The sequence below is a fragment of the Haliotis asinina genome, chromosome 1, assembly GCF_037392515.1.
Source record: "Haliotis asinina isolate JCU_RB_2024 chromosome 1, JCU_Hal_asi_v2, whole genome shotgun sequence".
NCBI lineage: Eukaryota > Metazoa > Mollusca > Gastropoda > Lepetellida > Haliotidae > Haliotis > Haliotis asinina.
This window is the reverse complement of record NC_090280.1, coordinates 26,847,328-26,919,416: the sequence shown is the minus strand read 5'-3', so window position 1 is coordinate 26,919,416 and position 72,089 is coordinate 26,847,328. Positions and strand designations below refer to the sequence as shown.

Genomic DNA, 72,089 nt, shown 5'->3' with positions numbered 1-72,089 from the left:
CTATCTGTTGGTGACGTTGTGATTAGAGAGATGGACTGAGACAGTGTAAAAGCTGTATGAGTACAAACCTGGTGTTGCGTTTATCTTTGAATGTATGTGTGGCAGAACATGAAGGTAATGTGATTAGTTCGAAGTCACGGTAGTCCGACCCCTCACTCCTTGACTTAGCATCCTGCAACGGACGAAGCGAGTGGAGCGTCAGAGCTACCAGCTCCTCTGACAATGTGGAACGACCATAATTATATCCAAATTCACATTGTTAAAGCATTATTCATTGAGAGAGACGACTTCTGATTGGCAGTGTTCCATTGGCTTAACACTTCTGTAATATAGACAGTGCAGTCTAGATCTAGCCTGTCGTATAATTCTACTCTTGCATATTGAAAAGTTAACACCTGTAATGGCCATAGACGCTATATAAGTAGCCCGCAGTTAATACTGTGTTTATGTCTCTTAAGACTGTGGTCACCCGTCTCACGTACACTAACCATACTGTTTATTCCCAGTATAGCATGGTAAAATATATGTGAATGGTGCATCATAAAATTGCAGTTTGCTAATGAGTCATACCGGTGAGGCACAACATGCAGACAGAAGGTCGGTAGAGAATGGCGTTTATCCGTATGTTATGGGAAGAGAACCAGAACACATTCGTCGTGAAAGACATAAAAGAACAAATAACAAGTCAAGGAAAAGAGATGTGTCATTCATCCAGTTACGACACATGATGTTCATCCAATTACGACACATATAAGTGCAATGCCAGATACAGGATTAACGAAACAAAACGGTGAGTTGAAACATTAGATCAAGATCAGGTCAGGCTTAAACCGTATAAAACGTCAGGTTTGGCGCTGGTAGAGTGGTGAGCGACTCAATGGTGAGTGGTGAGCGAAGCCAATTCACGCCACTCAGTTGCCCAGTGTGGTGCGAGCCTGCCCTATCTGTTGGTGACGTTGTGATTAGAGAGATGGACTGAGACAGTGTAAAAGCTGTATGAGTACAAACCTGGTGTTGCGTTTATCTTTGAATGTATGTGTGGCAGAACATGAAGGTAATGTGATTAGTTCGAAGTCACGGTAGTCCGACCCCTCACTCCTTGACTTAGCATCCTGCAACGGACGAAGCGAGTGGAGCGTCAGAGCTACCAGCTCCTCTGACAATGTGGAACGACCATAATTATATCCAAATTCACATTGTTAAAGCATTATTCATTGAGAGAGACGACTTCTGATTGGCAGTGTTCCATTGGCTTAACACTTCTGTAATATAGACAGTGCAGTCTAGATCTAGCCTGTCGTATAATTCTACTCTTGCATATTGAAAAGTTAACACCTGTAATGGCCATAGACGCTATATAAGTAGCCCGCAGTTAATACTGTGTTTATGTCTCTTAAGACTGTGGTCACCCGTCTCACGTACACTAACCATACTGTTTATTCCCAGTATAGCATGTCTACCGATAAAAAATAGCCCGTGTGAAAATCTCTTTATAATGTACTCTATCCTAAAATCTGCAACTGAAAAGCGGTCTCATTACAACCAAATATTACCTAAACATTGCATCTCCTGGAATGCACGCGATTTGACAACACGGACATCCAACCTACAACTTGTTCAGTTTCACCTGAGGTGCTCTACAGATGCAGGACACAGTAGGTCAACTGGCACAAACGGCAGGTCGAGTTAAGTTCACTAAAAGGGGAGCGGTAGAATGTTAAACGGCGACCTTGCCTCGGCTGTTCGGACATGTTGACAAATCACTGACAAAGGTTCACCCTTAACAATAGACCCAACCACTTGTGACACGGTCACGCAATGCATCAGTATTCCCTAGATCAGGTCACGCTGAAAAGGCTGTAAGACAAGTTTGGAGTGAGTGCGTTTAGATTTACGCCGCTTCTAGCAATATTCTGGCAACATCACGGCGGAACACACCAAGAGTGGGCACAGCACATTTGCCCATGTGGGGAATCAAACCCGGGTCTTCGGCGTGACGAGTGAACGCTTTAACCACTAGGCTACATCACTGCACCAGTGTAGCTTGTAGGCTTGGCCGCTGTCGGTGCTATACTGATTCATTTCAATTCTTTATTCTCAAAAAACACCTTGGCATATAATCTAAACATATATGCAAATACAAAATCATCTCAGATCCATGATGGCAGGAAAAGAACATGTTAACATCTTCTCCTGACAAGGGATGATAGTTTTACAATATATTTTGATAGGTTCACTATATCTTGCGATATCTTTCATTAGGAAAAATGATTAGATGGGTGGGTAGATATTACTTCCTCAAAGTATCTAATGCTTTACAATGGAAAATATAATGATACTCATCCGCAATGTTTTCAGAAGTGCATAGCTGGCAGGTTCTCTCGTCCCTTGGAATATTATAACAGCGGCCCGTCTCAATAGGTAAATTATGGTTACATATTCTAAATCTCAACAGTGGCAATGAAATACGTTTGGGGAGGAAGGGGTATTCACAAAAATTAGGGAACGACTTTAGATGTTGGTAGTAAATTCCCTTGGGGCTAGAAATTATGTCATTGTGCCAGTTTGGGATAAACTGATCCTTAAGAATACATTCAACCAACCACTGGGTTGTGCAAGTTGATGGATTTTCAAAACCATATTAGAGAGTCCAGTAGTGTCTAATATGTTTGTAACGTGCTGTAGCTAGGGATTATATTTTTTATTTGTTCTTCTTTGGAACAGTAGGTAATTGTAAATTAAGTTGGTAAGCTTAAAACCTCCTTCTTGGTAGGTTAGCTTGTGCCAAAAGTTTAGTAAACGTTTACATATCATAATTCTAATAGGGAATCTTCCTAGTTTCCCATACAGCATGAAACGAGGGGTTGAATTTCTTAATCCTGTAATGAGTCTTAAGAATTTTAAATGAATAAAATTTCAAGGTTTTCGACAGACCACACTTCAGCACCGTAGGTCCAGATAGGTGTTACCACTGAGTCAAATGCTGACAATAAGCAATCTAAATGCAAGTCTAACTTTCAATCTTTTTAAACTAAATTATACATTGCTTTCGAAGCACTATTACTTACAGTTTTGATACTCGAAACGAGTTGCCTGTTTCTATGGAGCGTTATGCCGAGGTAGATATAACTGCCAACTGTTTCAAGTAACATACCATCCAAATGGAATTTATTTTTTGTGCATTTTGATGGCCCTTCCCCAAAATATTACTATTTTAGTTTTGCTGATATTCACTTTTAGCTTTCATGAATCACAGTAGTTCTCAAATGAGTTCAAATAGTCTTGTAGTCCCTTTGGCGATTCATCAAATATTATGGTATCATCTGCGTATAAAAGAAGTAATAACTCAACATATATCACCAAACTTTCGTAATCAATATAATTTAGATTTACACAATTACAATCTGAATGAAGTAAATGAGATTCAATATCATTTATGAAAATGGAAAATAAAAGCGGTGACAGATTTTCTCCTTGTCTGACGCCAGTGTTACATGAGAAGTAGTTTGATACCTCATTATTACATTTTACAACAGATCTGATATTATTATACATTGATTTAACAAGATTCAGGAATTTGTCCTCTATACCAATCGTCTGCATTGTTTCCACAATCCCACTCGCCAAACAGTATCAAAAGCTTTTGTAAAGTCTATAAAGGCACAATAGATTTTTGGTTTCCTATCTTTCAAGGTTTGCATTAAATTATAAAAAATAAATACATTACCAACGCTGGAGAATGACTTTCTGAACACAGCTTGGGCAAGTGTTAAAATATTATTTGTATGCAAGAAATTTGAAAGGTGATTGTTTAATATTTTGGTGAACAATTTTCCAAAACAGCTAAGTAGCGTTATTGGTCTATATGAGTTAGGATCAGATTTATCGCCTCTTTTTAATAAATCGGTTTAATTATTCCCGTTAACCATGATTCTGGTACATCACCTGTTTCATATATGAAATTAAATAGTCCAACTAACAATGGGAACAGGTCAACACTACCTATAAAAAATTCAATTTCTATCAAGTCTGTCCCCGATGCCTTACATCTCTTGAGTTGTTTAAATGCAGTAATGATTTCTTCTTTCGCGATAACTCTACCTAAAACATGACAAGTAAGCTGTGTAGCATTGTCAGTGTTATCATTATCTCCTTGTTCCTGTTGTTCTGATTCATTTATTGATTTGAAGTGGTCGTAATATACGTTGACATCTAGAAAAGGGTTGTCATCCTCTTGGTTTGACTTACCATTGAAAACTTTTCCAAAAATCTTTCGAGTCATGTTTCTGTTTTCTCTCAACATTTTACTTAATTCAGGTCTCTGTCAACACGTGCGCGACCTCATCTGTGATGTCATCCACCAGTATTGGGTCACCTTGCTCAAGCCTGGCTAAATGTGCCCTGTGCCTCAGGTTATTTATCCTTATGGTGTCTAAGTTTTTAATGAATTCTTTAGATCTTGGCCTACGCTGATGATTACGTGACTTACTGACATTGTGTTGGAGACCTGTTGTTGGAATCTACGGGATATTACTGGATATGTTGAATGTTACTGGACAGTGTGCTTCTGAATACAAGGGTGAGAAGTCAAGTATATTCAAATCAGTAATTAAAGGTAAGCATGAGGCAGAACATATTACATAGTCAACAACACTAGCATCTTTGCATGTCCTTCTACCAATATCTTTCTCATGGCCAATTCTACCATTACATAGTAATAAACTAAGATTTCTACATATTTCAATCAATTGATTCCCTGAGTTATTTAATCTAGATTTATCTTCACTTGCTCTAATCAGGGGTAGACTGAGGTCCTCTAGTAATGTATTAGGCTCAAGATTAGAATCAATATCACTTACTTCCATGTCCATTTCCTTCAACATTCGTTCATTAAACAAAATATAGTCACAGAGCTGCTTAGTTCTGGCATTGAAATCTCCCATCAATATAATATGTTCAGTCATGGAGCTAAAATAGAGTAAAGAATGTTCGATATCATTAAATGTCTCACTTGTGAAATATTTTGAGTTTTCAGGAGGTATATATACAATACCTAAATAAACGTCTTCATGGACATTAAATAGGGATTTACATATTTTTATTCATAATATGGATTCATAAAATTCTTCACTAACGGCTGTCACATATTTTTCATATCCATGTCTGAAAGCAACGCCAGTACCACCAGATTTCCTAGATGATGACTTTCTGCTTTGGAGAACTAGCTTATAACCTGGGATATCGATTTCGTCTAAGGTATCAGTTTTGGTTTCTTGAAATCGTACAATGTCACTGTTTGATACCATTTCTTGTAATTCTGTGTAGTCTAAGCGTTTTCCAAGACCACATACATTTAATGAAAGTAATTTCATTTGGATTATTAGTATCGTGATCACTATCGCCACCACCATCTTCATCATCATCATCATCATCATCATCATCATCATCTAAGTAGCGAAAGAAGCGCAAGTTAAAAAGAAGAACCCGTTGCATTTCTTTTTCTGTTTAGTATATTATGACTTTCTCACTCTAACCACTGTAATGTTTTGTATTGCCTGCACTAATTGAACTGAAAAAAATCTATTGTGTACTTGTAATATTGTAAATTTCGACTAATTTATTCTGTTTTGTTAATGTTTTAATGTCATTACTAAAACCCTTCTTCTTTTGTCAAAGGGAAGAAGAAAGTGGTTAGTCTGCCAACAAAGTACACTTCAAAGCACACGTACACTTTACTGTCTTCAGCTAACCTGTGTGAATCAAACTATTCGAATCTTGCATCTTGCTGCTTTTTCGCGTCTTATTAAGTTGTTTTCCGTTTTAATATTTACAGTGACTACATTTGAACATTTTGTCACATTTTATTTATTTGACAGAGAGTCAAATGTTTTCGCAGCCATCACTAGATTTTGCGGACGATCGATTTCCATTTGCAAAACATCGGTAACTTCCGTGCCTCATGCGTTATTTAATGTTATTCGAGATAAACAAAAGTAACTACCACGATGTACCGACTGAGCTGCTATCGTCAGCCGGGGTGTATTGCAATGCACTTCGCTTGTACACGGAGTACGTTGGAAAAAAACAGAAGAGCGCTCAGCCGATCAGGCAGCGACATTTATGTGTGAGGTAAGATAATAAGGTATAACCATTAACAATCAAAGTTATGCATTCATTCTTGCAATATTCAAATGAACAATACATATATTCAAGAACAATACATATACAAAATTATCAAGTAATTCATGTTCTTTCAGAAACTAAATGGCAAAAATGAACAGGCACATTATTAAAAGATCCTTTATCGTTTTTACATTAAAATACGTGTCTCGTATGATGGAAATATCAATATAGTCAAGCAGGACATGCTTGACCGTGATTCTTACATCAGTACAAGCACTAGAGTATCAATGGATTGAATTATGATTTAAAACTAGCAAGCAAATATCTTTCAAAGTAGACAACTATTTGCTTGGACAATACAATATAATACTGGGCAATTTATCGCCAGCAACTTAAGGTAGATCACCATTCTAGGGTCTGTGAGAAGTTACATTACTGTTGCTACCTGCATAGACCGTAGCTGGATTTACATCATCCCTTCAGCAGTTGGCGTTGAGAATGACCCAGGCTTGCTGGATGATAAAGGGTTCCAGTGTTTGAACTGCCCTAAATGTGTTTCATCATTTTCCATGTTCAGGAATCACATCAAAGAACATAACCAGTTTGGTGCCATGAAAGAGCTCCCTCTGGACTTCCACCTGGGTAATGTCTGTTGCGCTCGTGTTTGGGGGGAGGATAATCTCAGTTCTCACATTAGTCTCCACCAAGCTGTAGAATCCCCGAATGATTGCTGTACATCCATATTCCGCTGAAGGATCTGTAGCATCACATTGCCAAGCAATAAGTGCTTCATGACACATTAGGAGAGATGGCACCTGAAGCAATTTGATTCCAAATTTCAACGAAAATACTGTTACCGTTTACAAATGTGTTCGTTATTCTATATTTGTTGACATTCTGGATTTCAAGAGACATGTTCAGACGAAACACTCCGAGGCTCTTAGAGAACGAATGAGAACAGAAACCGACATATCAGAAGGTATGATATTTGATAAGGTTTCTGGGCATACACAGACACTAATGCATTCAAAAATACAACCTTGATATTGATTTGAGAAAAAAATGATTTTGTATCCGGAAAAGGAATCAACAGAGAGGAAAGAGCCGACTTGTAAAGACACAGCTAGACATGGGGGGCAGTTCTGGTCAATGTCACCTGCAGCATGAAGCGGTCAGGTTTAGTGACAGCCACTATAAGCATGAGCATGGCATGGTCAATTCCGCTGAGAACAACACTGAACCTGAAGATAAGAGAGATTGTCTGATGCTAGTGCAGTTTACTAAAACAGATTGCAGTTTCCGTGGATTGACAAAGGGAACAATGTCCGGTGAATATAAGAAATGCTGTAAGTCCGTGAGAGCTGCAGTTAAAGGTGATGAAACTGATGACGAGTCTGATTTTTCTGAAACAGATGATGCTGGGGATAATGGCACCATGAAGCTTGTTCCCAGAATGCCTCACAGGTCAGAGTTCTTCTCTGCTTCAGAAACAAGCAGTCAGGATGTGGTGGGACTTGATTCTTCCTTCCTAGTAGTCAGGAAACAGTCTGGGAAATCAGAGAGCAAATATAATATGAATGAAAACATACTGACCCACGACATGGAGAGAAAGGTATGTGATCTTGAACTGGAGGATGACAATTGTGGGAGAAAGACATACGAAGACCAGGTTGGTTACAGAAACTCAACTCAAAACACACACATTGTTGGAGTAGATCCTGCAGTTGAAGGGGGTACTCAGGAAGTTGCTATGAATGAAGTTAATGTGTCTGGGGTTACAAGGAGCATTGATCCTTTAGTGAAGGTCATACGATGTGATAAAGAAGGTGCCATGGTTAAGGTATTTGGGACGGGGCTAGAAGGCTGCTGTAATTGCACATTGTGGGGAAGAATATTTAGGAGCGAAAATGATTTTGTCAGGCACTGTAAGGTTAAAATGACCCATAAGATATTAAGAACAGTACATCACAAGAATCTTTCAGTAAGAAATAGAGGAGCAAGTGAAGGCAGCAGTGAGAGCACCTGCAAAAGTGACACATATGTAGTGTCTAGTACAGGTGGTAGAGATGTTTATCTGCGTCTATGTTCCTGTGGGAAGTTGGACATGTCGCACACCGGAATAGTAGAGAGTCCATACAGGTTGAGGAACATGTAATTGTGGAAGTCAGACCGGATGTTACCACAGGTCGTGTGAAGGTCACACAGCATTGGGCAGGTTTCAGGACAGGACTTGTGTCAGGTAGCTTGACAAAGGTGTTATGGTTGATGAAGAGGATCTTACTGTCACTTTGTCTCTCGCTTTGGATGAAACTAATTCTCTTGGTGAAACTAAGGAAATTGGTGTTGACCCTGAAAACGTTAATTGCATCACAAGAAATGGACCATATTGCTTAAAGGAAAATAAACATAGTAATGAGGAAAATGCACCCAGTGATTTAGATATCAAAATGGAAAACCGACCTTGTGCTTCAAATATCAAAGGTAAAAATGGGCCTAGTGCCTCAAACATCAGTGGGGAAAATGGACCAAGTATTATAGGTATCAAAATGGAAAAATGGTCCTAGAGCGTCAAAGAGCAATAGGGAAAATGGATGCAGTATTTCAAACATTAGTGGGGAAAATGGACCAACTTGTGTTTCCCTCTTTGGGGAAATTAATAATCTTTTGGACGCTGATAGTAACACAGGCAGTGACTTCATGGTGAAATAAGAAAGTCCAGCACGTGTTAAAAGTGATGTTAGTCTCAGTGAATCTCTTCTGACTTCTGACAGTACCCAGAATGATTGTAATAGTGATTTTAGCGTTCACTCGTCACACCAAACACCCAGGTTCGATTCCCCACATGGATGCATTGTGTTATGCTCATTTCTGATGTCCACGGCTGTGATATTCCTGGTGTATTGCTAAAAGCAGTGTAAAACTTAACTCTCGCACCCGCTCAAGTGATCCTTTTCAGTTATGTAGATCATATATTCATTTCAGCCTCCTAGTTATATGGAGTATCTCTGTCACATTGTATCGTTTCTAAACTGGAAATAGTCTTGAGAGTTTTTATGACTGCAATTGTTTGGTATCTCTTTTTCAGATAAGCAAGGACAGTGCTATGTTGGTATCACAGAATCAGGTTGTGGAAATGGTAAGTTAGTGAGTGAGTAAGTGACTGTGTAAGTGTGGTTTTACACCACTTACAGCAACATTCCAGCAATATCACTGCTGGGTTTCACACATTGTACCCATGTGGGGGGTCTTTGGCACGATGAGCGGACGCTTTTACCATTAATATTGTTGTTTTTCGCTACTTTTAGCAATATTGTGAGCAATTTCTTGGACTTCACACATTGTACCCACATAGGGAATCAAACCTGGATCTTCATCCAGTATTCTTGTCAGTTGAATAGGTCATATTGTCGTCATGGCCTCTGGCTCGTCTCTGTTGATAGTTCAGGTGATTTCCGTTAAATGTTCAGGTCAGTTGTTCAGGTGTTCTCACTGTTAATCAGGTCATTTCTCATTTACTCAACATTCTTCATCATCCTTCAGTAATTCAAGTCATCTTGTCAACTGTCTGTAAACATTCAGTTCTTCCCTGTGTGGTATTCAAGTGATCCATATCTGTGGGATATCCTAGTGATTTAAGCCATGGTGTCCATGGCTGTGATATTCCTGGAATATTGCTAAAAGCTGTGTAACACTTGAATCACGCACTCCAATGATCCTTTTCAGTTATTCAGATCATATATTCAATTCAGCCTCCTAGTTATATGGAGTATCTCTGTCACATTGCATCATTTCTAAACTGAAATAGTCTTAAGAGTTTTTATGACTGCAATCGTTCGGTTTCTCTTTTTCAGATAACCAAGGACAGTGCTATATTGGTATCCCAGAATGACAGTCAGTCTGTGGAAATGGTAAGTTAGTGAGTAAAAGCATGAGCATGTGTGGTTTTACATCACTTACAGTTATAGAAATATTCCAGCAACATCACTGCTGGTTTTCACACATTGTACCCATGTGGGGTGGTCTTTGGCCTGACGAGCAGACGCTTTTACCTTTATTCTACCCCACCACCCCATCCAGGAGTAGGATGGTGGGTCGCTGTAAGGAGTGTCTGGTCTGGCTTATATTTGAAACCTGGACACAGGGTTTAATTTTTTTTTTAATTCCAGATAAGTAGACTGATCTTAACATTTGCTGGACTTAACTTAATGTCATCTGAACCATATTGCCTTATAAATTGGAAGTAGTTTTGGCAGTTTTATCCATGCAATGGTTTGGTTTGTGCGTTTCAGGGAACTGAGGACAGAGCTGTGTTGGAATCCGAGAAAGACGACAGTCAGACTGTGATTATGGTAAGTACAAGGATGGTTGGTCAGTGGAGAGAGCGTATAATGTATATCTAATCTTGCCTGTATTTGAGACTTGAGACAATCAGCTGGATTTAGTGAAATTCAGTCTGTTACATACATACAACGTAGTTGGAAATTCAGTGTTTCATTAAACAACAGCAGCAACAACAGACTCAACATATGAAGGGAGACAACTCTTGCAACGTTGTTTATTCTTCCCTAGACAAAATTGTGGAGAGGTAGGATGTTTATTAGGCTGGATGAAAATATAGTGCTTGAATGAATATGAGTGAGTTAAAGTGTTACGTCACAAGGGCAATATGAAGGCAGGGTATGAAAATCCAAAAACTTCAGCCAGACCAAAGGGCTTGTTGGATAAAAAGCTTGCCAGTCGTGACCCAATTAATCACCCAATTGAAATTCATCATTTATTTCTTAAAAGTGAATTAATAATGCTTTATTACCCAGAAATATGAGAAATACCTTCATGTACATTTGTCATAAAATTTTAAACCACTCATCAGGCAGTTGACTGTGACAATCTGTCAGTCCATGTTGAAAATAACATGTCCCGGGTTGCGGGGCAGGCAGTTATTTTCTACTCTGATGAAAGTATATCAGTTTCAAAGATGGATGAAGTCTGGACAACCACAATGCTACCTAGAGTGGCAAGGACACTATCTGTTGGTGACAAAGGATTCATATTCAGCAAGACTGTTTCCAAGGATGGACGTTGGTGAACATTATAACAATGGATGGACATAGTGTATTGTTTCAAGTGAAGAAGATGAATGTTCCTCATCTTTCTTCAGATTAAATTGATGGTATTCATTTTTTACTGAAATTACTGAAATCGATGAGAAATGGGGAAAATATAATAGCTCAGTCAGATCTTAATCATAACTTTTATTGTATCAACCGTAAATGAGGATGAAGTGGCAACTGCAGTCAAACATGATCTAAATTCTGATTCAGCATCTGGTTTCACAGTACAGAAGGAAACTGACACGTGTGCAAAGACCTCCGAGATGTATGTGATAGGCAGTGATGGTAAAACTGTTATCAAGACAGAATGTGGTACAGAAAACACTGTTGTTCCCAATGATTCATTCATTATTACAAGGAACGACGACGACGACGATGATGATGATGATGATGATGATGCCATGGAATCAGATGCATATCAACATGGCGATGTAAACCCATCTGTGATAATCACGCGTGACTTTGGCTTCATGGGAAGAGACTCAACCAAATAAACATTGATGGTTCCTATGGTTACCATTAAGAAAGAACTGTAGGAATGTATGGAGACCCTGGATGACAGTCACTCTGTGTAAGATGGTGGGGACATAAAGGACGATGCTGTCAAGACAGAGGTAAAAGAAGAACCTGTGCAGGACCTCATTGGATGTTGGCAATGAGTTGTGGGGATGGAGAGGATGGGTAGAACAGTGTAGAGGTGAAAGCGGAACCTGTCAGCGACGAGGAACTCTGTCAGCCAGCTGTAGGCAATATGGTGTACATTCACAAATCATCTCAGGATGAACATATTTATATTTGATGAGCATGAGAGACAACAACCTGACATCCAACAAAAACTTGGTTATACTTATCACAGCAGCATTCTTTGACAAAACAAAAGTCCGTAAACAGCAACTTGTTGCAAAACTGCAAATGGTAAGACAATTAAAAGACCTGGCAAAACTACAAGCTGTAAAACAGCAACCCATAGCAAAACCAAGGACGGTAAAACAACAGGTTTTTGAAAAACGGCAGTTAGCAAAGAAAGTGGGGGTGTTCCCAGAACCATTAAACAAACAGCTATCAACTGAAAAGCTACAACCTAAGAAAAGAAAGCAACCAGAAATACAACAACTAGCAGTAGAAGAAGAACAATTAACCAAGAGGCCAGCATGGGTTCAGATACAACCAAAGCCCCAAACTGTGGAATCCAGTCTGTCTGTGGCTGATGCAAAATCTTTGGTGACAAAACACAAGTAGCCAGTGATACAGCTACATCCACAGACGCTGATAAACCGGCAACAAGTGGCACAACAGCAACCAACAGGGAAATTTCAAGCAGCAACCCAACAGCAACCACTGGTGAAACTGGAAACTTTGGCACCATGACAAACTCTGGCAACACAGCAGCAAGTGGTGAAACTTCAAGCGGCAACACAGCAGCAGCTGATGGTGAAACTGAAAGCTGTGGGAAAACAACAACCAATAGTGAAACTGCAGGCAGCGACCCAACAGCAACCAAAGGTGAAACTAAAAAGTCTGGCACCACAGGAATAATTCGTGAAACTTCAAGCAACAACACGACCGCAGCCTATGTTGAAACTGGAAAAAGTAGTGAATCAGCAGTCAGTGGTAAAGTTGCAATCACTGATACAAGAGCAGACAGGGGCACAGCAGAAACAATTATTCAAGTTTCATGTGGTGACAGAACAGCCACAAGTGAAGAAAGTTAAAAAAAGATTGCCGCAACAGGAAGTGGTCATGCCCCAGTGTGAAGCACCTTCGTTGTATGAGTGTGGGATATATAACAATGCACTTAGAAACCCTGAAGAACTCATTGCTCATGTGAAAACCTTAACAAGATGCATGATGAGTTGAGCAATCTCAATGGAGGCAACGTGTCCTTCTCTCTTAAGGTAGCTTTGGAACGTGCAGATGCACTTCGGACCAGCCCTACACACAAATCATATGGTTATCCTGTAAGCAAAGAGACCTTTCCACAATCCACCCAACTCTTCGGCCACCTGCACACGCACCAAGCACAGAAACAGGGTAATGTCCATATGTGCGTTGTCTGTGGTTCACAATTCAATCAGGCCTCAAGTCTGCGCAAACACATGCACTGTCACATTCGGGAGTCGGGGAAGGGTTGACCCTGCGTTAATGCCAGTCGCAGAGAGTTACCCCTGTGAGAAGTGTGGATTGGTGTTTCGTTCCAAGAATCGGAGGACTGTCCATGTTCGTTATGTTCAGAAGCAAATGGCACCGAATTAGTGTACACTTTGTGAGAAGACGTTTTATTCACCTTCGGAATTGGAGTGACACATGTGGACACACAGGTGAGAAACCATTTGCATGTGATCAGTGCGGGAAAGCCTTCACTCTTTCTACCACACTAAAGGATCACCTGCGTTCCCACACAGGGGAACGGTCAAATAAATGTTCTATATGCTGCAAAGCATATTCATCGTCATCGATGCTTGGACGACACAAGCTCACACATGTTGGTGAACGAAAGTTTAAGTTTGACATCTGTGATAATAGTTTCCTATATTCCAACTCACTCACAGTGCACATGAGGACTCACACAGGTGACTGTCCATGCACCTGTAACATCTGCGGAAAGACGTTCACAGCGTCATGTCACTATCGTGTTCACATGCGAATCCACACTGGGGAGAACCCTTACAAGTGCACATTCTGTGAAAAACAGTTCAACTACGGTAGCCATTACCGACATATTCGTACACATGAGGAGTGGAAGTGCAGTGAGGAGGAAGAACAGGGGGACATTCCTGAGATCTTAGAGGTTAAGCAGGAGGTCACAATCATTGACTCCGAAGATGAAGGCGATCTTGAGGGGAAGCTTGTTCCATTTATGCTGTCATCGGGTCTGAAAACAACCTTGTTGCAAACACAGGGAGTACCAGATAAAAGCAAAGTTGAAGAAGCCAAACAAGAACTGAAACTATCATTATTAGCTCCAAGGACAACAGTAGCTGAGGGATCAGCTAATGTGTCTACAGGGACTGGGGCTTCAAGAGCAGCAGTAGCCAGTGCTTCCAGTCTCTTCGCAGGTGGTGATATGACAACCCCTGCTTCCTTTAAACCCCATGATGATACTGAATCAAGTGTGCCATATGCTCCAACTACAGCAGTCGCTGATGGATTGAGCCTTAAATACCAGGATGATCAAAAGAATTTTGTTCAGTTAAGCTCACAAGATTTAAATTCTGATGCACACATGAATCCAGTCAAAGGCAGTATTGGTAGTGTAATGCTTGAGTTACTTGACCCTGTGAAGCCTGTTAAAGCTGGCTCACGAAAGTAACCAGAATGTCCAGAATTCAACAGTTTATGCAGGATCACAACACAGCCTAGCTAATTGCCCCCCCAGTGAAGTGACTCCAACTAGTGTCAATAAGAAGCAAAAGCAGCCATTGAAAAGACCCACCACTTCTCCACGGAAGACGGAAACTTGAGCCATTATGAGCAAATCTGGCATCGTAACCCAGCTGCTCTTGTCTCAAGCAAACAGCTGATGTGAGGCATACGTGATGGGGAGGAGGGTAATACATGCTACACAGAGAATATTACTGTGCAATTTTGTGATGGCATTCTAGAAGTTGGGTAGATGAAGGATGAGAACAAAATATCTTTGTTCTCTATAGACTGTGTTATTGACAAGGGCAGTATTTGCAGTTCCTATGAATTAGATCTGTGGCCTTTTTTAAGACTGTGGCCATGAGATGCTTTGAATCGGTGATGATGTACATGGATGTATGTGTCTTCTGTGTAGCTGTGTGATATAGTAATTGGCACATGTTCTTGCAACTTTTGCATTGATCCTGTATGAGCACTACCGATGCCTTATATGAAAACTATTATGAGAATAGAGGCTATAGAACATCCACATAAGAACTATGGCTATTCCTGTGCTTGACTGTGAGTGCTCATTTCTCCAAGCACCTGCAGGTGTGCCTGTCAGAGGGAGTAGTCCATGGCTTGATTCATGATGACGTCAGTCGTAATGCAGTATATGTGCATCAGATCCACAATAAGGGAGGAAGTAGTACAACCAATTCTCTCATGCATTGATGATACATCAAGTCTTGCCATATTTAAGCCAGGCAAATAATCAGTATTTTTCAAATCACAACCTTCACAATATTTTGTAGAACATTGTCATCAAGCCTTGTCGGCAATGTTTTAGCCAGACAGATACTCACTGTTTTTCAAATCACAAATGTAAGAATGTTGTGTACAATTAACCTCTTGCTAAGTAATTTTGTTCAAATCACATAAATTATGATACTTGTTCAAATGGCTTTTACCAAATTGATAACTATTTTTGTTCAAATCCTGAATTGAACATTGTGTTCAACTGGAAATTATCAGTGAGAACAGTGGACTCTTTCTTTGTTTTTAATCACTGTCGTTAAAATACTGTGTTCAACTGAAATTTTCACGGACAATGAGCTCTCTCTTAATGGATAATGAGTTTAGGTCTGATCACAAATGTTAGGATAATGTGTAAAACTAGAATTTTTTCCTCCAAATGTTAGGATATCGTGTAAAAATGGTCAGCTCGATGTCTACAAGGTGCACTCTCTTTATCATGAGTGTGGTTGTGGCATTTAGGTTTGTTGCATTACTGACATTCCATCCATCTAGATTCTCACATATCTACATGTATAAACACATCCTCAGGACCGAACTTACTGAAAACCACTCAGACCTACAGCTTTTGTTTTCTGCAGGCCTGTATGGCCGACAATTTGTTTCATCCCATATAGTTAAAAGTGATATTTTCCAGAAAATATCATTCTGTAATTTCTAGTTTTTATCTTGATCAGCAATGTTTAGAGCGGATGGGGATGTGGGGTAGCAATTTTCTATACAAGTAATGGGGGAGTCAGCAGTTTTTACATAGTAATAATGAAAAAGTATGCTTGAATATTATGGGATGGGAGTGGGGGTAAGTAATTGATTTATTATATTGCAAGGGTGTCACTTACTAAGTACATAAATCTTAGGGTTTATTTACATAGTACACGCTTCTCCATAACTAGCACGCACCCTCCTCCCCCACCATCATGTCTGCAGTTGCAACCTATTTTATATTTATTATGAATATTTAGTTTCTTAGACTCTAAACGTATTTGCAGGTAAATTTGGTTTAATATTGTTGCATATTGTTCCTTTCAAACATGTTCATGCCCGTTGCATTCACATTCTTGAACAAAAACAGCTGGTAAATGCATACCATAACTTTACACTAAATTAGAGTGAGTCCATCATGTGTTGGAATTTGAACCACTGTGACTCAGGGCATTAAACACAGATTGAGAAATCTGGCAGCTGTGACTGGACAATAATGTGTATGAAGTTTACGTTAATTAAACATACATTCCTCTATTAATTACACCTGACCATTGTTTTTTTTACATATTAGTCCTGTGTAAGAAGCTTACTTTATGAAGACAAGGGAGACAACTAAGTAAGTTATTTATGAGATTACCTCCCCCTCACCCACTGTACACATAGATGGAAAGCCTAATATTTCCCCACTGACTTCAATAGTAAAGTTATATTTTCTTTAAGAAGGGAGTCTTATGTTAGTCGACATGATGACAAGCAATAGTTTGCTGAAGACAAATACTAACCCGGATCTCCATGGGTAAATGACTGCCTCCACCAGTTCCGTTTCAGGTCAGGTACAGGTCTTGTACAGGTCTATAATGTAATAGTAATTAGTGTTAATGACATTTCCTGAAAACAAAAATATAACTGACACAGTGCCCTTCCTACAGACAGCATCCTTTTCGTCTGCTTAGACTTGACATGGAGGAAAGATAACTCCGTATCAGTGGGTTTAGCATTCAGTACAGCTAAGTACAATAAGCAAAAGATACATGTGGATTGGCACAAGATGTCACCAACTAGAACATACCTGTGGTCACATTCAGGTGTGGTCTGGTAGACTTTTGGTTAAAGTCTTCGATTCCTACATCGGTGCAATGTGTAAAGCCTATTTCTGGTGTCCCTCCGCTGTGATATTGATGGAATATTGTCAAAAGTGGTGTAAAACCATGTTCACTTACTGTGGTAACATTCAGTATAAGTCATCATTAGAGTGAACAGTGTAACTCTGTAATAAACCCATGGCAATTTGTCTTCTGTTTTTGTTATACCATAATGCAATCCAGAAATTTAGTATTTTCGGCTTTTTGTACATCTGTGTGTATCCTGTTTACAAATTCTCTGAAATTTTAAGGAATTGAATTATTTTGTCAACAGCTATTCATTTCTGTTAGATTTGGCTCGTGTCCATTTTCTGCATTATGATCAAATCTCATATACAGAAACAAAGGGGACGTAAGCAAAGTCCTTGTATAACAATACGTACCATACCATGGTAAGAGCTGACCGTTTCACCTCTTGTCATCATGTTTAAAAATACACCAGTGAATATCGAAAAGTATGGTCAGTATTCATTGGATGTGCACAAATAGAACAAAATACACGGCTTCCACTTGACACCTCAACAACAAGGACAAGTTGAAAAGACATGCAATATTGACAAACTTTATAGACAACAACCTCTTTTTTGTTCATGTGTGACATTTTGATATTGATTCTTGTGCCATTATCAAGAATCTGTATCAAAACTCGATTCCCACCAACTGCTCATATATTTCAGTATTATTGCCCTCATCCATTTGTTCCTTAACGTGCGTTAGTATCATGAGCTGTTTTAGCAGCAACGGCCAGGTGAAGGGATGCATGTCATAATGTTGCAGTTGCCTGAAACTGTGGCAGCATTTGGTCAAGGTGACCTGACTGATAGTCTAGATTTGTATTGATCAACTCAGTTACCATAGTTAGCAGTAGCTGTTATTAGAAAGTATTTTTAGCATGCTTTGAATCTTACTCTATATGTTTTTTTATACAATTTCTGTTACAGGTATGTAGTCTTGAAATGCATAGGGAATTTAGACTTACTTCATTTAGGGCTTTTAGTGGGGAAAAAGTGTAAGACAGACTACAATAGTTGGGTGTGGATCTGAGATAACTGATGTAATTTATATGCAATATTAGAATACAAATATTGAGAATCCAGTGGTTCAAACTAATATGAAATGCTTAGGCAACAGTGGCAAACTCAGGAGGGTATCACCTGTAAGTGTAGAGATATCTATGGTGTTGTGTAGCTCATGATCAGTGGTAACAGGTTGGCTTGTCCAGCTGCTGATCCAGGTTTGTTTCCAATGGGTATGAGGTGTTAGATATCACCATCAACAGTCCGGCCGTCATGGAACACTGACTGAAATACCATGGTGACACTCATTTAGCACTACTTTTTTTATCATTTTTGAACCATTTCTATCCGTTTCTTCTGAATTTAATGTCAAATCAACACTGAGCATTTTCACTTTCCTCGGCCTTATTCTGTAAGGTTTATATATATATATATATATATATATATATATTGGTGTCCATGTTTTCATAATAAGGTAGTTTTTCAGGAGATATCTAGGTGATTAAAGGATGACCAGTCACCAGGCTGACAAAATTATACAAAGCTGTTAATAATCAACAAAAATAGGATAAGTCATCAACGCTCTATTTAAATATTTAGAAGGAAACAAACAAGAGGACATTGTTTTCAATCTGTACATTGTTTTCTAAGTGCGATCGTTACATGCATGTTTGTTGTTTGCTGATTACCTGAAAACTAACAGGAAGAAAATGTGTTTTATTTTGTTTTAAGTTCCCTAACCTTGTAGTGCTTGAAGTTTGCATGCTATAAGGACAAAAGGGAAGAAAATAAGTAAGCTTTTGTTTTTACCAACAGCAAACAGGCAGTATAGTGTTATTCACCATATGTTCACTGTTGTTTAAGTGCAGGTTTGAGTCTCTTGTCAAAATGTTGAGGGAATGTAGACACAGAAATATATGTTGTTAAAGTGTTTGCTTGTCACAACGAGGATGCTCACTCGCTCACTCATTCAATCATTCACTCACTCATTCACTCACTCATTCACTTAAGTTTTCATTTAGATAAAGTACAACTACAGTCAAACAGTACTTGATTATGAAGACTGATAAAAGGCTTCTTTGGGTGGAGGATATGGTCCTCAAATTAGGGATTATTTAGCTGAGTTGTTTAACAAAGGCCTTTGTGTAGCAAACTAGTAGCTGGTCGTTTGTTTTTTGAGAGAAAACGAGTCATGCAAGCTATTTCCTATGTGAACATGTGTAATCTAATTACATCCTGAAATAGAATGAGTGCATCATCATGTGTCTACTCTGAAAGTAGGATTATGTATGCGCAACTGTCAACCATTGATTATGACACTCAAACAGTGGAGGATGAACTTTAGCTGGAAACTACCGGTATTGTTCAATGCTCAGAATGCTGGATTCTTTCATTATGAACTGCTATCCCTCAACAAACATGCACCCTTCTTTGCAGTGAGACAAACTATTTCTCTTTGACCGAAACCATTTCAAGTGAGACCTGAAAGAAGACAATTGACTGACAATTATAAGTGACAGAGGAAAATGGTGACTTACAGTTTGAGTGAACATCATGACTTCTGACTGCATGAGTGAAGTAGGTACATGTAACAGTTCCTGCTCGGAGATGACTTTCATCCTTCTTGATGTTGTTGTCACCTTACATAGCTGCCAGAACATATGATGACTTAATAAAGAAAATGTTAGCAGAGATAGTATTGTATGTTATGTATTATGATAGTTGAGTTTGAAAGTGAAAAAACGTGATATTTAAAAAACAAAACAGTGTTGACAATGATGAGGATGATGATGATGATGATGATGATGATGAGGAGGAGGAGGAGGAGGAGGAGGAGGAGGTTGAGGAAGAGGACAGCAACAGCAATTATGATATGTCCTTGGATGACTTAGGCATATTTTCACTATTATCGACATATTATCTTTCAGAATATTTGATGACTTAATAAAGACAGTGTTTGCAGAGATTTTATTACAACTTTTAATTGTGAGTGATGATTCAGATCAAAACAACAGTCAGTGATGATAGTGATGATGATGATGATGATAGTTTAAAATCAACGTAAACCGTTTATATAACTATACATGTTTATATAGCTGCCATCACTTTTATCCGAACAACAACATCCTAATACTTGAAATTAGACTCCCTATACAAGCTGGGATCCATATAGCTGGCTTGTGTGATATTGTCCATATGCTACGATACATTAGCTGGTAATGATGATTACAAGAAGTTGCCCTAAATAGGGAAGCTAAGCTGTGGTGTATTTATAGTTTACAGAATTTCCTGAACAGGATATTTACAGTGACATATGTCAGCCTGTTCCTGTCTGAAGTAGTTGATCTCAACAATGCATACATTGATTGCTTTCAAATAAATGTCAACGTCGAGGGTTAAGGTTATTTTTTAATTCTGTGCATCACAGCCACATGCAAATTCATGTCTGCTGATAGGCTGGTCTGGGTGGGAAGTCTGGGTAGTGAATTTCTAAGTTACCCCACGCATGCTCTTATCAGACATGCCTGATTTACCTCCTCCCAACTGTCTGGGTCACAGCAATAGCTTCAGGCTGGAATTAGTCAATAATTACATGATGAAGTGATGCAAATTTAGGCTGTTGTATTTGTTGCTGGAACATGTTTTTACCTGCAACAGAGTATTAGGTGATTTAGTATTGTTTTACTGTTATAACAGGCATAGGATATGCCCCATTTTGTATTCATCTTTTTAAGAAGTTTTCTAGTTACTATCTTAAGTAAGAAGAATCAATCTCCTAGACACATTGTTCAGTTAAACAAAAGTTATGTCAACATAGTTAAATATATTTCCTTGATGTATTACGTGAAACCAGTTATCACCTTTCTGTAAATATGGGTTCTTTTGGATACAAGCGTGTGTTTTGTAATTGCAGCGGTGAGCAATAGGACAGCAGTAAACCAAGAAGTAGTAAATGTATAGTTATCACGGGCTGTAGGAAACAAGGAAACTATAGTAACATCGCAATCATGAACTGTCATAACTGTACAGAGAAATTATGAAAGATTTACAATCAGCTATAGTTGACAAGGAATCATGATCATCATAATCTGTAGTAAACAAGTACTACAAATTATACAGAAGTAAACAAATAAAAATAGACATATCACTGTAATGAACTGTAGTAAATATGTACTTTCCATAAAAAGACTCACAAGTGTAAATGTAGCCTCCTACTTCAGGCAACTGTTGTAAAATTACATTTTGCAAAATATGTCATACTGTGTATAGGTACTGTTCACGCATGAACTGATATATTGTAAAACAAATTCATAATGTTGAAAAGATTATTGTCATGAGTTCAGTACACGGCTGTTGACAAGCACAATATTTGCATATGCTTTTCAGCAGTTTGATTCATGATCCTCAAGCTATTTAACTGCATAAAGTTTGCAGATGGTTCCCCCATGTTAGTGGAGAGATCAATCTTCCATGTAACCATATAACGGTATACATATATTTAACATATATACTTATGTTGCAATAAATAGTCATTTATGTACCAAACAACAAATCATGTCAGGTAGAAAATAATCATACAAATAGTGATTTGTGATGGATATGTAAGAGGAACACTGCATATTTTATTCATTTTGTTTTAAAAATTGTTGTATACACTATTATTTGTTACCGTAGAGGGTTATGCAAGTCTGTGAGAGCTCAAAAAGTGATACATAAACAAACAGTGTTAACTTACTTACAACTTCCAGTACAATATAAAAGCTTTTTTTCAGAAGTGTCTACTTAACTGAGAAAATAAACCCTAAAAAACCCTTAGAAAATGATCTCTACAATGAGTTAATGTAAACACAAATGTTATGAAATATCACCTTGTATAACAATGTTAAAGCCGCACATGATCAATGATTGTAATTCATCACTCATGTTAAAAAGAGCTAGTTTCCCAGGTACAACAGCCACTTTGTCCTAGTTGTGTTTAAAATTTGAAATCCTATCATTTCGAGCTGACTCCCAGGCGTGTTTTCCCATCAGATCATGTTCAAGTACTTTCACCTTAACTTTAGAGCTGCCATCATTTCAGGGAAGGCCATGCAGTACTAGTATCTGTGTGGTGTGGTGTGGTGTGGTGTGGTGTGGTGTGGTGTGGTGTGGTGTGGTGTGGTGTGGTGTGGTGTGGTGTGGTGTGGTGTGGTGTGGTGTGGTGTGGTGTGGTGTGGTGTGGTGTGGTGTGGTGTGGTGTTGCTTGGTTGGGTGACGTGGGGTGTGGTGATGAGAGGTGAGAATGAACTATCTGGTCAGTTTCTATAGATACTATGATGTAACAATGTGATAAACTGTTTATAAATCTGAAATCTGACAGTGGTAGTAGCTAAGATCTGGCGCCAGAGGGGATACCAGAACGAGGTTTCACACATAGTACCATGTCGGATAACAAGTTATCGCTCTAACCACTAAGCTACCCCACTGCTCCTAAGATCTAAGAAGAAAGTGCTGGTGGTGTATCCTCGTGGTAAAAGCGTTCACTCATCACACTGAAGATCAGGGTTTGATTCCCCATATAGGTACATTGTGTAAAGCCCATTTCTGGTGTTGCCCTGATATTTCTGAAATACTGCAAAATATTACAGATTGATTGTGTAATATATTCTTGGAACTAGAGCATATATGGGTCCAAATTTTGTACCCAGGTACCCCAACCCATATTACCCTACCCTACCCTACCCTACCCTACCCTACCCTACCCTACCCTACCCTACCCTACCCTACCCTAACCTAACCTACCCTACCCTACCCTACCCTACCCTACCCTACCCTACCCTACCCTACCCTACCCTACCCTACCCTACCCTACCCTACCCTACCCTACCCAGACACCCGATAAATAATTCATGACATCAAATGTGTAGGAAGTGGCAATATATTCTTCACCTCGGAGGCTAAAACTTAAAATTTTCAGTATCTTAGTTAGGAATTATATTTAATACAGGTGACTGTAGATGGTGTCTTAATCTTCAGGGAAAGAGCAAGCTTTTAATCATGAAAGAATAGCATATTACATTGTTTAATCTATTAGTCGGATGATCATAATGGGTTCGGGTATTGAGACAGGGTCCATCTCATTGCCAAACCGTTCCAGGTATCAGGGTTACCCGTCCCCACCCTACTTGGAACACAGTGCTGTGGCATATTTTGTTACCTGTTCTTGGCATGCACACTCATCTCAAACCATCATTCATCTCCCAATCTAACACTGCTGCCTGATAACAGTTAACAACTGCAAGATTGGATGATGTAAGTGGGGAAGATTGCTGGGTGTCTGATATAAGAAACATTCTTTATATGTCTGTTTTTCCCCTTGCTTAGATATTTCAAGATGTTGAAAATTTAATTTACTTTAATCCTTAACTAATGATCAAATGACATATTGCCACAAAACTGGCACTGTCAAATATCATCCTCAAGATTTCTGTGTCAAAATATAAATACAAAATCATTATTTGCTCCTAAATATATGTATCCAAACAACAGAATAGGAGGAATAAGAGGAGCTTTCTGTAAATTACGAATATCACTACACAATTTTAATGTTAATAATCTTAGAAAGAAAAATGTACATGATAAAAATGTTCGTTTATTTCATTTTTGCAATGAAAGTTATGTCGAGGATGAGTTTATAAACATTAGCAGTTTCTTAGGAACAGGCATCTCCCTATGATCTCAACTGTGCACAAATGTGAACAACAAATGAAAAACCTGTTCAACTCAAGAACTATCAACATATTTCTAATATTTCTAAAAAAGATTTTTAAAAATTATATATATATATATATATATATATATATATATATATATATATATATATATATATATATATATATATATATATATATATGTATATATATATATGTGTGTGTGTGTGTGTGTGTGTGTGTCTGTGTGTGTCTGTGTGTGACTGTGTGTGTGTGTGTGTAGATAGAGATAGATATCCATGTGGTTCTGCAATGTGAAAATATATATTTAGATAGATATATATAAATAAATAAATATATATATATATATATATGTGTGTGTGTGTGTGTGTGTGTGTGTGTGCATATATAAAGATACAGACAGACAGACAGACAGACAGATAGATATCCATGTGGTTCTGCAATGTGAAAATATAAGAACACAACCGTACTGTAGGTCCGATAGCTTGGAATTCTGAATAAACTGATAACCTTACTTCATGTAACCTGACTGTACCTGGGATTTATTTATGAAACATTGATATAACCGCACAATTTTACAAAGTCTAAATTTTAATTAATGTCAGCTGATACACAAAATATTATCTGCAAGTACCTACTAATAAATATCATACCTGCAAGTGAATGCTACAGAGGTTATAATGCTCTATTCCACCAATTGTTTTGACATCCCCGGTATAATATGATAGGACTAAATGCCTCCAAACCATAGAAACACTGTCTGAAGTAATACAATGTTTCCTTGTTAGGAAATGAAAGGCAGTTCACAAATATCTACCTGGTCTTGACACCTGAGAGCATGGGTTGTTGATGAAAAATGTTTCATTGAATGCTGAAAGGTCAAGGTAACGTATTGAAAGTTGCTCAAGACGTTCCTTTCATCAGTTATCACCTGCCGTTATTTCTTTAAGAGACAGGATATTTTGGGTCATGAAGCTTAAAGTTGGTTTCATCCACTACATATAGCTTTTCGCAGTAACTTGAACAGAAAACCATGTGCATGCACCCATTATCCAGGCTATATTATGAAAGTCATTTCTAGAAGTTTGTTCTACTGCACTGTGTTAGTACAAAACGACAGGTTGAAGCTTAACTTGATTTTATATCAGAAAGTATTTCTCAGTTGGTGGTATGAAAATGTAAAACTTATTTTGATGATACTGTCATGTAAATTCATCAAGCTGGCATTAGTATTTCCTCAGCTTTCAGAGCACTATGTATGAAGGCCAATGCGATTTCAGAGTGGTTTTTCATGGTGTGCTCTCCACCTTCTTTACAAACTCAATTTTATTCATTTGAGATAATGGTGGCATACATTCAGCAAAATCCTTGGCAAATCGCATGTGAATAGCCATTCTGCACTTGAGATGTCAACTGAACAATGGTTTCAACAAATATAGGAGCGGTGGGGTAGCCTAGTAGTTAAAGCATGAGTTGGCTGCGACAGAGACTCACATTCAATTCCCCACAATGATGTAATGTGTGAAGCACATTTCTGGTGTCCCTGATCTTAGTATTGCTGGAATATTGCAAAGTTTGGCATATGAAAACTCACTACCTTTAACAAATAAAACTTCCACTGGATGATGACAGTGTTGAATTTTTATTTATTCATGAATCCCATTACTTCCCAATGGTGAGACCTCGTCTATGCAAGAGAACCCCATCTTAGTGTGGTGGGAACCTCTTTTATTTCCATTCTCAGTGTGGTAAGACTTTGCTTCTTGGAGTGGTGAGAACTGGCCTTGACAGACAGTAGAACATATTAGTTCCTTTCTCGGTGTAGTGAGACCTTGCCTAGATAGTGATATCTGTTATTTCCCTTCTCACTATAATGCGACATTGTTTTTGCAGCATCACCTGTTATTTCCTTTCTCAGTATAGTGAGACCCTGTCTATGTAGTAAAACCTGTTATTTCCCTTCCTACTCAATATATTGTGATCTTGTCTATGTAGTAAAACCTGCTATTTCACTCGTTAATTTGGTGAGATCTTGTCTATGTAGTAAAATCTGTTATTTCCCTTCCTTCTCAATATACTGTGATCTTGTCTATGTAGTAAAACCTATTATTTCCCTTCTCAGTTTATTTAGACGTTGTCTATGCAGTAAAATCTGTTATTTGCCTTCTCAAAGTGGTGAGACCTCTTCCTCATAATTACACTTGTTATTTGCTTTCTGAGTATGGGGAGATCTCTACCTCATGATGACACCTGTTATTTGCCTTTGAGTATGGTGAGGCATCTTTCTCATAATGTCACCACCCACACACTACCACAACACAGTCCTACATACTCAACTCCACCATGCTCCAAATACACCACAACAAAGTCACAGAAACTCACATCAATCACACTCCACACACACCACCACAACACAGAACCTACAGACTCACATCGACCATGCTCCATTCACACCACCTCAACACGGTCTTAGAGGCTCACATCCACCATGCTCAACACACACCTCCACAACATAGTCCTACATGCACATCCATCACACTCCACATACACCACAACAACACAGAACCTACAGACTCACATCGACCATGCTCCATTCACACCACCTCAACACGGTCTTAGAGGCTCACATCCACCATGCTCAACACACACCTCCACAACACAGTCCTACATGCACATCCATCACACTCCACATACACCACCACAACACAGAACCTACAGACTCACATCGACCATGCTCCATTCACACCACCTCAACACGGTCTTAGAGGCTCACATCCACCATGCTCAACACACACCTCCACAACATAGTCCTACATGCACATCCATCACACTCCACACACACCACCACAACACAGAACCTACAGACCCACATCCACCATGCTCAACACACACCTCCACAACATAGTCCTACATGCACATCCATCACACTCCACATACACCACCACAACACAGAACCTACAGACTCACATCGACCATGCTCCATTCACACCACCTCAACACGGTCTTAGAGGCTCACATCCACCATGCTCAACACACTCCTCCACAACATAGTCCTACATGCACATCAATCACACTCCACACACACCATCACAACACAGAACCTACAGACCCACATCCACCCTGCTCCATTCACACCTCCACAACATAGTCCTACATGCACATCAATCACACTCCACATACACCACCACAACACAGAACCTACAGACCCACATCCACCATGCTCCATTCACACCACCTCAACACGGTCTTAGAGGCTCACATCCACCATGCTCAACACACACCTCCACAACATAGTCCTACATGCACATCAATCACACTCCACATACACCACCACAACACAGAACCTACAGACCCACATCCACCATGCTCAACACACACCTCCACAACATAGTCCTACATGCACATCCATCACACTCCACACACACCACCACAACACAGAACCTACAGACCCACATCCACCATGCTCAACACACACCTCCACAACATAGTCCTACATGCACATCCATCACACTCCACATACACCACCACAACACAGAACCTACAGACTCACATCCACCATGCTCCATTCATACCACCTCAACACAGTCTTAGAGGCTCACATCCACCATGCTCCACATACATACTGCAACACAGTCCTACAGACTCAACTCCGCCATGCTCCACGTGCACCAGCACAACACAGACCTAGAGACTCAACTCCACCATGCTCCACACACACATCCACAACACAGTCCTACTGACACACAGCCACCATGGTCCTCACACACCACCACAACACATTCCTACAGACTCATATCCACCGTGATCCAAAGGGACAATGCCAAGGCTATGTTGTTTAAACTAACATATTTATGTGTCTTGGATTTCAAGTAAAAACACAACTCACAGTTATTTGTCTAATTAAACGCATGTGTGACATAGGCAGCTATGTTACTGAGAACAGACGTGTAGTCATATCTTGAAGCTGCAGTTAATACCTCGGACAGGTTGAACAGTTACTAGTAAATTGGCATTCCAGAAGCAGATGGTGACATATACACACTCCATCACGTGGTTCAACAACCAGTGGTTATCCGTGGTGTCTGTGTAAATAGATATTCTCTCGAAATGACACCCGTCTTACTTGCTAAAAGGTTAGAATGTTTTGTATGATTAGTTGGTTTGGAAGAAACTGAATGCAATTAAGTGCATTTCTTCCACCTTCCTCGATATGATGGTATTGTGTTGAGTTGTGTCCCTTGATCATACTAGCATTTGCTTGTCATTATTTAAAGTTTCAGATTTGTAGGATGGGTGTAGAACACAGAGGGCCCAGTCATCTAAGAGGCTACCATTTGCTATGAAGAGCTGTGTCGATAGTTGTAGGTTTGAATTCTGCTTTCCAGCAGTCATGTTTGTTAGACCTAGCCCGGTGCTGGTAGGTTTCACCAAAGAGATCTACATCTCACATCTGCGAAAAATGTTCTTGACTATGCCTAAATGCTATGGTATAACTGCAATTCTATTAAAACTGGTAGAACCCCAACTCACTCACTCACTCACTCACTCACTCACCCACACCCCCAATCACTCAGTCATGCACCCGCCGACTCTCAACGAGAACAAGTCATCTGAAACCACTGCACACTATCACAAGGAAACAATACAGCTGTCAGGCCAGGTCATCTGTGTTTATTAGCTTTTCACATGAGAAAGATGCTTCAAATGAAGAACTGAAACGGGTTACTGCATACATCACACCTAGGAAGGTGATGATGTAGACTGGGAGAGCTTGGAAGGTGATGATGTAGACTGTGAGAGTTAAAATGGTGAGGATGTAGACTGGAGAAGTAGGAAGGTGATGATATAGATTCGGAGAGGCAGGAAGGTGATGATATAGATTCGGAGAGGTAAGGAAGGGAATGGTATAGATTCGGAGAGGTAGGAAGATGATGATATAGATTCGGAGGGGCAGGAAGGTGATGATATGGCCTGGGAAAGCTAGGAAGGTGATGCTGTAGATTGAGAGAGCTAGGAAGGTGTTGAGTGTAGACTGAGAGCAAGGAAAGTGACGATGTAGATTGGGAGAGGTAGGAAGGTGATGATGTGGCCTGGGAGAGTTAGGAAGGTGATGAGAGTAGACTGAGAGTGCTAGAAGGCGAGGATATGGATTGGGAGAGATAGAAGGTCAAATGTGTACACTGAAAGAGCTAGGCCCGTCATGACTGTTTGCTGATAGTGATCTGGGTCCACTAGCACAAAGCAAGCTTAGCCCTACAACTATCTTAAGCCTATATGTTGGCGTATTTGAGTTACAATCGTTGTGGTGCTAAGATTGCTTTGTGCAAGTCGGTCCATTTAAACTGTTTGTACAACCAAGGTTACAGTCACTAATAGCATTCAGTTTCAATACTGCAACATTCCAACATTTCTTCAACCACCACTATCATCACTGTTACATGCACAGTTTCAACCAACAATTACATTCGTACTGATAACTACAGCCAAGAATAGACCCTACATCCCAAGGCACAACCACACGAACATTCACATCTACATCTTCACCTTGAGCCGACACTACAATCAATGCCACAACCACTGTGATTAAATAGTTAACGTCACTACAACTGCGGACGTGTTGTCACCCTTTGGAAACTATCCCAGGACGATACTGAGCACAGCTAGACCAACAGCAAAGAGATGAATCACTATACCAGGCTTCGAGTCTCTCTGTAGATACACTGATTCGAGCATACCCACATGTGCTGTATTGTATTTGATGGCTGCAGTAGTAGTACTCTCAGTCCTTGGTGCCGTTCTGCAAAGCGAACTTAGTGATAAGGTGACCCATACCTTAACACAGACTTCAGGTAGTCTCAGCGTTAAGGTGGCCGTAACTCCCATCTCTTAACATAGACTCAGGAAGTTTTAGCGCTTAGGTTAGCTTGGACAAAGGTAGCCAGGCCTACTGACTGCGACTTAGTGCATGAAGAGCCTGAAACGTTGTACATATATGCACTGAAACACGACAACAATAGACACAAGTAGTAATGAAGGGGATTTTCTCTTTCACCCACGCATACGTTCAGGTGGATGTGCTAACGAGATCAACGACGAGGATATGAATTATAACCACCCAGATGGATTAGTTTTCTCTCAATTCTAATATTACAATATGGAAAAAAGTAACATATTACATTTGTCTCATTCATTTAGCCCTGCCTTGACAGCTGAGAATGTGAGCACATGAGTTCTATACAATATTGATCATCTATACTGCTGCACACAATCGTTTTGAGGAAATCATTGCTATGGTTGACACTGCTGTGCAGTTGACGTATTCAACAGAATATTATGCTGAACAGTGTGCATTTTTTATTCTGGCCTTTGCACGGCTGTACATGTCACAATCATTGCGCAAAACTGCCGATTTGTCACGTGAACACTTGTCAGTCCTTTTATGAGTTGATCTGGGTGATGGGGTAACCCAGTTATTGAAGCGTCTCTCCGAGGACCCGTGTCCGTTTCTCCGCATGGGTACAATGTGTGAAGCCCATTTCTGGTGCTTGAGGGAATATCCATAAATGCGTCTTAAAGCTGAAATCTCACTCACTCACTCACTCACTCACTCACCCATTCACTCATTTATCAGTTCAGTCGGAATACATGCTTAATGGGTTTGCTTTAAAAAGTCCTCACTAAGAAATACCCGTGAAGATCCGAGTTAGAATTAACCCATACTTGTCATAGGAGTTGACTAACGGAATCGGATGGTCAGGCTGCTTGACATAAGTCATGGAATCCCTGATGGCTAGACCGATGCTCATGCTGTTCATCACTGGATAGTCTGAATCAGATACGATTATATACAGACCGCTGCCATATAACTGGAATATTGAGTGCGGCGTTAAACAGCCGCCAATCAATCCTCCTTTCAGAGAAAATGTGTAACTTCGGAACAATGGTATTTCTCCAAAAACAGCGTAGAAATTGATAGCAGCCTTGATAAATAATGAATAAGGAAATAATTTGTTTTTGAGCAGACGTGGGTTGTTTGGGGTAGTTTTACATGTGTAAGGTCGAACACAAGGGACACCCAGGGATGAATTATTCGCTGTGAGGCAGCTTTGTACGGTCTGATACAAGGAAGGAAATTTGACCCACATTACACTCGAGGTCTGAATATTTAGGCAACTGTAGAGGAACACTCAGATTTTTATATATTACTGAAAGCCGCAAATTCAAAGCCCTCTGTGTAGAGTCCTTTTATACGGAAGTTGTATGGGGTTATTCGAAGTTTGTTCTTGACAATATCAAGATACTAAACTGAAATTTCAAGATATTAAGTTAAAATATCTAGATAACAATCCCGAGATTTCAATTCTTATCTTTACATATATATTCCAACATATATGTAATACGTATCTTGCAATTTCAACTTAGTATCCTGTAATTTCAAGAATAAAAACGCACGACCCTAAAAGGCTTATTGGTATAACAAAGGCATAATAACTACTAGATTTGTAGAGTTCTCATTACGTGTCAATCGCATGCAGATCAATGATTGCATGAGGGCATTAGCTTTGTATCACTAAGGTCATCATGACACGCCATATGTGTAGTTATATGGTTATGTGGTGTAGACGATACTCTTGTGAGACAGGACGCGTTGTCATGACAATAAGGTCTGTTGCCGTGGTAATTATCCAATTTACGCGGAATATTAACTTACGGACTAGACGGGTCTGGGAGAGGATAACCCTGCGATTCGTTTGTGACTATGAATTAGTTACCACACTCATACAAAATACACGCATGTGCTTCCTGAAATCCATCGTCTGGTTCCTGCAAAACAGTCTTAGGACTTAGTTGACAACCTCGAGTATGAGATCGTTTCACTGTTAAGATCGTGCTTTTGAGCAAGGCATTGACGGCAAGGTGTTGTCACGAAACTACAGCTGATTTAAATTATAATTCACAATTCTTCATGTTACACCGAACCCACCCAGACTACATCCGAGTAAAACACGCCATGATGAACAGTGAATACAAGAATGTCTTATACAGTAAAATCTGGTTAATCTACAAAGTGATATCTCGATCAAACAACTGTTAGGCAATGATAGGCATGAAGTAACATCCCTTCTTTACGATCCAGTTATAGTCCCCTCCGACGACAAACATACGGTGATAGATTAGTTGTTACAATGTCACTCTTAAGACCGTCACGCCGATTCCGCACATGGGTGCAATGTGTGAAGCCCATTTAGTGCTCCCCGTCGAGATATTGCTGGGACATGGCTAAAGGCGGCGTAAAACTAAACTCACTCACACACGGACAGCTGGAACTTAACAATAGGCACATATGTATCCCTTTGTATTATTTTACCAATGAGTGGTCGGGAAACTTGTTGCTGGAATGCCTGGGCGTCACAGACCTTTTTGGTGTTTTTTGCCGAGTGTGACAAAAATGTAAGACTCTATTTGCTCAAGCATTTATTTACCAGAAACAGGTATTGCAAAATAGCAAATATAGAATAAAAATAATTTGAAGATTGCCACATTCCATGTTTAACGACTAGTAGAATATGTATGGAAACCAACTACAGCATACCACAGGGGCTTCTTTCACAAATCTACTTTTACTAAGGTGAACCTTAACTTCCTTTCTTTAACCTTAGTGACTTACGATCACTAAGTGTTTCGTGGAAGGAGGTCCAGTTCTCCATGGGAGAGAAACAAATTCACATTAATATAATAATATAGTAATATAATCACGGCAAAACCTTGTGTGACTGTAGTGCTAGACTTTACGCTGGTTAGCTGACTACTTCTGGACCAGGTGCCAAGAATGAATACACCAGTTATTCTTCAATGCGACATTTCGACAAACGTTGCACATAACGCCTTCCTTTACATATATTTCAATACCGAAAAGGAACACAGTTAACTTCCATGCAGTTTTGAATTGTTTATACATACTGAGATGATGACATGTCAATGTCAGCATGAACATCAGTGACACGTATACCGTCCCCCACACTTTAACATAACATCAGTGACACGTATTCCGTCCCCTATACCTTAACATAACATCAGTGACACGTATACCGTCCCCAATACCTTAACATAACATCAGTGACATGTATACCGTCCCCCATACCTTAACATAACATCAGTGACACGTATACCGTCCCCCATACCTTAACATAACATCAGTGACACGTATACCGTCCCCAATACCTTAACATAACATCAGTGACACGTATACCGTCCCCCATACCTTAACATAACATCAGTGACACGTATACCGTCCCCCATACCTTAACATAACATCAGTGACACGTATACCGTCCCCCATACCTTAACATAACATCAGTGACACGTATACCGTCCCCCATACCTTAACATAACATCAGTGACACGTATACCGTCCCCCATACCTTAACATAACATCAGTGATACGTATACGACGATCTTAGAGCTTAGGTGATCTTAACTTTCATACCTTAACATAGAAGTAACACAAACTCAGCGCTAGGCCGATCATAACTTCCATACCTTAACAAAGACTCAAGACTGTCGTAACGATAAGGTCACCGTAACTTCTACACCTTAACATAGACTTACGACGTCTTTATTCTGTATAGGCGACGTTCGACATAGATTCTAAAATCGCTGTCTAGCAAAGCATAATGAAGTTGTACCTCCATAATAAATATCCTCATTCTTCATCTTCTCAACTTCTAGAATACCGACCAAAGAGGCAATACGCCATGCCTATTCAAATACCAAGATGCTACACATGTATGAACAGCAAGATGGTTAGCCTTGAATGAAAAACAAGATGCATAACCTATATGAACAGCAAGATGTCAAACGTTGTATGAACTCAAAAACACAACCTGCCAAGTCTCTATAAAGACTAGGTGCTTATAGTATATGAACAATAACATGCTAAACGTTATATGAATTCCAAAAAAGAAACAACCGTTTGACAAAATACTTTCACAACTTAGTGGAATTCGACAAAATAAAACAGGTAGATTCCCTACTACGTATGGGGGAAGACAATAATGTCATGATATTGCATAAGTAAACTGGTCGCCTTTGGAGGCGAATTATAATAGTTCCACACACACGGACGCACGCACAAATCCACTCGCTATCTCGCTCTCGCTCTCTCTCTCTTTCTCTCTCTCTCTGTCTCTCCCTCTCTCTCTATCTCTCTCTCTCTCTGTCGTTATACCAATGCTCTATTCAGCTTTGAAAGTGTATTTGCTTATCTAAATGATTCCATCAAATGTTAGTTATGTTTTGCAATGTAACCTTGGGATTCTCCTCTACTCCCTGTTCAACCTCCCAGGTCTTGTCTGGCAGCTGAAGATTCGCAAGTGTCTTTCATCTTCACTCCCAGAAGCACAGCCTTCCTCCTCCAGCTCTTCAATTTCGAAGGTCTTGTCCGACAGGAGATTCTCGAGGTTCTTTATTCTTCACTCCCAGAGGCACTGTCGTCTCTCCTCCAGCTTTTCCAGATCCATGGTCTTGTCCTGCAGCTGGAGTTTCTCTAGGTTCATTCATTTTGACTCCCAGAGGCACTGTCGTCTCTCCTCCTCCTCCTGCTCTTCCACCTGCTCTTCCATCTTGTCCGGAAGCTGTGGCCCGGGGGTGAGGGCGAAGTCAATCTGTTCATATACCGCAGGCTCCTCCCTTCTGTGTATGATGGGTTTGCCGTCGATCAGGGTAGGCAATTCAAGGGCAGGGTCGGCGTAGGTCAGACCGTCATCATTCTGAAATTTTAACACAACTGCACTTACAAATGTCTAACTTTTCTATCAGGGGAATTTATTCCATGACTGAACCCAAATCTGGACCTGGTACATTTACTGAACCAAGCAGTTCACTACTGCAGAAAATGCTTTCTCTTTGAGTTCGTTGCAACTTAGAGTCGTTTCGGCATTGTGTCAGCCAATCACGGACGTCTCTTCCCGGAACGTGACACGATATGTATAATAAACCTACCGTTTCGCCACAGTTGTTGTATTCGGCAGCGACTGGTCCTGCATAGTCGATTAGAACTGCATATTCCGACTGGAGACAGCAAACATATGTATGATCTCAACATTATAATGTACTGAACACATGATATCTTCACACATCCCATGTATTAAATTGTATTGTTCAGGCTCTTTGAAAAGACTTGTAATGTTAATTCCCATTTCAGCCTCATGCTTTTTATAAGGAATTGAACTTATTGGTAGGTTTTGTAAGTTTTTGCATTATTTAATATGAATATGAATATGAACATAATGTAATAACATCATCATTGAAATTATTGATAGACGTAGTGAGAACATACTGTCCTTCTGCTAGTGATATGTAAGTCTGTTCTTAATGAAAGAAAAACATTGTTTTAGAACTTTGTCTGTGGCCTCGACCTGATAGCTGCGAGCTTTTTTATTCTTCTCTTTAACCTACACCCATTGGTGAACTAAGTGATGACACATATGTTTGCTGTTCTGTGTTGACAGATCTTTTATGATATGTTAGGTTTGCTTTACGCAACACTCAGCAGTTGACGTCAACGAATGAACGAGAAAATCAATGGTTTACATAATGAGCATCGATCTTCTCAATTGCATTCATTATCTCGCGGGGTGGTGGGGTGGCCTACTGGTTAAAGCGTTCGCTCCTCACGCCGAGGGACCCGGTTCTATTACCCACATTAGTACAATGTGCAAAGTCCATTTCTGGAGTTCCCCCGTGGTGATGTTGCAGGAATATTGCTGAAAGCGGCGTAAAACCAAACTCACTCACTCACTCACTTACTCATCACCTTACGTTGCCTATTTCGTATCCATGTCTTTACGACACACTGACTAAATGGTAATAAATTATCTTCCTGTCAGTTTTGTATTGTAGGAAAACAGTTCCAGTACCCACTTACCGATGGCCCTGCGCCGGCATAAGCCCTGTTCATGAAGTGTCTGCATTGAGCCTCTTGTACCGTGGCATAAACATCAGACACTGTGGAAAAGAGAACAAAGTAAATGAACTATAGAAGAGTTGTGTGAGATTGGTACTGAAGCATTAATTCGGGGTTTCGCCATTTTTTCATTAAATATCAACGTATTTTCTTGAATTTTGTAGCTTAATATTTCAACATGTACATTTGGAAATTAATTAAAAATGGGCAAAAAAGCTTCTATAGGGTGGCTGTCAAACTTCTGTAGGATGCCAAACTTACAGTAATCTCTTACAACAAAGACACCTAATAATAACTTGTCAAAAATAGCGAGTGTGTGTGCGAGTGTCGTTGAAATCTTCGTTTAAATGTTTCTTTACATCTCTCAGTGACACTGACTACAGCTTGTGTTAAACACCTCTGGTCTGATGCTGACAAACAAAGAACCATATTTGGGGATTCGCACCCATAACCATAGTTTCTTTCACGACAAAGAAAAGCCATTAAAACAGTGAAAGTCAGTGCTCTAGACCGCACCTCCACCTGCACATTGTGACAACAAAGACAAACGGACAAGAGAACGCTTTATCCACTAGGCTACCCTACCGCCCCTCACCTAAGGTGGGAAGGTTTCTCTTTTGGTCCACCTTGGCATACAGGTCTGTAGGTAGAAGTGTATAGTCAGAAACTATTAAACTAAGTATTACAAGAAGAAATAATACCAATGGTTCTATAGGCGTTTACATCGCACTCAGCAATATTCCAGCTATGGCAAACTGTTGTAACATCGAGCCTCGACCAGACAACCTCGTGTTTAACATCATGACCATTGATTTCAGCAATTAGGACATGATGCCAGACGTAAATGAAGCAGATAGTCTAACAGTTAATATTTTGTGAAGAGCATGTCAAATCTAGATTTTCACGGGGTAGATTACTTGTACTTGTAGATTCTTAAAGATCTACTTGAACACATATCTATTACGTAACAGCTTGGTTTGGGATGGCAAGGGGTTGTTTGGTGGAGGTGGGGTTTGGGGTGGGGTTTGGGGTGGTGCATGGCGGTTGGGTGGAGGTGGGGGTTGGGGTGGGGTTTGGGGTGGCAAGGGGTTGTTTGGTGGAGGTGGGGGTTGGGGTGGGGTTTGGGATGGCGCATGGCGGTTGGGTGGAGGTGGGGGTTGGGGTGGGGTTTGGGATGGCAAGGGGTTGTTTGGTGGAGGTGGGGTTTGGGGTGGAAAGGGGGTGTTTGGTGGAGGTGGGGGTTGGGTTGGGGTTTGGGGTGGCAAGGGGTTGTTTGGTGGAGGTGGGGGTTGGGGTGGGGTTTGGGATGGCGCATGGCGGTTGGTTGGAGGTGGGGTTTGGGTGGGGTTTGGGATGGCGCATGGCGGTTGGTTGGAGGTGGGGTTTGGGGTGGGGTTTGGGGTGGCGCATGGCGGTTGGGTGGAGGTTGGGGTTGGGTTGGGGTTTGGGATGGCAAGGGGTTGTTTGGTGGAGGTGGGGTTTGGGGTGGCAAGGGGTTGTTTGGTGGAGGTGGGGGTTGGGGTGGGGTTTGGGGTGGCAAGGGGTTGTTTGGTGGAGGTGGGGGTTGGGGTGGGGTTTGGGATGGCAAGGGGTTGTTTGGTGGAGGTGGGGTTTGGGGTGGAAAGGGGGTGTTTGGTGGAGGTGGGGGTTGGGTTGGGGTTTGGGGTGGCAAGGGGTTGTTTGGTGGAGGTGGGGGTTGGGGTGGGGTTTGGGATGGCGCATGGCGGTTGGTTGGAGGTGGGGTTTGGGTGGGGTTTGGGATGGCGCATGGCGGTTGGTTGGAGGTGGGGTTTGGGGTGGGGTTTGGGGTGGCGCATGGCGGTTGGGTGGAGGTGGGGGTTGGGGTGGAGTGTGGCACTTGGGTGGGAGAGGGGGTTGAGAGTTCCATTACTTGTGAGGTGTTGCTGCACTCATTTTCAATAAACTGACCTTGAGTAATGACGAACAAAAGTTCAACATGATATTTGTGAGCATAACCTATTAAGTTTGATAAAAATCCAACTTTCCCCTGCTTCTTATTGTGCGACCTGATGTACAATGGCGTTCGCGTCATCTCCGGTACAATATTTAAATTACATGTATCACGCTATAAATGACGACTGACTGTCTCATTATTACTAGACATATCTTATCCAGATGTCATAAACACGAATTTCAATTATTCGTTTGCTTGTTGCGACATGTTGCACTCGGCACATGGAACCCGGGTCCTCCACATAACGGAACGGCGGGGGTAGTTACAAGCTAGTGGAGAGGGCGTTCGCTCGTTACGCCAAAAACACGGGTTTGATTCATCACATGTGTACAATGTGTGAAGCCCATTTCTGGTGTATCCCAGATATTGCTGGAATATCGACTCACCTTCCTCGGCCTGACGAAAAATCACTAGACTATCCCACGTCTCTCCAAACAATAAATGATGTGCAGTACGCTCATACAATCTGCACGGGTTACGAATACGTCGACACCAGATTTCACATACTTACCAATTGGATCTTGTTGAAATTGTGCTTCGTTGTCAGCCATACTGCGGTCTCCAGCTCTGAAAGACATGCATGAGGTGAAGGATTAAGCAGTTCATAACATTACATGGCATACACCAGACTGCAACGTTAAACTGCGAAAAGATCAGCATTTAAATAGTTAGCTGCCGACGCTGATATTACCCACCTGGGCCTACCTGGCGACAACAACTTCTGTGATTATCCTGAACTTGTAATGCTCACCTTGAAAATACAAACGGCAATGCTAATCCGGTATCCGTTTCTTTCTTTTCAGTACCTTAACTTTATGAGAGAAACACTGAACCTTATTTTGTAGGAGTAAGTCTGGACCGTACGTAGTAGGAGTACCTCTGTACCTTAACCCGTAGGAGTAGCTCTGTACCCTACCTAGTGGGAGTAACTCTATACTTTAACCTGTTGGAGTAACTCTGTACCTTATATTATCCTCTAGGAGTAACACTGTACCTTAACTTGTAGGAGTAACTCTGTAGGAGTAACCTCGCACCTTAACCCGTAGGAGTAACTGTTCCTTAACATGTAGGAGTAACTCTGTAGCAGTAACCCTGTACCTTAACCAGTAGGAGTAACTCTGTACCTTAACATATGAGGGTAACACTGTACCGTAACTTGAAGGGCTAAACCTGTACCTTAATTTGTACACATATAAACGCTGTGGTCTTCTCAGTGTTCTTGAAATGATATACCGTCAACAGTTATCTGCTATTGGGTGTCCTCACCTGTACACTTTACTTCCTGAAATAGATAAAACATACCTTAGTGTAATCACTTCTAAGAGACAGCTCTGACTACACCCCCTTTCCAACCACTCTGCTGGTACAGAAAGGTGGATGACACCTTCAAATCCTAGATCCCCACCATGACCCTGCCACCCTTCTTGATCATCCCAACAAGCAGCATCTGCGCATCCAGTTCACGATGGAAATAGAAGACCAACAGAAACTACCCTTCCTAGATGTATCCTTGCACTCCCCCAACAACATTACCCTCTACGTCTACAGAAACCCCACCCACACCGACCAGTATATTCACTACCTCTCCAACCATCACCCCCAGATCAAACGTGCAATTATCTCCACATTGACCAGACGAGCCAAATCTATGTGCGATTCTGACCATCTCCAAATGGAAATAGACCATTTAAGAACTACATTCATCAACCTCAACGGCTATTCGAAACAACTTGTAGACAGAACCATATCATCAGCCCTGCAACAGCAAGAAGAACGCCAACCAAAACCTGAACCACCCCCAGTTAGAATTAACATTCCCTACCAAGGTCAGATTAGCCACCACATCAGCCGACTGCTCAAGAAAACTGCCGGAACAGATGTGACCTTCTGGTCTGACAAAACACTGAAGACCATTATTAAGGCCAATGGACGATGTACACCAACCAAGACCACCCACAAGCCCAGGGGCTGCATGTACAAGCCTATGTGTGACTGTGGCAGCAGCTATGTAGGAATGACATCTCGCCCCACTGACATTAGGCTGAAGGAGCACAGAACTTCGGTAGAAAAATCAGATCTAAAGTCAGCCCTTTCTGAACATATTGTGAACAATCCGTCACACTCCACTCCGTCACCTGCTAATCCACTGTTACACCATCATCCCATCCTTAGTATCTTATCCTAGCTTTCGTATATTGTTAGACTATCATTCCCTCCCCGCCCCCCGCCCCCCTCCAACTATTGCACACCAATCAAATACATTGGCTTCTATTGCTTAACCTATTGTCACAACACCATACCAGCCTTTGTATATTTTAATTCTCTTTTCATCTGCTATGTTTTAATTGTATATACATGCTTAAAATCATCACTCTGGCTTCATGTACATTTCTAGTGTATATATCCTGTTTCACTGTTAGTTAGCATCCACCTGACGAAGGGGCAACGAATAGCCCAGAAACGTTGTGAAAACAATAAAGAAGAAGTTGACATCCATAACATTTTGTCGTATATAATCACTTCTGACGCAAATTATAATTCAGAAAGGATTCAAATGCACTTGTTGTAATTGTAGTAAAAGACTGACGAGACGAATAACAGGATATACGGTAACACTGTATTGTATCAACACAAAGACAATACCTTTCGTGATCCTGTTTCTTCGGAAAAGGAGGGCGACGATGGCGAAAGCGATGACGACAATGAGGACAGAATAGGCGGCAGCCACAGGTACGGTGTAAACGATACCAGATTTATTTAACTCACGTGCTGCAACATTCACGATATTAAATAAACGCTTTCCTTTGATTCAACATACATACAACATAAGATCACATTGAAATGTGTTCAATGTCGCAAGTGTCGCCAATGTTAGGATTTACTGGAACTGGGTTGTTTGTCGAATTATATAAATGATGTATGTAATAGAGTAAATATATAATGTTTTGTTCTCCTCAGTTCAAATCTGATTTATTTTGCTTTTGGAGAATCTGAGAGTGAAGAATCACACTGACTTGATGTTATGTCGTCAGATTAATAGTCACGATTGACCTCCTGAGACATATTACAAGTTTGAATAAATGCCTGTTCAGAATCTCTGTGTGTTTTGAAAAATGTGAAAGGATAAAAACTGAAACAGTCATTACATGCCTCATTCAAATATAATTTTAAATGTCACATAATATGTTACTAATGTATGTTTCCGGAATGTGTGGAGGCCTTACTATAGACCTCCAGTGTCAAGTTCCGTGAGGCACTCCCATGAGTGTTGTTGACGTGACACGTGTACTGCCCAGACACAGACCCGTCTACAGCTGGTATAGACAACACAGCCTCCCTGTGTCCTGTAATCACCACCTGTCTGGATGTGTCCCACCAGGTCACAGTGCAGGCAGGGTTACAGTCAGCTGAACATCTCACTGTTACCGGTTTCCCTTCTTCTACTTCCAGCTTGTGCCGTTAAAGTGTATCTGATCAGGTCCATCTGGAATATATCATGTGCGATGGTCAATACGTCTACAGTTTGACTAGAACTTACAACGGAAATTGTACTCCACTCGAATGCTGATCCTAATTATTGTGAACTATTCACTTATAAAATACATGCAAATAAGAAGTTGCCTCCGAATGGTTTCTGTTATGCACAAAGGAAGGTGTGTGTGTGTCTTGGTGGGAGGTAGGGGTGTGATGGTTAGTAAAGGGAAACACATTCAAACTACTTTCCTGCTCACTTAGCGTCATTGATCCTAGTTAAGGAACACCAAATAGAATACTAGTGTTATACGCAGTTGGCATGATCAAGTAATCAATCGCGACCTTGATCATCACAGTCAACTTATGTTATGCCATGACAGTAATTTGGAATAAATACGGTTATGTACTGTGACGACATCAGGTATGGCGCCCAAATCAGCATCACCCAACGACATAGAGTCACGACTATAGAGCTATAGTTGAACCGTGAGTAACAAACCGAACTCTGAAATGTATTGCGTCAGTGGCCGCTGAGCGCCGCCAAGTTACATATACACGAACAACTGTCATGGCGCAATTGCTTCCGGTAGGTCACACTGTCCTCAGTGACGGTTCGAGACTTGTTTGAGCTTGTTTTGTGGTCGTGTCTGGGGAGGCTATTAACAGATGATTTAGGTACCTAAGAAGGTAAATGAAAAGTTAATGAGAGAAAGGTTTGTCTTGTGTGAACATCTGCATACAATCCCAAGTAGAAAATACTCTAAATTTACACTTTCCCTACTTGACAGAATATCAACACGTGTCCAGGAAGCAATCAGAATATCAAAGGGACACGAAAAGGCTACTTAAAACATATTTGAAAACAGCATGTCCGTGAAGTATTATCACGTTGAGTTTTGAAATTTCCAGAAATCCCCCCACCCCTACATAATACTCTTTGAACATGAGACACCGGCCTTTATTACTATCACATTCAAGTTTGAATGGTCCATAATTAATATCAATAGAACTCTCATGACACGTGCCTATCTTGGTACTGGTCGAAATTGGTATATTAGCTCCAAGGTAACTCTTATGTTTCGATTTGTGCAAATAGTTTGTGTTTACCTTTGTGAGTCCTTGCTTGTACATTCTCTAAAATCATAACATAACCTGACACATTCGTTTCCATATCAGATCCGTTCAATCTATATCATGTGTTGTTAGTTTTGTGTTGTTCTTCTGTATCTGAGCTGAGAGGTCAGTGCACGCTATTGCTCATAAAACACATATCTAGATGAACAAGAGCGATCTGACATAATTTTAAAGTATTGATGTGTTTTGCGACACAAGAAACCGTAGAAGCTGACCGCTTTCATCACAGATTTTGGCTATGTTGTCGTTAATTCCGTTTCGAACTACCAAGGTACTATTTTAATAATGATTCAGGATAGAAACGTTATATGTGTCCATTGCTTCTATGCAAAGGTTCTTATACAGTGAACAAGGCACGTTCATACTTACAGAGGACATCCAGTACATGTCCGTGACTCCAATCAGACACCAGCCCCTGCTCCACAGCCTGGCAGCTGTAGGTGTCTCCATGATTCTCTCTGCTGACGTGGGTTATTGTCAGGTCATCTCCACCTGTTGGAAACTCATCACCAGATTCTAGGAGGGTCCTGCCCCTCCTCCAGATGTAGGTCATGGTCAGTGCGGGGTGGTCCGGGGGCAGACTCCGGGAGGAGGAGGAGCATGTGAGGGTGACATTCTCACCTGATACAGGTGAGGCAGGTCCGGTGATGGTAGGTGCGGTTGGCCTCTCTGTGAATAAATATTAAGATATGAAACCATTGAGACCATAATGCGAGTGCAAATAAACAAGAGTTTACTACATTTTAAAAATCTACTACATTTTTATCAATGAAGTAGTCACTGTTATTGTCAATGTAATGATCCCAGCAATACATCAATACTCCTAACTATTCTGTTGATTAAATATAAACGTTAATGCAAATCTACTGTCTCCTTGGTGGAGCGAATATATATCATTTGCCCGGAGAGAGGAGTGCAAGAGACTTGATCGTTGTTCACAACAAATGACTGTTGGGGTTCATGGCTGTCCATGTTAAACTGCAAATGACAGTTCTCTCACATTCTCTTGGTCTCTGTGTCTATCTATATATCTCTCTCTCTATCTCTCTCCCTCTCTCACACACACAGACATACACAGACAACGTTATACCTCATGTATTATTCGGCTTTGAAAGGATATATTGGATCAATTACATTTTAGTTTAGGTGCATTCATACATTGACGCATATTTCTCTTAACCATATTCTGTACTTACGCACTACAACGAGGACCTGTCTACACCCAGACACTATCTTTCCATTGATTTCCCGACAGTAGTAAGTACCAGCGTCCTGTACAGTAACATTGTAGGTGGTAAACCTCAGCTGTCCGGTCTGTGATGGTGAGTCCTCACCGGTGTATCTGATCCTGGTCGTGTTGCCGGTGTGAGGGGTGTTGAGTACCTCTACATGGTGTGACCTGAGCAGGACTACAAGCAGTTTCGTAGATACCAAACCATTCACCCACACGGAGTATACGAAGCTGGCATTCTCTGGGTTCATGGTCATGTTAACATCTTCACCGATCCGTGTAAGAATGTATGGGTATCCAGTTGTCATGGAGGCAAGACCTGCACACAAAACAAATATTCGTCATTAAAACAAAACAGTTCATAGAAATATTTAAGAAAATAATTATTGATATTTTCACCTGCCAAATAGATAATCCACAAATATAATCTCCAAAACACAACGCAAGTCAGAAACATGTCCACCAACGATTTCAGTTCATACTGACACATCACTTACTTCAGCATTAGTTTCTAAAGCGTCAAAATATTTAGTTTCGGTCCACAGTATTTCCCTATAACAGCCACTTCCCGCTGGATCCGTGATTGTTAAAATGTAGATTCACTATCTGTGTATAACATATTTGTTAAGAAATAAGTATCCCGATGACACCGATTCTATGGGTCACTGACTGGGCTTATTATTATCCTGGCCAGCGTGAAGCTCTATATACTGGACAAAAATACTTACGGATATACATGTATGTCAATTTTTAAATCATTAATACTGAAACATGTATTTACTGACACACTGATCAGATATCAATCAGAAAAATAGCAAGATCCCTAACTTATTTTGTCCAGTATACGGATTTTGAATTATGGACAGGCAGTCGTGAGGGAACTGGTATATCGCTGACTGGTTTGTACATTTCTCGAGTTATGTACTTTCACTTATGTACTTTTCACGACTCATTGGCAGAACTTCTTTCGATCATACCCCAGGTCCATATATCTCACATAATGCAGTATCCTACGAGTTGATGGTGGGCGGGATGTCACCCTGGTCTGTAGGAAGACGACAACGGAGAGTTGCACAGCTGACAAGAGGGTCTGACATGCGATGGGGTGCTTCACCCTCGGCGTTACTCAACATACTTCAGTCCCACTGGGTGGGTCGTCCCAAGTTACGTGATATCTGCTCAGTTGTTCGGCGAAAGGCATATGGCGAAGTTAACAGTCAGACATCCCTGCTTCGCCCCAAATTCAACCCGCTCCAGAATCCAGGGATCTTTGAAACCTGACATTCAGCTTACACGTCTTTCAACATCCTCTGTTTGAAACAATACTGACGCGATTGCTCGCGAGACTGGGGGTTACTAACTGAGTATGTACGGATCTCCTCTGTTTCGTCGTACTGGACCATAAATCACATTCATCCTATGACCAACTGTTGGTTGTACCTCGTCACTCCATTAAACAATGAGCAAGGCAATAGGTCATAGGTAGGTAAAGGTAACCCTATTGTCCAAGTTGAAGAATGAAAACAAGTCAATTCCAAATTAATATCGTCTATTCTTGTAATTGCAAAGAAGTATCGGATCCAGGGACACGCTGTTTCACGAACAAAGTTACCTGCTTAGGATGAGACCACACGTGTTGCGTGTGCTTCGTTGTGAGGCAGAAGTCTTAGAAACTCTGAGGAGGCCAGCTGCCAAACACGATCATCCATCCAAGCAATGCTGCTCGCGAGTAACGTTGCTTAATTTTTCATTGAATCGCACACTGGACTCTATGCACATAAATACACACAGCCACAAAGTCCATAAAGATCAGCAAAAGTTAGCAGTAGTAGTGTATACACGTATATAATGACTGCAAGGTTTCTGCCGAAGTTAGGTACATCATGAATTCTCTATGTGCGACATCATTTTCTTAGTTACTGTTACACTCCCTGCCTCATTGTGTATGACTGTATGCCAGTTGTTTACTGATAAATTAAGTGATATAGAGCAAAAGCATTAACGCGGAATTGAGGTTTTGTAAGAAGTTTTTGCAAACAAAATGATAAAGTATAACATGTATCACAGTCTTCCCACGGTTACCAAGACATCCAAGCAAGACCATCCGAACCCAATACAGGAGATAGTGCCAAGTGACAATTGTGCTGGGACTGTGCCACACCACTCTCCACGTTGGTGAGCATTTGTTTTGTCATTGTTGATTATCTTCTACATGTCAAATTGTTTCTGTTGCTGTTGTTACTTTTCCGCCATCAGCCATTACATAATGTCGTTCAATCAACCCAAGCCCTTAAATGCCAGTGACCACTTTCCACTGCTTAGTCCTGAAATAGCTTATGACACAAATCCTGCTACCAGTCCCTACCAATCTATCACCCCTGTAAATCATTCGTCCACGAATCTGGCTCACATACTCCACATATGTACCCAAAACATTACACAGCCAGTCCTTCCAAAATATATGGTAGATATGCCGACCACAGACCCAGCGTCAAAATTCATTTCGGCCTCGCCCAATACTCCTTAACAACGAAAGTCCTGCGCTCTCAGGACCTGCTACGCAGCCTCCATTCCCCAAACAGTTCCGATGTAGAGCATGTCTTATATATGTCCTAGGGCCCAACATTTCCGCTGTTACAAATGTAACAAGCGGGGCCACCATATCCCTATGTGTCCAAATCAGCCAGGCACCTCCTCGTGGTGGGTGCTGGGTAACGCCAAGAGCTCGCCGACACCCCGTAGTGGACCCGGGATGGATACTTGGACCACTAACCCGTTTGCCGTGGGTTGTGGCCCTGTGTCGGCGGAGAACGGGATCCTGGTGGTTGAGAGCAATAGGGGCCTGTAACCGTGTTCCTGTATTGAATACACCACTCTGGCCCTGACGTCGCCTAGACGGGAGGTTGAATGGGCCCGGTCCAACCAATCGGCTGGTCATGCCGAGCCCTGAGCACTAAATTTCATTGCTCTGTAATAAATGAATTTTAAATTTTGTGAAAATTTGCCTAGATGCCAGTGCCAGAAGGCGATGGGTCATGGGCCAAACTGGTAGGCCTTACTACTGGTGTATATCATCTCTATGTCCCTGGTATCTGTCTGATGGACATCCACAGGCAATAGGATATCGCCTTTATTAGCACTCGGTGGCGGGTGGGGAGTAGAGATGATGAAACTTAATCATACAACCATGGCTTTTCCAACCCCCATAAAAAATCAAAACGTGCACTGGAAGTTGATTCAGAGAATGATGATATGATTCCTAGAGCGAAATCAGTGGAGTATTGGCCCCGATTCTTGGTGATGGAAACACCCGATAAGACACCAATCAGATTAAACCCTTTTGCGGTTGCAAAGGGAATTTATGGAATCGCAGGTGATGCAAAAACTATCAAACGTCTGAGGAATGGATCTATTCTCACTGAATGTGCCAGGCGACAGCAAGCCACGAACCTAATGTCAATCGAGGAACTTGTCGGTATATTAGTGTCAGTATCTCCTCACAGATCATTGAACACCAGCAAAGGCATCACAAGAGATCGTGATCGACTCTTTGATGACATGTCAGAGTTTGGTATAGTTTCAGAAATGCATGATCAAAGGTTTCGTTTGTGAAACGATTTACCAGGCGTCAAGGCACTGAAACGTTCAAAACAAACACTTACTTATTTTCTTTTTCGTCTCCAACGGCCCCAAAATCAGTTAAAGCAGGGTACTGCAACTTGCATGTTGAAATGTACATACCAAACCCACTGAGATGCTTTAAATGTCAAAAGTTTGGTCATAGGTATAATTCGTGTAAGAACAAAATCACGTGTGCACACTGTAGCCAAACTTCCAATGTAACAGAAGATTGTACCAGTGATGTTAAAAAGTGCCAGAATTGTTCTGGAGCACACTCATCATCGAGCAAAGCCTGCCCAGTATGGAAAAAAGAAATGGAAAAAAGTAAAATAACACGTACAAAACATATTTCTTACACTGAAGCAAAGAAACTGGTATCCACTGCAGACCAGACTTTCACATATGCTTCTGCTATCTAAACTCCAACAGTTTCCTCAGTAACAGTTCAGTGTCAAACAGATTTGACATGGATCAGTTCTGTAAACCCTGAGCCCTACTCTCCATCTAAGTCTTTTACGCAGACAGCAGATCCATTCCCACCTGAGCAGATTTCTGATTCTTCAGAACCTACGTCTGTGACACCTCCTCAGAGATCAGGATGACATAATGATTCATCACTCCCAATCTAGGAAAGAAAGGAATGGTTCAGCAGGACATAAAATTGACTCTTCCTCTCGCAGCAAACAGACCGAGAGGATATCCAAAGGGTCAAATGATCCTGTTAAACTTTACAACAAGTTTGGATCACTGGAACGGATGGATGTTTCTGAAAACATCCATCGCAGGAAAACTAGTATACCGCCTAAAAAAAATGGGCGTGTCAGATCTCCAGTCAATCCGCCAAAGAGATGAATAGTTCACAACCTTTAATTCAGTGGAATTGTAGAGGATTTAAAACACATTTTAATGATTTACAATTGCTGGTCCAAGGCTACAAACCATCAGCTTTCTGTCTGCAGGAAACATATTTAAAGCCGACAGATACGATAAAATTACGTCAGTACAACTCATATTATTGTTTTTCTCCCCCTGGCGAAAGAGTCACTGGAGGTTCTTCTATCTTGGTGAGAGAGGGAGTGATCCACAACCCTGTCAAACTGAACAGTAATCTCCCGGCTGTTGCCATACGAATTACATTAAATATGGTGTTTACACTGTGTTCTTTGTACATTCCTCCTTCTTTTGTTCTTCATCAATCTGATCTTCAGTCATTATATGATCAATTACCTAAACCGTGTGTCATCATGGGTGCTCTGAATGGCTACAATCCGCCCTGGGGTGGTCTACACACAAACACTAAGGGCAAAGTCCTAAAAGATTTTATTACTTATAATGACATGTATTTTTAATGATGATTCAAATACATATCTATACCCTGCTACATGCACATATTCCTCACTTGATTTGTCGCTGACAGATTCAAGACTGCTCATCGAATACGGATGGTCAGTTCATCATGACCTTTGTAGAAGTGACCACTTTCCAGCTTTACTTTCATTCATTCATCCAGCCGATATTCCACCTTCGACAAGATATAATTTTACAAAGGCAAATTGGTCTTCATTTGAGACATTATGACTACGTAAAATTACACCAGAATTAATTTCGGATACTTCTGATCCAATTGAAATCTTTTCAGAAGCACTACTGGCAATTGCAAATGAAACTATTCCTAAATCCTCTACAAATCCACATATACGTAAACCATGGTATACTGACGACTGTAAACTAGAAAAGCTAGGAGGAAGGCAAAAAAATATTTCCGTAATCACCCTACAGTCCACAATTTAAACAAATTCAAGATATCAAAGGCTAAAGCCCGACGCATCTTCAAACAATCGAAACGCCAGTCTTAGCAGACGTATGTATCTAAACTTACTTCTAGAACTCCAATGTCTAAAGTTTGGAATATGATACAAAAAATTAAAGGAAAAGGTTCCGGATCCCGTGTTCACCATCTGAAGGTACTAACAGATACAGCAGATATCGCAAACAAACTTGGAGAATCGTTAGCTAAACACTCTTCCTCATCAAACTGCACACCAAAATTTCAAAAATTTCAAGACCAGGAAGAAAAAAAGAGACTTAATTTCTCTTCTGATAACGGTGAGGACTATAATGAACCTTTCTCCTTACATGAATTGCGCACTGCTTTCGGGCAAGCACATGATACAGCAACAGGGGGTGATAATATTCATTATCAGTTATTGAAACATTTACCTGACACTTGTCTTGCAGTGCTATTATGTATCTTTCATCATATATGGACTACAGGGACTTTTCCTTCTTCGTGGCAGAATGCTGTCGTCATTCCTGTATCTAAACCTGGCCGGGATCATACAGACCCTTCTAGTTATAGGCCAATATCTCTTACCAGCTGTTTACGTAAGGCCATGGAGAGAATGGTCAATAACCGACTCATATGGTACCTTGAAACAAATAATCTTATAACAAGTATTCAGTGTGGTTTCAGAAAAAATAGAAGTACTATAGACCATTTGGTTAGATTGGAAACGTTTGTTAAGGATGCTATCATAAAAAAACAACATGCCGTATCCATATTTTTCGATTTAGAAAAAGCTTATGATACGACCTGGAAGTATGGAATTTTGAAAGATCTTCATGGAATGGGTTTGAGAGGCCGTTTGTGTCAATTTATATCTGAGTTTTTAGCTGATGGGCAATTTCAGGTACGTGTGGGCTCCATCATGTCTGACATTTTCGATCAAGACCAAGGTGTACCACAAGGTAGTGTATTATCGGTAACGTTATTCAGCATAAAAATAAACAGCTTATCTAAAGTTTTAAATGAATCCATTGATGGATCATTATTTGTAGATGATTTTAATTGTCATGTCGAGGTAGAAATATGCACACGATTGAGAGACAATTACAGATGTGTCCAAATAAAATTCATGATTGGTCAGAACAAAATGGTTTTAGATTTTCAAAAACTAAAACCAATTGCATCCATTTCTGTCGGAAATATAAGCCACACAGAGACCCAGAATTGCATCTTGCAGGTACTCCAATTAAAATTATAAAGGAAGCTAGATTTCTGGGATGGATATTTGATCAACATCTTACTTTCTTACCTCATATTAAATCTCTGAGGGCTAAGTGTCTGAAAGCACTTGATTTATTAAAGGTTGTTTCAAACTCCAAGTGGGGAGGGGACCAGACGACCCTTCTCCACTTATACAGATCACTCGTCCGTTCTAAAGTTGATTATGGTTCCATCATTTATGGTGGTGCCTGCAAAAAGTAATCTTAAACTATTAGATTCTGTTCATCACCAAGGGCTTAGATTGTGTCTTGGATCTTTCCGAACTTCTCCTGTTGAAAGTCTTTGTGTAGAAGCTGATGAGCCATCTCTAAGACATCGCCGTATAAAACTATCCTTAGAATATATCACAAAACTATATTCTACCAAGTCTAACCCTGCATATAACTGTGTATTTAATCCTCTTTATGAGGATTTGTACAATAAAAAGTATTCTCTAGTTCCGCCTCTTGGAATACGAACTAAATCATTGATTTGCTGCTGCCGGCATTGATCTGGATGGTATATCTCCTTCTCGACTTCTTTCTTCTCCTCCTTGGCAATTGGTGAGGCCACAGTTTGACCTAACACTGACCACATTTAAGAAATCTGAAACTAATGACCTTCAATATAAACAAGAATTTAATCAGTTAAAAAATAAATACGAGTATGACGCATACAAATTCTTATATACAGATGGATCCAAGGACGGTGATGCAGTGGCTTGTGCCACTTTTATTGGATCTAGAATAATATCTTCCCGATTACCCCACAATAGCTCTATTTTCACGGCAGAAGCTAATGCCATACTCACGGCTCTTAAATATATTAATAAGCAACCTAAATATAACCATTACACAATATTTTCGGATTCTCTTTCTTGTCTTCGGGCGATTAAAAATTTGTCTTCTCAACATCCACTTGTAATTGAAATCATCGAATTATATAATGATCTTGCTACTGGCCAGTGCGACACCGTCTTCTATTGGTTACCCAGCCATGTCGGAATCTGTGGTAACACAATGGCCGATTTCGCTGCTAAGGCAGCACTCAACAAATCTGTGACACCACGTCTTATCCCATACTCAGATTATAAAGCTACAATAAGATCTTACATCAGTTATCTGATGCAGAAGAAGTGGGACACTCAAGTAGGTATCAATAAATTACATGCCATAAAACCCTATATTGGTTGCACCTGCTTGGGTTGTCGGTCCAGATTTGAGGAGGTCATTATGCGGCGATGTCGCATTGGCCATACTAGATACACTCATGAATAATTAATTAAAGGTGAGGATCCTCCGTTTTGTATCCCTTGTGATGAAGGAATCACAGTCAAGCATATCTTGCTTGACTGTATTGATTTTGCCATCACAAGGGATAAATATTTTAATGTCAAAACAATGAAGGATCTTTTTAATGTTAATTATCATTTAATCGTTGAATTTTTAAAGGAGATAGAATTATTACATAAATTTTAAATAATATGTTTTGTAAATAGAATTAAAAATTCGTATTTTGAACATGGTAGTGTGAATTAGCAACTGCGATTGTTAGTGGCAGTGCCGTCAAAGGGGGTTAAAGTAGCGTAAACTTATTGTCCCCCTGAGAGGGTACGTAAGTCCCAAAACTTTCAAAATCAAATTTAAACTTACCACTTTTTTTAAACGCAGTATTTTTGTCATTTTAATTTGGCTACATTTCCCTACAATCGCCAGCGGCTAAGGGGATTGTGTAAATCCAACTAGGGTCCATGCAGGTAGCAAAAGTAATGTAAGTCCCCTTGGTCCTTAATTTGGTGATCTACCCTCAGCTGTTGGTGATCTTTAGCCTACTTTTATATTATGTCTTGTCCAAATTGTGCTGCTAGTTTTAACTTTATGTGCTAGTTTTAAATTCGAATTGTGATACTCCAGTTGTTTTACCGTACTTTGAAGACGGATTCTATAATATATACATATTCTTTATAATCATGTTTGCTCTCGTCACAATACGGCTGAAATACTGCCGATATGACGTTAAATTATAACTCACACACTCACTCACCAAATCAGCCAAAATATAGACAATGATGCCAGATGAATGCTGTGCCAGAGACACAGGAGAAAGCTCCTACTCCTCTACTGTCCCAAACTCTCAATAACATTAACCTAGCGCAGTGGCAGTTACCATCAGTAACACTTCATTTAAGGCACCGGTAGATGCGAGTGCAAGCGCAAGTTGTATTGGTCCTTTCCCGCTTCAACGACCTTGGGGGTCTGATATATTTTCCCTTACACCCAGACGGCAGAGAGCTAAATGTACCTGGGTCAGCTGACTTAGTTGTGTACATTGCAAATCTAAAACTATCCCATAAGTTCAGTGTTATGGAAGACCTACAGCAAGACGTCTTGCTTGGTCTTGACTTCCTCAAGCAACATTCAGCTTCAGTAGACTATTCCAATAACAAACTCTGCCTTTACCATGGTTTAGTCGAAACCCATTTCCTTAGTCCTCCAACAGAACATATCTTAGTCCGACGCCCCTCATGTTTGCATCCCTCCACGATTAGACATCCAAATTAACACCCCAGGAAACTCCCTTGGTATGCTGCAGCCTCTGTGACTCATCGGGTCATAGGCATTCATTGTGTAGTGACGTGTGTCGACTCTCAGGTTCCTTATAGAATAGTCAACCCAACCAACCTTACAATTACATTCCTGTTGCTATGTTTGAGTTCCTTGAGCCAAACTTGGCCAGGGGTCCACTTAGGTACACCTTATTTGGACAGTTAGACACTATCAACTGTGTATCTTTCACTGACAGTCCGCCTACAACTGACTTGACTCAGTAGTCATTGGAACTAGACATTGACCTTTCCTCAGCTGATCTTTCTACCGTACAGAAACATATCTTGTTATCATTCATTGGCCAACACCGTGACTACGTTGCTAAGGACATCAGTGAACTAGGCAGGACCTACTTGTTCTCTCATTCCATAGACACTGGAGATAGCCAGCCTGTTCGTGAAACGTCCATACTCAGTACACCCAAACACAGACTTGCAATAGACACAATCATCAAGGACATGTTAGAAAATGACATATTTGAGCCTTTCTTTTCCTCTTGGTCTGCCCCTGTCCCGTTAGTTTAAAGGAAATCGGGAGAGATGTGCTTTTGCATCAACTGCCGAGAATTGAACAAATTATCCCGGGGGAAGCAGTATCCTATCGGGAATATTGATGAATCCTTAATGTCACTAGGAAATAGTCATCCTCAGATTTTCTCATCGCTTGACATGATGAGTGGCTATCATTAGATTCCTATGTCCCAGGACAGTCGGGAGAAAACTGCCTTTATTGCCTGGTCACGGCCAGTTCCATTTCGAAGTCATATGTCTTAACATATTTGGGCGACCTGTTGATTCACAGCCCGTCATTTGATGAACACTTTCACCGTTTAGAACCAGTGTTCAACACATTTCGAGAGGCTGGGATAAAACTTAACCGTTCAAAATGCCAATTCGCGGTGAAAGAGATTCCCTATCTCGGCCATGTTATCTTCAAACAGGGGCTATCTACCGACCCCCTGAAAGTGGACTGTAGCCTTTGGCGGCAAACAGTCTCAATAAAACACAGAAACTGTACCCTGTCACCCAAAAAGAATGTTTGGTGTTAGGATTGTATGTAGGAGTCATGGGCTTTAGTGGTAATCAAATGATAGCCAGCCCGAGTTACCTCCCTTGTGTAAGTTTCCTGTTGTTATCCGATCGTGTAATAAACTGTCTTGTACCCGCTGCCATCGTGGTCGGTCGTGTTTTTGAAAGCTCCGTGTCCACGGACTTACATTGGCGACGATGATGGGATATCCCCGCATGGGATAAGACACTTTGGCTGCGTAAAACTACGCGGGAATTTACAGAATTACATTGTATATAACAAGACAGAAGACAACAACAACAGCGCCGAACTTCTGCGTGAACTCCACGTGCAGAGCGAGGGACACGTGTTTCACCGCCTCGGATCAGCCAAGGTTATGATGGCCTCACATATCGAAGGTATGGACACTTTTGATGCAAATTCAGATGATTGGCGTACCTATTTTGAAAGATTGCAACAATATTTCATTTACAAAGACATTCCAGAAAATAAGCAAGTAGCGGCATTTCTAAGTGTACATGCTTTAAACCCAGAAAGTGATGATGAACTATCTTATGTTAAGAAACTGACATCCTCAAATGATCCAATCTATGTGGAACCCAAAGTAAATGGTAAAATTCTCAAAATGGAACTGGACACAGGTGCAGCAATTTCATTGATATCTTGTGAAGAATTTCAGCGACAGTTCCCATCAGAGACCTTGCAGAAAGCAGAAGTAGTGCTGAAGACCTACATTGGCGAGAAGATTCACCCTGTGGGTAAAGTGTCTGTGCGTGTTGAGATAAATAACTCTCAGGACGTGCTTGATTTGACAGTAGTAGATGGGGGTGGACCAGCTTTGTTTGGAAGAGACTGGCTCAGGAAACTGAAGCTAAACTGGTCAGGTATCAAGTCTGTTGGAGTAGAGAAGACCTCAGCACTTGATATGTCAGACAGGTTGCAGACATTGTTTGATCAGAATGAAGAAATATTCAAAGATGGAATAGGAACCTTAACCTCAAGTCAGGCTAAATTGTGTTTGATGGACACCGCTCAACCAAAATATTGTAAGCCAAGAAATCTTCCATTTGTGCTACGCCCAAAAGTTGAAGCTGAACTTGAAAGATTAGAATCTGAAGGAATTCTGTCTAGAGTTGAAAGCAGTGAATGGGCTACACCCATTGTACCTGTTGTTAAGAAGACAGGTGATGTCAGAATTTGTGGAGATTTCAAAGTTTCTGTTAATCCTCAGCTGGTTGTTGATCATCATCCTTTGCCTAAGATAGAAGATATTTGTGCAAGCTTGGCTGGGGGAGAGAAGTTTTCCTAAATTGATCTAAAGAATGCATATCTTCAAATGGAGGTTGAAGCAGGTTCTAGAGAACTTTTGATCATTAACACACACAAAGGACTGTTTAGGTACAACAGATTAGTGTTTGGGATCGCTTCTGCGCCAGCAATATGGCAGAGGGTCATAGAACAGGTGTTGCAAGGTATACCTATGACACAAGTCATTTTGGATGACATGATTGTTTCAGGGAAGTGTGATGACGACCACCTAAAGAATTTGCAGACTGTGATGCAGAGACTCCAGGAAAATGGATTTCGTGTGAACAGAGACAAGTGCAGCTACTTTCAAGATCAGATTGAATACTGTGGCCATGTCATCGACAAGAATGGACTTCACAAGTCACCAGATAAGATCAAGGCGATAGCAGATGCCCCAAGACCAAGAAATGTGTCAGAGGTCAGGTCATATCTAGGATTAGTGAACTATTATCACAAATTCTTGCCAAATCTTGCTTCTGTAATGCATCCGCTGAACAGATTGCTTGAAGGTTCAAAGAAATTTGACTGGTCTAGAGACTGTGAGAGAGCTTTTGTTCAGTCAAAAGAACTTATTATGTCAGAACATTATGATCCTAGCAAACCTCTGAAAGTAGCAACCGATGCATCACCATATGGGCTCGGTGCTGTCATATCTCATGTTCTAGCAGATGGGAGAGAAAAGTCAGTTGCATCATCGAGATCCTTGAATAAGGATGAAAAGAACTAGTCACAGATTGATAAAGAAGCATCAGCAATTGTCTGGGCAGTCAAGAAATTCCACACGTATCTTTACGGTAGACATTTGACACTAGTCACAGATCACCAACCTCTCATTTCAATCTTTTCACCACAGAAAGCCATTCCAGCCATGACAGCTGCCAGACTTCAGAGATACGCAGTATTCCTTGCTTGACTACGACACAGAGTGGGTACCGCAACACAAGGCTACGTGGAAACGTAGATGGACTGTCAAGACTACCCTTGCCAGATGATAACTCGGATGCTGACACGACTGATGTCTTGTATGTAAATCAGATTGATACATTGCCAGTCACAACTGAACAGATTCGTAATAGGGCCAGACGTGATCCAGTTCTTTCAAAGGTGTTGATCTGACACCTTACTTCAGTCGTAGAAGAGAACTGTCGGTATTCCAAGGTTGTCTGATGTGGGGTATGAGAGTAGTCGTACCTCCGCAGTACCGAGAGAAGTGCTTAGATGAACTCCATGAAGGATACTCCGGAATGAGTCGTATGAAGGCATTAGCACGAAGCTACATTTGGTGGCCAGGGATAGATGCAGATATAGACAGGATATGTAAAACATGTCAGGGATGTCGTGTGAAATCAGTAAAAATCCACAGCGAGCTCAGTTCCATCTCTGGGTGTTCCCAACAGCAGCATAGCAGAGACTACATATTGAGGACCATTCATGGGTCATATGTTCTTTGACTAATCATATGGTTGTCCTGTTTGCAAAGAGACCTTTCCACAATCCACCCAACTCTGAAGTCACCTGCAGGCGCACCAAGCGCAGAAACAGGGTACTGTCCACTTGTCTGTGGGTCACAATTTAACCAGGCCTTGAGTCTGCGCGAACACATGCACTGTCACGTGGGAAGTCGGGGAAGGGTTTGACGGAGCTGGTGGCCAAAGTTGACCCTGCGTTAATGCCAGTCGCAGAGAGTTACCCTTGTGAGAAGTGTGGATTGGTGTTTCGTTCCAAGAATCGGAAGGCTGTCCATGTTCGTTATGTTCATAAGCAAATGGCACCGAATTAGTGTACGCTTTGTGAGAAGACGTTTTATTCGCCATCGGAGTTGGAGCGACACATGGGGACACACACAGTGCAGAAACCATTTGCATGTGATCAGTGCAGGAAAGTCTTCGCTCTTTCTACCACACTAAAGGATCACCTGCGGTCATACACAGGGGAACGGCCATTTAAATGTTTCATATGTTGCAAAGCATATTCATCGTCATCGATACTTGGACGACACCAGCTCACACATGTTGGTGAACGAAAGTTTAAGTGTGACATCTGTGATAAGAGTTTCCTATATTCCAACTCACTCACAGTGCACATGAGGACTCACACAGGTGACCGTCCATTCAGCTGTAACATCTGCGGAAAGACGTTCACAGCATCATGTCACTATCGTGTTCACATGCGAATCCACACCGGGGAGAAACAGATGGAGGTGATCTTGAGGGGAGCTTGTTCCATTTACACTGTCATCGGGTCTGAAAACGACCTTGTTACAAACACAGGGAATACCAGATAAAAGCAAAGTTGAAGAAGCCAAACAAGAACTGAAACTATCATTATTAGCTCCAAGGCTGATGGATCAGCTGTTGTGTCTGCAGGGACTGGGGCTTCAAGAACAGCAATAGCCAGTGGTTCCAGTCTATTGACACGTGCTGATGTGACAACCCCTGCTCAGTTTAAACCCCAAGATACTAAATCAAATGTGTCATATGCTCCAAGTACAGCAGTCACTGAGCCTTGAATACCAGGATGATCAAAAGATTTCTGTTCAGCTGAGCTCACAAGATTCAAATTCTGATGCCCACATGAGTCCGGTCAAAGGCAATCTCGGTAGTGTTATGCTTACGAGACGTGAACATGTGAAGTCTGGTAAAACTGGCTCACGAAAGCAACATGTCCAGAATTCAACAGTTTATGCACAGCCTAGCCACTTGCCCCCTAGTGAAGTGACTCCATCTTGTGTCAATAAGGAGCAAAAGCAGCCATTGACAAGACCCACCACTTCTCCTCGGAAGACGGAAACTGGAGCCATTATGAACAAATCCCCGTCCACATTTGGCATCGTAGCTCAGCTGCTCTTGTCTCAGGCAAACAGTTGATGTGAGGCATACGTGATGGGGAGGAGGGTAATACATGCTACACAGAGAATATTTTCTGTGCAACTTTGTGATGCTCTTATCCACACACACCTCATGTGTCTTCTTCGATTGGCATTCTAGAAGTTGGGTAGATGAAGGATGAGGACTATTTTGATGGATGTAAAACTTCTTTGTTCTGTATAGGCGGCCCTTCGACATAGATTTTAATGTCATTGTGCTTGACACTGACATTAGAATCTATGTTGAAACGTCGCCTATACAGAATGAAGAAGTTGTATATCCATAAACATAGTCCTCATCCTTCACTTCATCTGTGTTATAGACATGGGCAGTGTATGCAGTTCCTATGAATTAGAACTGTGGACGTCTTTAAGGCTGTGGTCATGAGATACTGGAATTGGTGAATATGTGCGTGGATGTATGTGTCTTTTGTGTACTGTGCGATATAGTAATTCACAGGCCCATGTTCTTGCAATTTTTGCATTGATCTTGTGTGAACACTACCAATGCCTTATATGAAAACTATTATGAGAAAAGAGGCTATAGCACATCAACATAAGAAATATGACTATTTCTGTGCTTGACTGTGAGTGTTCATTGCTCCAAGCACCTGCAGGCTATCCTGTCAGAGGAAGTAGTCCATGGCTTGATTCGTTGGTCGTGACGTCAGTCGTAATGCAGCATAGATCCACAACGAGGGAGGAAGTAGTACAACCAAATCTCTTATACATTGATGATACATCAAGTCTTGTCATATTTTAGCCAGACAAATTATCATTATTTTTCAAAGTACAACCTTTACAATATTTTGTAGCATGTTGTAATCAAGCCTTCTCGGCAATGTTTTGACAGACAGCTACTCACTGTTTTTCAAATCACAAATGTTAGAATGCTATGTACATTGGACTTCTTGCTAGGTAATTTTGTTCTAATCACATAAATTGGGATATTTGTTCAATTGGTTTTTGCTAAATTGATAACTATTTTTGTTCAAATCCTGAATGGGACATTGTGTTCAACTGGACATTATTAAGGAGTACTCTTTCAAGGATTATCAAGGAGTACTGTAATGGACTGTTTCTTTGTTTTTAATCACAATTGTTAAAATACTGTGTTCAACTGAAATTTTCACAGACAATGAGCTTTATCTTAATGGGTGAGTGAGTGAGTGAGTGAGTGAGTGAGTTTGGTTTTACGCCGCTTTTAGCAATATTCCAGCGATATCACGGCGGGGGATACCAGAAAATGGGCCTCACATATTGTACCCATGTGGGGAATCGAACTCGGGTCTTCGGCGTGACGAGCGAACGCTTTAACCTACCCCACCGCCCCACTCTCTTAATGGGCCATGAGTTTGGTTCATATCACAAATGTTAGGATACTGTGTAAAAATGGTCAGCTCGATGTCTATGAGATGTACCTTTACTCTCTGCATCAGTGTAGTGACTGTTTCAGTGAGGTTTGTTGCATTGCTGACATGTTTTCCAGGAACATTCCATCCATCTAGATTCCAACATGTCTACATGTATAAACACATCCTCAGGACCGAACTTACTGAAAACCACACAGACTTACAGCTTTTGTTTTCTGCAGGCCTGTATGTCCGACAATTTGTTTCATCCCATATAGTTAAAAGTGATATTTTCCAGAAAATATCATTCTGTAATTTCTAGTTTTTATCTCAATCAGCAATGGTTAGAGCACCTCCTCATCACACCGAATACCTGGGTTCAATTCCCCTCATGGGTACAATCTGTGAAGCCCTTTTCTGCTGTCCCCAGATGTGATGTTGCTGGAATATTGCTAAAAGTAGTGTAAACGATACTCACTCACACAAACTGTCGATGAAATGACTCACTGGTCAGTGTTTTGTGCTGTTGATTGAGGTACATGTAGTAGGTTATTTCGTTACATTTGAGAAGTTTTTATCATTGCTTAGATGATTTCAGAAAGGAATTTTGCTTGTTTTTGAGGAAATTGCTTATTTGACATTTTGTTCCAATGTTGATACAATATTTGCTGATGTATGTGAAATGTTGGTGAAAGATTCGCAGATTTTGTGAAGGTGTTTCAAATGTTGATGGAGAATTTGGTTATTTTAAGAATATGTTTCAAATGTTGATGAAAAATTTGCTGATTTAATTGTGAGGGACCATTCATAATTAGTGGCTATGGAGGGTGATAATGAATGGGTCAGGCTGGGGTGGGTTGGATGGGATTGGGGATGTGGGGTAGCAATTCTGTATATATGTACTAGGGGTAGTCAGCAATAATAATAGTGATAAAATATGCTTGAATATTATGGGAGGGGGATGGGGGTAATTGATTTTGTACATTGCAGGGGGGTCACTTACTCAGTACATAAATTGTAGGGTTAATTCACATTGTACATGCTTCTTCATAACTAGCGCACGCACACACACACACACACACACACACACACACACACACACACACACACACTATGCATTACTGATGGCTCCTGGTCAAGATGTTTATTTGGAATGTATTTCATCAGTAACCAGTGTTCAGTTTGATTATTGGTTATACAAATTTGTCTTTAGTAAAAATACAAACTGAATGTAACTGAATAATCTTGTCTGTTTTTAGTATTGTTTTTCCAGTTGTGAAACGTTCATTTATGTCCATCCTTTATCCATTTTGAGAGAAAATTCCATAACTGCCAAATATTTGTGGGGTTTTGGGACAGCCAAACACCCAGTTTCAGTTTCCCATGTGGGTACAATTTATGAAGTCCATTCCTTGATGTTACTGGCATACTACTACATGCCATTTCCACTCACTCACTCACTCACTCACTCATCTGTGATAGTGTCTGGCAAAAGAACTGTATAAAAGTTTGTGTTTTAAAATGTGCAGAACGTCTGTATTGTATATTTATTATGTATATTTAGCTTGTGAGACTCTAAAAGAGTTTGAAGGTAAATTTGGTTTAATATTGTTGCTTATTTTCCCTTTCAAACACCTACATGCACATTGCATTCACATTCTTGAATAAAAACAGCAGGTCAATACTTTACATTGTTTTACACTAAATTTTACACTGAGTCAGTCCATCATATGTTGGAATGTGATCCACTATTGCTGAGGACGTTAAACACAGATTGATAAATCTTTTCAGCTGTGATTGGACAGTATAGTGTATGAATTAATTAAACATACATTCCTCCATTAATTACACCTGGCAATTTTTTTTTTGCATGATATCAGTCCTGTGTAACAAGTTTACTTTACTTGAAGCATGGTGTATCATGAAGACAAGGGAGACAACTAAGTAAGTTATTTATCAGATTACCTCCCCCTTACCCACTGTACACATTGATGGAAAAGATAATATTTCCCCACTGACTTCAATAGTAATGTTATAATTTTTAAGAAGGGAGCCTGAAGATAGTCGCTATGATGACAAGCAATTGTTGCTGAAGACAAGTTCTAACCAGGATCTTCATTGGTAAAATGACTACCTCTACCAGTTCCTTTTCCAGTAGACTTGGACAGGTCTGTAATGTAGTAATTATTAGTTTAACTGATATTTCCTTAAAACAATAAATAAAACTGACACAGTGTCCCTCCTACTCACAGCATCCTTTCTGTCTGCTTATTCGGACTTGCCATGAAGCAAAGATAACTCCGTATCAGTGGGTTTAGCATCCAGTACAGCAAATCAGAAGCAAATCAGACGTGTGGGTTGGCACAAGACTTGAAAACACCTATGATCACATTCATGTGTGGTGGGGTAGCCTAATGATTAAAGTGTTGGCTTGTCATGCCGAAGACCAAGATTCGATTCCCACATTGGTACAATGTGTATAGCCTATTTCTGGTGTCCCTCCGCTGTGATATTTCTGGAATATTGTCAAAAGGGGTGTAAACATTCAGTATAAGTCATTAGAGTGAAACAGTATAACGCAGTAATAAACCCATGGCAATTTGTCTTCTGTTTTTGTTATACCATAATGCAATCCAGAAATTCAGTGTTTTCGGCTTTACGTACATTAATTTTATTATCCTATTTACAGATTTTCTAAAGTGTTAAAGAATTGAATTATTTTGTCAACTTCTATGCATTTCTGTTAGATCTGGCTCGTGTCCATTTTCTGCATTATGATCAAATCTCATATACCGAACCGAAGGGGATGGAAGCAAAGGCCTCGTATAACAATACGTACCATACCATGGTAAGAGCTGACCGTTTCACCCCTTGTCATCATGTTTAAAAATACAACAGTGAATGTCGAAAAGTATGGTCAGTATTCACTGGATGTGCACTAATACAAACGAAAAAACACAAACATCTGGCTCACATTTCATCCAGTCACAGCTGTCAGATTATTCAGTCTTCTCTGATTGTTAACTACAAAATCTAATTTGCTGATCCCTTGAAAGACAGTATATGCTAAAGTTTGCAAAGTGAGTGAGTGAGTGAGTTTTAGTTTTACGCCGCACTCAGCAATATTCCAGCTATATGGCGGCGGTCTGTAAATAATCGAGTCTGGACCAGACAATCCAGTGATCAACAACATGAGCATCGATCTGCGTACTTGGGAACCGATGACATGTGTCAACCAAGTCAGCTAGCCTGACCACTCGATCCCTTTAGTCGCCTCTTACGACAAGCTGAGTCGCCTTTAATAGCAAGCATGGGTTGCTGAAGGCCTATTCTACCCCGGAACCTTCACGGGTCAGTTTGCAAAGTAGAGCACCAGTGTATGATATAGGTCAAAGACCCAGCCAGACATCAGTCTGCCTACTTCAAAATGCTACCAGCCCTATATGGATTTAACCAGATCACAATCAAAAGAAAACAACTAATTTTTTTTTAACGAAGAGATCACTGTTTTAGTGATCATACCTGTCAGTGCAGTACTTCAGTGTTCAAACCGTAATCACCAAATCTGAGTGTAATGTTTGATTTGATAAAACAATAGATTTTTAGGTAAGGTGAATTTACCCTGATGTATGGAACATGCCATCTAAAGAATTTACCAAGCTCACTGGTCTTGTAACTTTACACTATCTTGCCTGTCGCAGCGGTCAGACAGGCCTTAATTCATAAACTGACAGTACCCTTCATGTTGCACTACTGTCCGTTTGGGTTAAAATGAGAACGATGAATGAACAAGTAACTCGAAAAAAGGGTAAGCGCGCAAAAGGTAAACCAGATAAATGGTTCTGACACCTATGTAGCCAACATGATCTGAGATCTGAATTTTGCTGATCAATCAATAAAAATAGTTGTTTAAGAAACTACTCAGTGTATGAAATAATCTGTTTATGAAATAAGGTCCTTCTGACCAATTACAGCTAGCCAGGCCAATGGTCTGGTAAAAGATTTAAATGTTCCACTCTGTCTTAAAATGTATTTTTCAAATTGAGCATTACATTTAGACTTGACAATTACTGTTTGAACACTGAACTTTCATATCACAGGCTTGACATATATTATTACTAACACAGCGACATGAATCAAAAATCACAAAATACAATTCTCAGGTTCATTAAATTATTCATGTTAACAGAAACCCGAGATAATTTCACTGGATTGACTGTTCTTGTTATGCATTTGGGGCAGGAAACCTTTTGAAGTTACCAGCTTTGATGTGTAGTTTGATTTTTTGGCCTGTTTCAAAGTTAACACTTCTGTCATGTAACACAGTTCTACTTTCATTCTTCACACCGAAGGGTGACAAACTGTCCGCGAAACATGGCCGACCAGCACTTCAGGTGAATCTCAGCACAGACCCCTAATAGTCAGGATACATCTGCATCATCATCATGTCCATCCATCCACACAACTCGATGTGTCTACCTGACTACCTAATCCTGTTAGTCATTGCAGGACAGCAATTGTAACATTCTAACATGGATCTTCATAGGTATCAAGATTAAAAACAAATGTCGAAATGATGCTTCTGTGCGGAGGGATTGTATTATACAGTACCTCTTGATCAATTCTTGTGCACAAGCTCACGTCAAAAGCTCATCTAGGGTTTCTGGAATGAAGAACTATCCCAACCTGATTGAAGTGAATTCTGCAGCCATGACAGGAGACAACAGTATTGAAACAATCAACATCTTCCAAGGCTCGGTTGGTTGATGTGGAGGTTGTTCAGCAAACCAGACTCCAGGCATCCACTTAACACCTCAACAACAAGGACAGCTCAATAAGACATGCAAAATTGACAAACTTTATAGATTACAACTTCTTTTATTTCGTGTGTGACATTTCGATATTGATTCTTGTGCCATTGTGAAGTATCTGTATCAAATATCGATTCCCACCAACTGCTCTTATATTTCAGTATTATTGCCCAGCGCTTTGAGCGTGCACTAGTGCGTGGATATGTGTCTTGTATAAATATCCAGTAATAATTATTGAATTTTTCTCTGGTTCTTGGTTTTTACTTAATGTATTACTTGGAGTTTACCAGCACGTCTTATGGTGTTAGCTTTGTTTATCTTGTACCATTCAAAAACAAGGAAGGAACATTAATAAAGCCTAGGAGGAGACACGAGATGAAGAGAAATTTGTTAATGTTACATCTGTATGGATATTACATTTTGTCATATGCATTGACATTGACTAGTGGTATGCTCACAAAATGGAATATCCCCTACTTTATTTTAATGGTATATCATATTGTAGTTTGTAGTTCAGTATTGAACAACCTTTATGGATAAGGTCTTTTACTTTGTGAGAGTTTTGAAACTCGACAGCCACCAGGCTCACTAAGTTTGCTTGACACATGGCATCTTATCCCAGTTGTGCAGATCTACACTGATGCCGCTGATCATTGGATTGTCTGGTCCAGACTACATGTCATATAGCTACGCCAGTACACAACACCGATATCTTAGCACCATGCGGTTTATTCGGCAACCATAACCAAGACGAGCCAAAACTAGGAATGGTGAACTATACCATTCCGTGCAAAGGAAAAAAAAACAAACGCGTGATGGCGCTGCGGTATAACTGAGTGCAGTGACAAACGACAAAGAAACCGACTGTGGCAGCACTAGTGTATAATATGAGTTATTTTTTGCCCGTCCCTCTCCTCATTCATTTGTTCCTTAACGTGCGTTAGTAGATCATGAGCTGTTTTAGCAGCAGCGGCCAGGTAAAGGGATACATGTCACAATGTTGCAGTTGCCTGAACATTTGGTCAGGGTGACCTGACTATAGTCTAGATTTTTATTGATCAGCTCAGCACTATATTGGTTACCATAGTTACCAGCGGCTGTAATTACAAAGTCTTTTTAGCATGCTTTGAATCTTACTTTGTATTGTTATATATATTTTTGTTACAGGTATATAGTTATAGTCATCATGGTGTTTTGATTAAATGCATTCAAACTTCAGTGTATATTGATCCTCTTGCATAAACCACGCCATCATGTCAGATAAACACTGATCAAGTGATGTAAAAATGGCATTATTTTCAGTTGTCTCCCCTTTTCTGCAGTGTATCTCCTCCATCGGCCCACATACTGACTAATGGTTAGTCTTTGAATAAGATTTTGCTGGAAACAAATATTCCCGTTTGAATAGAAAAAGAGACCCAGTGAGATGGGAAATTCATAGGAAATCTAGACGTGCTTCATTTAGGGCTTATAGCATTGCAGGGAGGGCAAGGCAGTGGGGAAAACATGTGAGACAGACCAGAGTAGTTGGATGTGGATCTGAGATAATTGATTACATTTGTATGCGACATTAGAATACAAATATTGAGAATCCAGTGGTTCAAACCAATATGAAATACTAAGGCAACAGTGACAAACTCAGGATGGTATCACCTGGAAGTGTAGACATATCTGTGGTGTTGTGTAGCTCAGTAGTAAGAGCTTGGCTTGTCCAGCTGCTGATCCAGGTTTAATTCCCAGCATGGGTATGAGGTGTTAGATATCACTGTCAACTCTCAGGTCGTCATGGAACACTGACTGAAATACCATGGTGACACTCATTTAGCACTCCTTTTTCATCATTTTTGGACCGTTTTTATCTGTTTCTTCTGAATTTCATGTAAAATCAACCCTGATAGCACTTTCGCTTTCTTCGGCCTTATTCTATAAGATATGTATAGATATCGGTGTCCATGTGTTCAAAATAAGGTAATTTCTCAGGCGGTAGCTAGGTGGTTAAAGCACTTGCTTGTCGGGCCAAAATCAGGGGCTAATTCCCTTCCTGGGTATAGTATAAAGGCTTTAAGGGTGACCAGTCATCAGGCTGACAAAATTATTCCAGGCTGAAAACAATCAACAAGAGACAGGATACGTCATCAACGCTCTATTTTGATATTTACAAGGACATAAACGAGAAAAATTCTGTACAATGTTTTCAAAATGCTATCTTTCCTGGCATGCTCTTCCAACAGGAAGAAAATGTATTGTTTTGTTTTTAGTTCCCTAACCTTAGAATGCTTGAAGCTTGTTCATTTGTTCACTGTTGTTTAAGTGCAGGTTTGAGTCTCTTGTCAACATGTAGGAGGAATGTAGACACAGAAATATATCCTGTTAAAGTGTTTGCTGGTCACAACGAGGATGCTCAATCACTTATGTTTTCATGTTGATAAAGTACAACTGCAGTCAAGCAGTTCGTGATTATAAAGTCATAAAAGGCTTCTTTGGGTGGAGGAAATGGTCCTCAAATTAGGGACTATTTAGCTGACTTGTTGAACAAAGGCCTTTGTGCAGTAAACTAACAGCTAGTCATATTTTGTATTTTGTTTTAGAGAGAAAACAAGTAATGCAAGCTATTTTCTATGTGAACATGTGTATTCTAATTACCTCCTGAAATAGAATGAGTGCATCCCATCCTGAAATAGGATGTGTGCATCATTGTGCATCTGCTGTGAAAGTAGGTTTACATGTTTGCGACTGTCAACCATTGATTCTGACAAACACCTGTTGTCAGACACTCAGTCAGTGGAGGATGAACTTTAGCTGGAAACTACAGCTATTGTTCAATGCTCAGAATACTGGATTCTTTCATTATGAACTGCCATTCCTCAACAAACATGCACCCTACTTTGTAGTGAGACAAAATATTTAGCTAATTCGAATTCTCTTTGATAGAAAACATTTCAAGTGAGACCTGAAAGAAGACAAACGACTCACATTTTAACGTGACTGAGGAAAATGGTGACTTACAGTTTGAGTGAACATGCTGGCTGAAGGCTGCATCAGGAAAGTAGGCACATGTAACAGTTCCTGTTCGGAGATGACTTTCATCTGTTTTAATGTTGTCGTCACCTTACGTAGCTGCCAGAACATCTGATGACTCAGGGCACCCATGAAGAGCCACCTCCTCGTGGTGGGTGCTGGGTAACGCTAAGTGCTCTTCTCCCGTGTGGACCCGGGACAGAATGTGTCCACAGCACCCCATTGCTTGTCGTAAGAGGCGACTAAATTGGGCAACCTGTTGGCCGTGGGTTGCGTCCCGTGTCGGTGGAGGACGGGATCCTGGTGGTTGAGGGCAGCTGGGCTTTTAACTGCGTTCCATTTGCCCAACACACCACTTCGGCCCTTACTTCACCTAGACGGGTGGTTGAATTGGCCCGATTCAACCAATCGGCTGGTCATGCCAAGCCCTGTGCATGAACTATATATATATATATATATATATATATATATATATATATATATATATATATATATATATATATATATATATATATATATATATATATATGTCATTGCACAATTTTGATTTGGATATTTAATTTTGGTCTTGGCCAAATTAATCATCGACTTTCCTGGTTTTGAAATGTATCTTTATGTTCTGAATTTTGCCTAGAGTCTTATGCCCAGAAGGCGGTGGCTCATGGGCCAATCCGGTGGATTAATTATTTATAATTCTTCTACTGGAGTATATCATCCGGGTATCGTTGGTGCTGTAAGCTGGAGGCCCGCTTGCTCTAGCATTGTCCTTGTGATACTCCGTGGTGGGTGGGGAGCTCGGATGATGAACCATATTATACTAACTATGGCGTATGAAACCCCAACAAAGAAAACCAAACGTCCACTTGATATTGACCCTGTTGATGTTGAGCATAGACCGGCTGTATCGATTGAGTATTGGCCGCGTTTCGTTGTCATTGAGACTCCTGACAAGACACCTTTAAAGTTGAACCCCTTTGCAGTATCGAAGGGTATTCAAGGTATTGCTGGGGATGTGAAAAATATAAGACGTTTACGTTCGGGCGCTTTGCTAGTTGAGTGCGGGAAAAAGCAGCAAGCAACCAACTTGATGAACATGACATCTTTCGTGGGTATGCCGGTCACGGTCTCTGCTCACAAGACCTTAAACACTAGTAAAGGTATCATCAGAGATCGAGATCGATTGTTTGCTGATATGTCCGAAATTGACATAGGATCGGAAATGAAAGATCAAGGTGTGCTGTATGTCAAGCGCTTTTCTACTCGAAGAAACAATGAAACGTTCCAAACAAATACATATCTGTTCACTTTCTCATGCCCAAATGCTCCCAAATCAGTGAAGGCAGGCTATTGTAACATACAAGTTGACACCTACATCCCCAACCCGCTCAGGTGTTTTAAATGCCAGAAATATGGACACGGTGTAAATACGTGCACATTGTCTGTTGTGTGTGCTCACTGTGGTGAGAAGACACACACAACGGAAGATTGTGACAGGGATTATAAAAAAATGCACCAATTGCTCAGGCGACCATTCTTCATTTTCTAAACAGTGTCCAATTTGGAAAGAGCAAATGGAGATCAATAAAATAAAATTTACACAAAATATCCCCTTTTCTGAGGCCAAAAAACTGGTAAAGAGATCTGAACTTACAGAAAGTTATGCTGCAGTTGCAAAAACATCATCGGGGTCTAGTTCTAAAACAACATCAACCACAGGCTGTCAAACTACCTTGACTTGGGTCAATTGCGACTCTCCACAGCATTTGTGCACTGCTATATCATCACAGACTGAGGAATCACTTCCTAATACCTCAAAGACTTCTTCTGATCACAAATCAGCATCTCAGTCACACTCAAAGTCTCAATCTACAGCTGAGAGTCAACAAACGGTGAAAAGTAAACCGAAGCCAAAGCCTGATGCTTCAAAACAACAAAGTGGCAGAGCTCCTAAAGGATCACAAAATAAAATTCAATTGTACAATAAATATGGGTCTCTTGAAGAAATGGACGTTTCTGAAAATGTCCATTCTAGGGCACATAGCTTGTCGCCCTCCAAAAGAGTGCGGGGTAGATCCCCAATAAATCCCCCTAAAAGATAGTTTATTCCAATAATATTGTACAGTGGAACTGCAGAGGACTGAGGACTAATTTACATGAATTACAGCTATTAGTCCAAGATTTTACACCTTCAGCGATATGTCTCCAAGAGACATATTTAAAACAAACAGATACATTTAATTTTCGTCAGTTAAATACATATCATTGTTATGCACCTCCGGGTGATCGGGCCACTAGCGGATCATCCATTCTAGTCAAACAAAACGTTATTCAAAGCCCTGTTTCACTTAATACTAATATGCAGGCTGTTGCAGTGAGAATTACGTTACATGTAGCGTTTACGCTATGCTCTCTTTATATTTCTCCGTCTTCGACGTTTGCTAAAACTGATCTTCAAGCTCTATATGATCAGCTCCCGAAACCCTGTATAATAATGGGAGATTTAAATGGGCACAACCCACTCTGGGGTAGTGTAACTACAAACACTAAAGGGAAATTGTTGGAGGACTTTTGTTCTGACAATGATTTGTGTATTTATAATGATGGTTCCAGCACGTATTTACATCCTGGTACAGGGACCTATTCTGCTCTTGACTTGTCTCTGACAACTTCCGAACTACTAAATGAATTCGAATGGTCAGTCCACGATGACCTCTGTGGAAGTGACCATTTTCCTACTATGTTAAAAGCTGTAACTCCATCCGATGTTCCTCCATCATCAAGACGAAATTTTAAAAAGACTAACTGGGCTTTATATGAAACACTGTGTGCTGAAAAACTTAAACCTGAACGTTTTATTGATGTTCCCGATGCTATTAAATGCTTTTCGGATGAACTGAATTCCATAGCTGATGAGTGTATACCAAAGTCCTCTGTAGTTCCACACATAAGAAAACCATGGTTCAACGATGAGTGCAAACAAGCTAGGAAGGCAAGGAAAAAAGCAGAACATTATTTCCGTCGCCATCCTATGGTGCATAATTTAAATAAATTTAAAATTTTAAATGCTAAAGCAAGGCGTACTTTTAAACAAAATAAACGCCAATCTTGGCAAAATTATGTATCTAAAATAAATTCTCGGACACCCATGTCCAAGGTATGGAATATGGTCCAGAAAATCAAAGGTAAAGGTACTAAATCTACTGTCTATCATCTTAAAGATGGAGATCAATTACTTACTGATAAGTCAGATATCGCAAATAAATTGGGCGAAACACTTGCTAAACACTCTTCTTCTTCTAATTCTTTACCTAAATTCCAGCAGTATCAAAAAGAACAAGAAAAGAAAACTATTAATTTCAATTCTGATAATGGGGAAGATTATAATGAAACGTTTTCTATTCATGAACTCCATACTGCTCTTGATCAGGGTCATGACACTGCTACTGGAGCTGATAACATACATTATCAACTCCTGAAGCACTTACCAGAATCCTGCCTAGAAACTCTCCTAAATATTTTTGATGATATTTGGACATCGGGTAACTTTCCTCCGTCATGGCGTGACGCCATAGTAGTACCAATACCTAAACCTGGACGTGATCATACGGATCCATCCAATTATCGTCCGATTTCATTAACAAGCTGTGTTTGCAAGACCATGGAACGCATGATAAATAATCGACTTGTTTGGTACTTGGAAACTAATAACCTTATCACAGATATACAATGTGGTTTCCGCAAAAACAGAAGTACTGTCGATCACTTAGTGCGTTTAGAATCATTTGTAAAAAACGCACTGATTAACAAACAACACTCTGTGTCTATCTTTTTTGATCTTGAAAAAGCATATGACACTACTTGGAAACATGGCATTTTACGAGATTTACATGACTTCGGGTTGCGAGGTCGTTTGCCTCAATTTATTGCCAAGTTTTTAAATAACAGACAATTCCAGGTCCGCGTGGGCTCTACCCTGTCTGATCATTACAATCAGGATCAGGGTGTTCCACAAGGCAGTATTTTGTCAGTCACTCTTTTTAGCATCAAGATCAACAGTTTATCTAAAGTTTTAAACGATTCAATTGATGGATCGTTATTTGTGGATGATTTTAATATTTCTTGTCGTGGTAAAAATATGCATACCATTGAACGGCAATTGCAGTTGTGTTTAAACAGGATTAATAAATGGTGTCTTGAAAACGGCTTTAAATTTTCTAAATCGAAAACTAACTGTATACATTTTTGTCGTAAATACAAACCACATAAAGACCCTGAACTGTCTCTAGATGGGACGCCCATTAAAGTTGTGAAGGAAGCCAAGTTCTTGGGTCTAATCTTTGATTCACACTTAACGTTTTTACCACATATTAAATCACTTAAAAGTAAATGCCTGAAAGCTCTTGACTTGTTGAAAGTGGTTTCAAATTCAAAATGGGGAGGGGATCAAGCTACCCTTCTCCATTTATATATCGATCACTCGTTCGTTCTAAACTTGATTATGGCTCCATCGTCTATGGTGGAGCCTGCAAAAGCAATCTTAAACTTCTTGATCCTGTCCATCACCAAGGTCTAAGACTTTGTCTTGGGTCCTTCAGAACTTCACCTATTGACAGTCTTTACGTTGAGGCCGATGAACCATCTCTTGCACAGCGCCGTATCAAATTATCTTTGCAACATATCATAAAAC

General features: G+C 40.4%; 1 protein-coding gene and 1 pseudogene across 1 annotated transcript; one reads left to right on the top strand and one right to left on the bottom strand.

Moving 5' to 3' along the window:
• Positions 1–39,371: 39,371 nt before the first annotated feature.
• Positions 39,372–40,919, top strand: LOC137269338 (uncharacterized). The gene is made up of 3 exons (XM_067803595.1): positions 39,372–39,914; positions 40,578–40,636; positions 40,865–40,919. Exons 1-3 carry the CDS (start codon positions 39,372–39,374, stop codon positions 40,917–40,919), a joined length of 657 nt encoding a protein of 218 aa, XP_067659696.1.
• A 176-nt stretch (positions 40,920–41,095) lies between these two features.
• LOC137269172 (carcinoembryonic antigen-related cell adhesion molecule 1-like) lies at positions 41,096–44,002 on the bottom strand (annotated as a pseudogene).
• Positions 44,003–72,089: the final 28,087 nt, after the last annotated feature.

Excerpts from the sequence above, each read along its gene's own strand:
- LOC137269338 (XM_067803595.1), top strand. The coding sequence starts at position 39,372 with ATGGAAATAGAAGACCAACAGAAACTACCCTTCCTAGATGTATCCTTG. Across the intron at positions 39,915-40,577 it reads GTGACTGTGGCAGCAGCTAT|GAGGGCGACGATGGCGAAAG; the intron begins GTAGGAATGACA and ends TCTTCGGAAAAG. Across the intron at positions 40,637-40,864 it reads AGAATAGGCGGCAGCCACAG|TTCAAATCTGATTTATTTTG; the intron begins GTACGGTGTAAA and ends TGTTCTCCTCAG.